Source organism: Haemorhous mexicanus, chromosome 2, assembly GCF_027477595.1.
Source record: "Haemorhous mexicanus isolate bHaeMex1 chromosome 2, bHaeMex1.pri, whole genome shotgun sequence".
In the NCBI taxonomy this organism is placed as follows: domain Eukaryota; kingdom Metazoa; phylum Chordata; class Aves; order Passeriformes; family Fringillidae; genus Haemorhous; species Haemorhous mexicanus.
This window is the reverse complement of record NC_082342.1, coordinates 73,315,859-73,387,947: the sequence shown is the minus strand read 5'-3', so window position 1 is coordinate 73,387,947 and position 72,089 is coordinate 73,315,859. Positions and strand designations below refer to the sequence as shown.

At 36.5% G+C, this 72,089-nt stretch overlaps 1 protein-coding gene across 6 annotated transcripts; it reads left to right on the top strand.

Moving 5' to 3' along the window:
- The first annotated feature begins 12,346 nt into the window (after positions 1-12,346).
- Positions 12,347-61,291, top strand: RBM26 (RNA binding motif protein 26). 6 transcript variants are annotated; one of them, XM_059839201.1, is made up of 22 exons: positions 12,347-12,750; positions 23,518-23,636; positions 24,371-24,507; positions 25,398-25,486; positions 26,069-26,307; positions 28,143-28,403; positions 30,527-30,766; positions 32,228-32,320; positions 32,751-32,891; positions 33,907-34,018; positions 34,843-35,002; positions 36,397-36,561; positions 39,961-40,092; positions 41,084-41,155; positions 44,274-44,402; positions 46,548-46,622; positions 47,274-47,444; positions 48,309-48,413; positions 50,901-51,110; positions 52,823-52,909; positions 55,692-55,805; positions 59,147-61,291. In XM_059839201.1, the coding sequence occupies exons 1-22, from the start codon at positions 12,680-12,682 to the stop codon at positions 59,234-59,236; spliced, it is 3,012 nt and encodes a 1,003-aa protein (XP_059695184.1). In that variant the 5' UTR covers positions 12,347-12,679; the 3' UTR covers positions 59,237-61,291. The 6 variants fall into 6 exon arrangements, with proteins under 6 accessions (XP_059695184.1, XP_059695179.1, XP_059695182.1 ...); XM_059839196.1 differs by having other exon boundaries at positions 32,228-32,395; XM_059839199.1 differs by having other exon boundaries at positions 12,348-12,750; positions 32,228-32,368.
- Positions 61,292-72,089: the final 10,798 nt, after the last annotated feature.

Genomic DNA, 72,089 nt, shown 5'->3' with positions numbered 1-72,089 from the left:
GAAAGATATCCCTTTCTGTGTGTCTGTGTCTATGTTTCATTGCAAATAAATTTAAAGGAATTATTTCTATAGAAGTCCTGTTGTAACCTGTGACTGTGTTATAACCAATATTTCTAAAACTTCTGATAGAATTTTATGTGTGAGTTTTGCCAAAGCTCTTTGAACATTAAGGAAACTTCCCTGTCTGACCATCCAGCAGTCACGCTGGCTGTCACACTCCCACCACCTGAGAGCGTCACTGCTGGGACAGAGGCCCCTTTACACTGGGCAGCTTTAGAGAGCTGCTGGAGCTATCTTGACACCCTACACACCCCACTCCCACACAGTCAGACCAGGCTTCCATACTGGCTCAACCCTCGGATTTCCACAGCAGAATCTCAGACATCTGGATCCCTAAAATAATTTAATCATGGTGCAATCACAGAATAGCAGGCCATGCTGCTGCCTCAGACCCTGAGCAAAGGACTCCTGGGCTTCCATACCCTCACAATCAGTGCATGGTAAAGTCTGGGGTCTTCTAGCTGAGTGTCCCTGAGTGCCAGGCTGAGCCCTGTTCTGAAAAGGGTCAGCAGGTCACAGTCTCTTGGTGGGGGCTGCAACACCCAGAGCTCAGCCTGCACCTTGAACTGCTGCACCCTGACCTACCAGCACCGAATGTATTCCTCACCGTGAATATCAAAGTGATTTCTAACCATGATTTCCTGATTACAGATCAACATGGAAACATAAAAAGAATATAGAAAACAAATAAATTATTCTTTTTCAAATGTTCTCATATCTCTAACTCCATGGCCTAAATTTTAAAATGCCATCAGTTGTTTTGAATGGGAATTATAAATATGCCCAGTTTAGATAAAAAGCCACATTTAGAAAACTAAGAAATCACCCTCTGAATATCTGTCCCTTTTCTCAGGTGGAAAATTTAAATACTTGAAACCACAGGCTGATATTTATAGATGTAAGATAAATATAGAAGAAATCCCATTACTGTTCAAATTCTTCCTAAAATTGATTGACTTAGGTAGGGACAGTCATGAACAAGTTCTTAATGTAATAGTTGCACAACCCACAAGAAACATTTTGTTGCTTTTTTGTTTTGAATCAAGGCATAATATTAAGGAGTTTATCTAGCAGTTTCCCTTGAACTTCCTTTTCTTTTCATCCTACTTCATTCAAAGGAAGCTCTCGTTGGTTTGTTTACATACACTTCATTAGATTAAACTAATCCACATGTATCTTAGTATATTTATAGTATATATCATTCCCTCGTGGATACCCTTTGCTGGTGACAGTAATTTCTATTTTTAGTTGAACAACATATTTACAGAGTGCTGGTACAAGTGCTTGGCTTCAGATTTGTAACACAGTCAAGGTTTATCGAGCCAACAATTTTGTGGACATATTAATATGGCTGATAATGAAGATACAAATACTTGTGCACAAATTCTATTTATTCTTACTTTTCCAAGAATTATATATCTAAAATTCTGTCAGCATCACTCCTCAGAATGTGCATAGGATTGTTGTTGTTGTTTTTTTTTTTAATTAAACCTCAGAAAATACATACCTACATAACAGAAAAAAAAAAAAAAAGAAGAAAAAAAAGAAAGAGCAATACCGTTATCCAGTTCTTCCCCCCCCCCCCCCCCAAAACCTGACAGAAATTTCATTTCTTTACATTTCATTACATATAATTTCATTGCAGAGTAGCCCTTACCATTAAATGTAAGCATTCCTAAAAACGTTTATTTAGAGTAGAAGAGTCTCAGTCAGTGGAACGGTGTCCCATGAGTATTTTGGGAGAGTCCTCCCTCTAGCGGGAAAAGAGGAGAGATTTTGGAAGAGGTGTTTGTCACACCACTTCCGCGACATATACACGAGATAGACAGGATGGGTCTATACACGATGCTGCAATATGGGAAAAGGTAAGAAAAAAATCGCATTTAGCTAAGAATCAGAAATTTCATGCAGGAAACAAACCATTGTGGACCAGATCGGAGTGTTTTATGGAACTGTATAAATAGTGATTGTCATCTTCTGCCTTTCCTAAAGGGAAAAAAACCCCAAACAAAATCAACAAAAAACTCCATACAAAACTATTTTCTTCTCTCAGAACTGCTGCATCTTTTATATAAAAATATATCTGAAAATCCTTCAGAACTTTACATAAACAGCAGGTAGAAAATCCTTGTGTACTTATTCATTATTCTAGGAAGTAGTCCAGTTTCAGATTAGCTTCCAAGAAAATTCTGTGTTCTTGTATCAGCATTTAACATAACTGTCTTCCCTTCATCCACTGATTTGTCAATTTTGATAAACTTCATCCATTTTGATAAGCTTTACCTTCCTCAGAGGTTGCAGAAGAAAATGTAAAGATACTCTGGAAAAGTTATTAAGAATGGGAAACCTTTATTTACTTTGTGTTGCTATATCACCTATTCACTACAACGCTTTGAGCCCTGTCATTGAGGCAGCTCTTCACCTAGTGCAATATGTACTGCTCCTCCCACAATTGCACAGCTTGTCCAGAAGGATGCTGTAGGACGGTATCCAAAGCCTTACTAAAATGCAGAACTCTACATCTACTGCATTCTCTTCATCCATGAGGTGGATGACCTTGTCCTAGAACAATTTCAAATTATAGTTAAATAGGAATTTCTCTTTGTGAGCCCATGTAGATTGTGACTGAAGGTTACATTATTCTTTAAATGCCTTTCAGCAGTACCCAGTATCATCTTCTACAGAGTTTTTTAGAGAAACTGAGGGTAGAATAAAATGTCTCTATCTTCCCTTGCTCTTTCTGTGGATGGGAATAACACTGGCCAATTTCCAGTCAGTAGGGACCCCCCCAGACATCCAAGACCTTTGGTAGATGGTCAAGAGAGGTCCTGCCGTCACATCCATCTCTTGAGAACTCTGGGATTAATCCCATCAGGTCCCATGGACTTGTGAACACTCTGCTGATACAGCTGGTCCCTTAAAATTCTGGTGTTCACAAATGGAGAACCACTGTTCCTGCAGCCTTGTGACTCAGTGACTCAGCACCCCAAGGCTTACCAGTAATACTAAAGACTGACTCAAAAAAAAACATTCTATGCCTCTGCCTTTTCTTCATCACCATTTGTCAGGTGACCAGCTTCATCAGGTTTTGGTTCAATATTTTCCTTAAATCTCTTCTTGCTATGAACATACTTTAAAAAGCCATTTTTATTGTCTTGACACAACACTGACCAATTTCAACTCTTACCCTTTAGTGTTTTCTCCCTACCCATGTGAACTACAGCTCTATGATATTCCTGCAAAGCCTGACCTTGCTTCCAGAGAACTTACAATTTTTTCTTCCACCCAAGTGGCAAAAGGAGTTCCCAGTTCAGCTAAAATGGTCCTCTGTCTCACTTGTTTAACTTACAACACCATGGCATTACCTGCTCCTGGGCTTGCAGAAGGCAGTTCCAAACCGACCTGCTCTCACAGAAAGCCCTGCATGCTCAAAAGGCAGGGCACTGTAAACTGGCTCCCTCAGCAATTAAAGGCTTGCTCTCTTCTAGTCCAGGGTAGTGACTTCACTGACCTTTTCTCTCATTACACTGCAAATTTTGAACTCCACCATTTCGTGATCAGTGTGGCCAGATGATTATAATTTGTGTTACCACACCTACCATCACTTCTCCTGCACACAGATAAGAGGTGATAAGGTCTTATCTGTTGAGTATTTAAGCAGCCATGGGGAGACACACAGAGCTACGAAGTGACCTGACACGTTGCCTCATGCAGTCTGAGTGAGAAGCCAGCCTCCTGCTCCCTGAGCACCTGGCACAGAGAGTTTGTGGCCCTGAATGACATCAACAAGGCTGTTGTTGCCTGACTTGTAAGACATTTTCTGACTTGTAAGATGCCATCCTTGTAATGCTGTCAATGCTCTTTGGACACAGATCTCAAACCAAGGATATGAGTGAATATTTTTTCAGTACTATAAAACCATCTTACAGATTACAGATTTTTATTTTATTCAGGGAACTCTTAAAAAAGCTTCACCCAAGTTCTGCCACAGGAAAGCAGTGCAACTCTCCTATATCAATTGATTAAGTAGTAGAAATTATTATCAGAGTGAAACAAGGCACTTTTGGATGGTTTTGTCTCTAAAGTCAGTAATATCTAAGTGGTAAGAGAAATTATAACTGAGAAATCGAGGAAATTATGACAGAAGTGAGATATGGGAAGTTTTAACAATTGCCATTAAATGTTGGAGAGAATTTATGTACCCTTTGTGTCCTTAAAATAATCTTTTTAATGCCTGAAAATTACTGAGTAAACATATGATCTGAAGTTAGACTAAAACTATTAAAACACACTGAAAGACACTTTCTAATGTTAGACTGCAGTGAATCAAGTTTTTCTCCTATATTTGGATTCTGTTAAACTTCACCTTCCTCAGTGTCTGCAGAAGAAAATGCAAAAATACTCCTTAAAAGTTTCTAAAATGTTAAAATACATACCAGCCATTCATAAAAATTTCAGGGTTTCTTTTTTGTTATTGTTGTGGTTTCTATTTTTTTTTCCTTTATAGAATTATAGTATAAAAAATATCCAGTTTTTATTATCCCCTAATTAAATATTATTCAAAAACTTGTGAGGAATAAAAAAGTAGAAAAAGAGGATTCCACAATGCCTCCTCTTAAAACAAGTTTAGTAATTTTCCTCTGGAAATAATCCAAATTACCTCCAAAAGCATGATCAAGAAGCGGCAATGTCTGTGCTCCCTCTCCTGGCTCTGCAGCAACATTGACCTGGGCAAATGCTAACAAGGGTAATATCATGACTGAAGCCTGTGCACAACAGAGAGAACAAAAATGTGAAACACTGCACTGTTTCAGCTTCCTCAATGAGAAAAACTAGAAGTTGCTTCAAATGGAAACTAAAATTATTTTTAAAATATTTGATTTCCGAGCTTCTTGAATGTTTTTCCCATATTTGACAATTAAAAATATAAAAATGCCTTGCACAAGGGACAACAGCAGTTCTCTCAGTATTTGTAATACTGAAGGTAATTTTTAAGAATAGTTACAGATATCTTGATCTTCATGGTGGGCAATCTGAAATCTTTAAAATAATAGTTTATCTAATAAATTGTTCACAAAGAAGATTTAAATAACCTTTTTAATGCTAAAATTAGATCCTTTTTAATTGTGCAATTGTAAAACCAGTAGCTCCCCAAAACCAAACAGCACCAGAAATAAAAGGAAGACAGCTTCATCCTCTCAGGTGCAATTTATATGTATATTTCTATAGGAAGAACTCATAGGACCAACACTTTATTGCATCACCATATATGATTATGTATAGTCTACTATGAAGAAGAACAGGTTGTGTGAACAATACAACTTCCACCTCAAATATGACAGAAGGTATCCTTTAAAATTCTTTGCAGTGGTTCTACTACATTCAACACAAAGCTCTTTCATCTCTAGGATGAAGCCAGCCTTGCTGGATTAGTCATGTGTCTTCTCAGCAGCCTTTAATAATGGCGGGTTATTTCAGTTTTAACTAAGAAAATATATTCATTTATAATTAAAAATAAATTAGTGGTTTCACAATAAATGGATAAAGTACATTCTGGCACTTGAGATTACTTTTTCATTTATTACAATTTTATTACGCTCTTAGATAGCTGAGCCATCTCAGAGGCAATAAGGTTCATACGGTGACTCAGCCTTCTCTCTAGTGTGGTATACCCTACACAAAAACTAGGGAAAACAATTTTCCTCTCCCCTTCTTCAATTTAATAGGAAGGTGACCTGGGCATGAGGGCTAGCAGAAAGGACAAAATAAAGATCCTGCTTTCTTCCTCCTACATTTTTTGTATTCTTAACATCTGAAATGGAAAGGATACCTTTTTCTTTTTTTTTTTTTTTCTCTCCACGAGATTTGGGAAGCAAAATACACTAGACAGCACTAAACGAAAATCTGCCACTCCAGGAATCAACTGTTTACATACTGTGTAGTGTGACCCAAAACTGGGGCAGAACATTAGATGGTGTCTAAGACACTGCAGACAGGACTTTGAAAATAAAATCTGGGATGGACAAAGTTAATTACTAGGGAGGCAGCCTTTCTTCTCTAGCAGTAAATCCCAACCACAGCATATGTTCTTCATGACATGACAGCTGAGACCACAGCACCATCAGCAGCATCACAGCTGCCTCCAGCCTCAACCCCTCCTTCACAGCATTTTGCCTGAGGGAACTGGGGAATGTGGGCAGCCTCTTACTCCACATGCAGGCATAAATTCAGGTGTGGCTCTGCCCCGTAATCATTTGCTCGTGCAAACCAGAATGACACAGTAGCTTGAGATTCTATTAAGAAGATTTCTGGAAGAAGTTCAGCTGGTTGGTGTCATAGGGGCAGAGTTATGAGCTATGTATTTCCTTTCCTGCTACTCTGCAACTTGGGAAGAAAAGGAAAGAGGTATTAATTACACCCCAGCCCCTTTTTCAGTCATCCTTCCCCAGAGGCACACGCAGGGGCTAAGGTTAATTTTGCTGCCATTGGCAAAGTGGAGCAATCCTGCCTCTGTGCTGGTACAAGTTAAGAAGCAAGTTCACAACAAGCTATCCCTGCATTAATACAAGTTGATGAGGTTTTAAAACACCAGCATTTTGATTTTCAAAACCAACACTTCCTACTTTTCAAAACACAAAGCCATTTAGAGTTACACAATACACACTTAGAATAGTGTGACTTCAGAAGTGTGATGTATTCTGCTAAATATCAACTGAATATCCCACTTCTGGTCACTGTATTTAAACAATAATTAAAACCACAAAATTTGTAGGTTTGACTTCTGATGGTAGCAATTTGTGGCAACCTTGGCTTTCAAGAAAACCTGTCAAACAACTGTTGGGTCATTTCAAAAAAGCAATGCTTATTCAATGACTTGCAATCTCAAGTTAAATGCTACATGCACCAGCTACGAATACTTGAAACACTTGTGGCTTTGGGACACTCTGCACAAAGCCTTTCCTAGAATTGTAGGGTGGTTTAGGTTGGAAGGCACCTCTGGAGTCCTCCCCTGCTCAGCAGGGCCATGTACATCCCTTTTCTCCAGCTGTGTCACCTATCTGCTTCCTACAGCAAGAGAAAGCCGCTGAGATATATAATCCCAAAGTTTAGGGCTGTTGTATAGAAAGACCATGGACAAGGAAGTTGTCTAATGTCCAGAGTTTATTTAATAATTACAATTCTGGTTTCAAGGTTAGAGGAAGACATTTACATCTTCCAGACCATCTGCTCTGAGAGCTTCTACAGACCCTGCTTTTTAAGTAGCAATGGTTCTATTTGGTTAAATTCACTATTCAGGAGTCAATAGTAAAAAAGCAAAGGACTAAACATTCCTATAAACATTGATCTTTTTAGACCACAATCAAGTAAAAGTATTACAAAGTATGACCTGCTTTGTTATACCTGTGGAAGTGTTATACCTGTGGAAGCACTAGTAGGTGTATTCATGGGGAAAGGCAAAAGTGCCTCAGCTTTCAGATGCTCAAGAACTGATAAACATTTTCTGTTTGTGAAGGATGGAAGGGGGAGTCTTCAGGTCTGGATCAATTCTGTGAAATGATTCTCAAAACTCATATTGACACCTCCAGAAATGAAACTCGACATAGACAAGGAGCATCTGGAGAAATATAATTTGATCCTTTTACAGAGAGTAAAGGCAGTGCATGTACAGATATATGTCTTGATAGCAACCAATGGCAAGCCCCAAAACTCAATGACAGTACAAACTAAAAATCTGAACAACATACAAAATGGTTTAGCTCATCAACCCATCTTGATGCCATCCAGTTTCAGCAGCCCTACTTTTTAGCCTGTGTGTTGACGCTAGGGGTTGCGATAAATTTCAGGGACAAATTTAGGTCTGATACACCTGAGGTCTATAATGCTGAAATGCTTTTTCAGGGAGAAAATAGGAGCCCCTGTTTTCTCACAGAAATGCTTTTTCTGGGAGAAAACAGATACTAGGAGCTGCAAGTCTGGTGTGTTATACCTGCTATGCAAAACCAGAATCACATTTAACACTAGAAGAAAACCTCCAGTCAGAGATGAATGTTTAAATACAATTGCATTTTCCTAAATAAAAAGGTGAAGTGTTAGAAGCATAGATTGAAGAATTTTTTGATGACATAGACCAGTCTGGCTTGTCTTCAAAAGAAAATTAAACTCAATAAACAAAAAACCCAAGCCAAACCAAAACAACGAAACCATAGACAAACAAATAAAAAAGAATTAACCTTTTTTTTCTGTATGACAGAAACAGGGACTAATGAAGGCAGTATAGATTTGGCAAAAAGATGGAAGATGTGCCTGAAAGTTATTCTCTTCTACAGTTGCTTTTTGTATTAAAAAAAGGAGGACAAATCTGGGTTAAAAAGACGTCTATGGAAAGTTAAGAAAATTTCACCTTTCAAATAAAAATCTTCAACACGTAAAAATTGCAGTTTTACACATTGACAAAGAATGCTTATGAGCAAAAGTTCAATGGCTTTGGAGAGGAGTCAGTGAAAATAAAATCTCAAGAAATGTCAGAAAGGATGGATCTTTCTAACTTCACTGGCCACATTCAGCTCTCATGTTAGCAGGTGATCCAATAAAAATGTGAATAAATACAACCCATTGTTTTTAGACATCAAAGGTCACTGCATTGAGTTAGATAAGATTACTGCAAACTAAGTGCACACCAAACCTATGAACTTTGGGAGTTATTACACATGAAAACATCTATACTACTCTAAAGAACCTAACAAAGTTTTCATAAGCCAAAAGGGCTGTTAGGAGTCTATGAATTAAGAGAATTAGACTTGTATTACTTTATTTTCATAACAGTTTATTTATATTTTGGGTTTATTGATGTTAAAATGCAACATTTATATTAATGCACAGAATACATATGTCAGTTTTCAAAGTTTTGAAATTATTATGTAGTTAGTTCCTAATAAATGTTTGGCACCCATAGGTCATATACATGACACCACTATCACATATCAGCTTAAATGATTTCTTAAATGAAAGCGTTAAATTGTTGAAACCGAAGGATAGCTGTTCAGCCTGTTCTTTTTTCCTTGTTATCCCCTTCACGGCTTTTTTGTACAGGTAGGGATGAAATTTAGGGTATGTTCTTTTTTCTCTTCAAAAGTTTGTGAATTTTGTATTGAACAGCTGCAGGAGAAATAAAAACTTATTTGTCTTACAGAATTATGATACTTTAGAAGTTAATTATTACTTTGACCCTTTGTACAGATTCTTATGTTGCCTTAAATGAAACATGATCTTTATGATTTTTGTTTTAAAGTACTGATTTCACATGTGAATGAAGTTTGAGTTAAGTAAAAACTATTCCTTTTTGTGTGTTTTAAAAACTATTAAGAACCTAAAGGTATTTTTATCTTAAATAGAAACCACCTTATACATAGAAGACACTTTATATTTCAGAGAAAATTATTTCCTCTGATCTATTAAATAATTTTGTTTGCATTCTTGTAATTCCAGCTGTGAAATGAAATTAACATTCCCCAAAAGATGCTACAAAACATTGCAGCCACTTCTGAAGATGTGGGATGTAAATATTTATAAGGCTTTTGAGATTCCAAGTCTGCAAACTCTAGAACTGGGAATGTCAGCATTTATTTATTTATTTATTTATTTATTTATTTACTACAGTTATTCTGAATATTACCACAGAAGCGTGACTACAGCACACTTCTATAAACGCAGAAATGTTCAGAAACTACCACATGCAGACAAGTCTTATCCAGTACATAAAATATATTTGGGAAAACCTTTTTGTGATCACTAATTTCAATTACTTACAGCATTGTGCTCCCAAATGGCTGAAAAAGCAGTTTAGAAAATGAAGTATCAGAAAAGTTGCTACTGTGATTATATCCATACATTTATGTGGGGAAGCCTTAGAGTCTGTGTTTTTTTGCTGGCTGTTGTATATCCAAGGATCAAAGGTAGTTGCAGTGCTTGTCTGAATGCAGTGCTCATCTTAATTATTTTCACAAGACACTGGCTTTTGCAAAGGATTGAGGGGACAGATCCAAAAACAAATTAAGATTCTTATCACAATGTCCAATCTCTACGTGCCTGTCCCTTCAGAAACCCATCAGAATCCCAAGGTTAGTGACCCTTTTTATATGTTCACGTGGAGCAAACCTACAAGTCAGTGACTGCAAGTCGAGGACTTTTTACATGTTCATAGAAGTCTCCAGAAAATTTCAGGCTCTGGTGATTTTCTGTCTACTGACAGGATGAGCTGTTCATTCTCCACTATGCAGGGAAACCGAAGTGTATCTTGTAATTGGGAAGTCCTCAAACCAAGTTCCTACTAAACTGGCAGCTTATTTGTTTGGCTTGCCACAGTCTCCAGTCTTCAACAAACTTTCAAAGCTGATAATCAAGTCACAAATAATTGTGTGTAGGCAACCTTAGCCTCCTCCACCTCTCATTTAGCTTTCTCGGTGACAGTGAATTACCTGAAGTTCCTTTCCCTCTGAGAACACCAGGCAGGCAGCTCAGGAGTCACCCTAAGAAAGGCAGAGTGAATGATTTCCATGTGCTGCCTGTGCAGAACACCTGGCTCAGGAGCTCATGTGGGACACAGATCTTGGGAAAGCACAGATCAATCTGACTGAGGGACATCAAGTGGCAACATTTTCTTTCAGTGCTCGGTTAACCCCAGGTACCAGAGAAAGCAGCACATACATAACTTTCCATGGGAAGGTGCCCCACTGGTGGGCACAGGTGTGCAGGGAGCTGTCCTACGTGCTCCCACAGCTGCTGTCCATGGGGTGTCTGAGCAGCAGCGTGGGTGCACCCTGAGGAGCTGGGACCCCCCCATGTCAGGAAGACACAGAATTTTGCTGCCAACTCCTGTGTTTTCAAACACTTTTTTTTTTTTTTTTGGTCCTACGTCTTCTTTAAAAAGAAAAATAATTGGATGTTTTTCCTTTTCCTGTCAGTTCCAAACATTTACGGGAATTTGCATGTGGGGAGCTGAGGGAGTACCGGCTGTGCCTCCCTTCCTGCTTGTCCAAGGTGCAGTTCCTTATTGCAGCAATTCCTAGCAGCCCAGTAGATTGGGGGGCTGCTCTCTGCTGGTGGGAGGCCAAGGACGGGAAGATTGCTTCCAGATTGTTCTTGAATAAGTCCTTTGAGGGACACAACCTGTGTCCACCTTGTGGCTTATTACAAGGAATAACCCCAAGCACCAGTACAGATTGAGGGTGACCTGCTGGAAAGCGGCTCTGCTGAGGAAGACCTGGGGTTCCTGATGGACAACAAGTTGTCCACGCATGGGCCAGCAGTGTGCCCTGGTGGCCAGGAAGGCCAATGGTATCCTGGGGTGCATCAGGAAAAGCATTGCCAGTATGCTATGGGAGATGATTCTGCCCCTCTGCTCAGGCCAAATCTGAAGCGCTGTGTCCAGTTCTGGGCTCCCCAGTACAGGACAGACATGGAGCTCCTGGAGCAGTTCCAGATGCTGTGGATTAAGGGGCTAGAGCATTTCTCTTACAAGGAAAGGCTGAGGGAGCTGGGCCTGTTCAACCTCAAGAAGAGACAACTGAGAGGGGATCTCATCAATAATTATCAGAAGGGAGGGTACCAAGACCATGGAGCCACACTCTGTTCAGTGGTGCTGAGCAACAGGACAAGAGGCAACAGGTAGAAACTGTTGCACAGGAAGTTCCACTTGAATCTGAGGAAAAACTTCTTGACTCTGCAGCACCTGAATCGGAGAAAAACTTCTTGATTGTGCAGGTGACCCTGAACAAGAACAGATTGTCCAGAGAGGTTGTGGCCCTCAAAAGACTTATTCAAGAACGATATGGAAGCAATCCTATTCAATGTGCTCTAGGGTGACCCTGCCAGCGCAGGGAGGCTGGACCAGGTGACCCTTCCAACCTCACCCGTCCTGTGATCATATTAGGTTAGACTATCAGTGTTTCCAAGAAACAAAACAGGTACATGCGCATTTCAAACACCAGTCGGGAATACACAATGCTATTTCTTTTGCCCCTAGAGCACTGTTCCGTCCAGCCAAGGCACCCTCACGCCTGTAGACCCTGAAACGACCCCGGCCCCTCATACCCCTCCCCCGCCCCCGCAGCGCGGCCTCCCCGCCCGGCCCCGCCTCCCGGCAGACCCCGCGCGCCGCCCGGCCTCGCGAGACTCTGCGCTCTCGCGACAGCGGGGCGCCGCCATCTTACCCGCTCGCTCGGGTGCTCGGTGTGTCGGGCGCTGCGGCTCAGGGCGGCCGGGGGGGGCCGTCCGTCCCGCACCGCACCGCCCGTCCCGCACCGCCGCCGCACTCGGCCGCGCCGCCCTCCGGCGGGGGGCGTGGGAGCCGCGCTGCGCCCGGGACGCGCTCCCCGGCAGAGGAGCGGCGAGAGCGGGGCCCGCGGAAAGCAGCCGCTGCTTGACTGGTTCCGCCCCCTCCGTGTCGCTGGGCCTCCGGCCCGTGCCGGGCGGCTTCTGCTGAACCGGGAGGCGGCGGAGAGTGCGGGGAGGCGCGGCGGGAGCCGGGGTGCCGGCCGGCGGGCGGCGCGGACCCCGCCGCCGGGGCTGCTGCTGCTGCTGTTGCTGCTGGCGGGGAGGCGGGGGGCCCGGGCCGCTCTGGATGGTGGTTAAAATGATCATAGAAAACTTCGAGGCGCTGAAATCCTGGCTCAGCAAAACCTTGGAGCCCATGTGAGTAACCGCGACCCTTCTTCGCCCTCTCGCCCCCTCGAAATAAACCTTCTCCTTGTAGAAGATGGGGATCCACAGGGGCGGGAAACGCGGTGCCGGCGAGTCCTGGGAGGGCATCCCGGGAGATGCCCTCTCAGCACCCTTCTTCCCCGGCCGCCGTGTGTGAGGGGCTGCGTCGTTCTTGCGCTCTCCCGCTCTCCCGTCGTCGTCCTCGGCCGGGAGGTAGGACCATCTCCCTCCAGAGGATGCAGCTTTCCCCCCCTAGCGACCGCGTTCCTCCTCCCTTTGTAGCCCAGGGAGAGCGGGAGACGCTGTGTGTGCGTGTGAAGCTGGCTGTGCCCCGCGCTCAGCCGCAGCGGCCTCGGTAATGAGCACGGCCCGCCGCCCTGTGCAGGGACCTTCTCCGAGAGAGCTCAGGTGCCACTGGGACGTCCAGCGGGATCTTCCCAATAGCGTTTGCTACAGACTTGTCGCACATCATTCTTGGTTATTTGGAGTATTTGACGCTCTCTGGTTTCCCTTCCCCCAAATAAAAACTGCATCAGTAGAGGACTTGGGAGTAGGAGCCCCAGAGAATAATTTGCTTGTTTGTGAATACGTGCATGCCCTCTAAGGATAACATTTGTGTGAGTAAGTGGGGCCCTTCTGCAAATGCGTCTTCCTTCTCTGAATGGTATTTTAGTGGAACTGAAGTGTGAACTTAGCTTTAAAGGTGTATGTTCTGGAAGTATGGTGTTTACAGATGAAAGCATGCCCTTTTTTTGTCATTCTGAAACACTATTTTAACATGTCTGAATTAAATTTGCTGGAGTTTGATTTGAGTTAAATGAACTAGAACTCCTGAATTCAGTCTGGTGTTAACTTTTGTGCTGAGGTGTTTGCCCACTGTAGCTTTTACTCTTGACGAGTTCAGATGGGGGAGCAAAATTTGCTTTACTGCTTCCATAACCATTAGTTGTTTGTATGTACAGATACAGTTTGTAAGGTTTATGCTGAAATAACTCAAAAAAGTTATAAAATGCTGTGACATTTTTAGGAGAACTTCACTTGGGTTGTTCTTTTGTTTGTTTGTGGCTTTTTTTTGAGGCGGTGGGAAGGAGGTGGTGGTTCTCCTTTATTCCATAGGGTCTAATCCAGACCACACTGAAATAGATGAACTGAGTTTACTTTCAGTGGTTTTTGAATTATGCCTGCAGCAAATTACACTGAGTGTCTTTGTTATAAAAGGTTTGACGTTTAAGATTTTTTATTGGGGGGGGGGGAGGACATCATCTTGTAAAGCTGTAGTTTGGGGAATGTGAATTACTTTTTATCTTGGGCTGGTATAATGCAATATGTTGTGTTCTGGGGTTATAGACTTCCCTAGTCCTCTGCTGCATAATGCTCACTATTAGTTTCTGGGTGCTTTCTTGTATCAGTATTTTGTTAATGGCAATCAGCAGTTTGATGTCAGTATTTTAGAATGTGCTTGTTAAGAGGCTTGGGACAGACTAAAGTTGGTCTGCATTTCTTTGTTTGAATATTAAACAGTGAGCTCTCTTAGCAGTAGTCAGCAGTTAAAGGGTAAAATTGAGATTTTCAGCTTTGATGATCAGTGCAATTTTTTGGGTTTTTTCCACTAAGAGGACCAGCATGTATTTGTTAGGTTAAATGTAGTGTGTGAGCAGATCAAGTGTGGTTGTCGTTTTGGAAAACTGAGGAGAGCTAGGGAGATGCTGGTCTGAAGGATGATGAGTTCCTGGCATTTTTAGCTTTGGGAGGAAACAAACCAGCAGTGATTGTCATTCAGTTTTCTGCAGTGTCCTGTATAACTGCATTGTTGAATAGATGTTAGATTTGGTGGAGTTGTATTGTCCTTTCCTGGCAGACAAATACTCCTGGAGGTGGTTTTGGTGTCAGCTATCTGAAATGTGTGACTACCAGCTGGAGCTTCTGACTGTGTGAAAATTTCAGTGTGGAGCTACTTCTAAAGAAGTAACTGTTGCACTGCTAGTACGGTGAAGTGCTAACTGCTGATCCTCTGAAGGTGTTGCTGTAGCCCAGAAATGATTTTTGACTTGTCTTTTCCTGTTAATGAAACAAAAGTGCCAAGTGTTATGTAGTGGCTCTTTCTGCAAAGAGCCATGTATCTTGCAGCTAAAGTGACCTTTAGCTGCAAGATACATGGCGTATCCTCCTAACTACACCAGGAAAGACACCACGGTATTAGGTCATTATGCAGGTGGTGTCTTGGTGGTTTTAAGGGGAGAAGTGCATTTAAGAAGAACCATCAATAAATTTTATACAAACATGTCTAGATCTGTATTTATGTGCTAGTTACCTAGAGCTGAATAGTTAGAACATGCTGCACTTTCCAAGTTGCCTTTTCCAAGGAGCTAGCCTTTTTTAATCAGGATGTATAACTTGTTCCAAAGGCCATAATGCCTGTACTTCTACAACATAATGTTTCAGAATTAAAGTATCACAATAGCCACAAAAATTCTCTCATTTTATCTTTAAGCAGTTCTAAAAATGCTGACTTCTTAATATAATGAAGCAAGTGCGTTATGTAATTATATAGACTGGACAAGTTATGGTTATTGGACTGCTTTCACATGGAGTCTCTGGGAAACACTGTTCATAGACAAGAATGTTTGAAGGGGAGAAATGGTGGAGGATTTAAGATTTGGAATTTTGTTAGTGGTAGGTTGTTGAGTTTGTTTGTTTGTTTTGGACTATTCTAATGCCTTTGGCAGAGCCTTGGTGATCATCCATACAAAAAGGCCTTATGTGAGTTTTGTCTTGTTGCAGTGAGGCAGAAATTGCAAATGCTGCCATGCTTTAGCCTTTGCACAGTCCAGCTCCGTTTAGGGGTAATAGGTCTGTAAAAGCTTTCTACAGCTCTTCAAGAAGAGGCTGCTTTTGTAGTTTTGGAAGTAACTCTTCGTGCAGAATTGCTAAATATACACACAGTGTCATTGCAGATACAGCCATGTAAATGTAGTACCAGTACAGATAAACTGGCAAGAGGCTTTTTGTGCTGTGGCTACTGTGTGTTTGACTAGAATTATCTTGTATATTCAACTCCAGTCAGCTCTGTAAAGAAGGCATTTGTTAGCAGTCATCCTCGTTGCTTGCAGACAGTAATGAGCTAAGTTTCTCATGTTACACACTTTCTTGTTCGTGGCATGGTTTCTATCAAGTGTTGGAAAATGTTAAACTTGGAATATAACCGTCTGCCTGTCACTTCTGATTTCTGTACTAACAAGGCACTCACTGAGCCTGTCAATCGTGATGAGTTTCTTTCCTGCAAGTCCATTCCAGATACTCTATAAACTGTGTATATAGTCCTTGCTGGAACATCAGGATGTGCCTTGGCAAAGTTCCAAGTAGGGATTTCTTTAATTTTTTTTTTCTTGAATTTGTTTGAATCTTTACTTGTGAAAAAAATATCTTTTGTACTAATGCTACACTCACAGTTTCGCTTTTAAGACATTGTAATGTTCTCCCCTTTGCCCTGATTCTCTACACTGGAAAGTTTCCTTGGTTTTAATTACTTTGTGTAAATAAATTAAATTGAAATATTTGTGGCCTGCTGAATTTTGCTTTTAATTTGATTAAGGCTCCTATATCTAATTTTTTTCCTCTTCATTGTATTTATATTTTTGTGAAGGTTTGTTCCTGTGCTAAATCAAACTTGAAAAAAAAGATGAAATTCCTACAACAACATTTATGCAGTATTTAGGCATACCTCATTGAAATGGAAAGGTATTTTTCATTGGTGAATTCTGTAAATGAGTGTGGTGTTGTAATGACTTGCATCAGATGGAATAAAATGAAAATTGTTTAAAGAATATTTTGAGTATATTTATCATTAGAGTATTTTTTGGCAAGTGATCTGTGTCCTCTCGTGTTATGCTCTCACTGTTCTGTGTTTGTCAAGCTTTTCAGCTCTTTTTTTTTTTTTTTTTTTGGCTTCACAGGTTACTGAGAAAATGTAGCAAATAAAAAAGGTTTAACAGTGGTGTAAGTAATATGCTAATAAGCCAGGACATTGAAAGCATAGAAATAAGTTAAAATGAAAAACCTTGTCATTTATTTAATGTGACACACCATCCTACCATGAGATTTCTCTGATTTTCCATGAAACTTCCTAAGAAGTTCAGAAGCAATAAGCATTTCTCTTCATTTCACTTACTTAGTTAACACCTTGTGTGAAGCTATTTCTAACTAAGATAAATAAAGCACAAATGCACATCAGTGGTATGTAGTTTTTAACACTAGTTAATTTTCTACATCTGCTATGGAACTTGATAGTTTGTTCACCTTACTGACAGAGAGCTACTGTGTTTGAGAAATCAAGGTTCCTGGCTTAGAGTACTGATACTGCTAAGCTTCTGAGTAAAAATATTATGTTAGTATTAAAAGATTGGTATTATTAGGTATAATTGAAAGCAGAAAATAAAAAGGAGAAAAATACAGGAAACCTTTTTAGTTCTTGCAGTGAATATCAGCAGTGAAGTGAAACCCCCATTGCAAGTCACAGAGACACTGTGATGAGTTTTGTTTTCTGCATGGAACGGGTGTTGGAGAGCCAGCAGGCTGACAGCTGTTCTACCTCATGAGAGCTGTCTTGAATCTAGGGGTGGTATTCTAGGCTGCCAATTACTGGTTGCAGCTGTATGAACATGTCAGATCTGGGTATCAGAATAATTTAGAACTGATTTAATGGCATCATTAGTTTGAATAGCAGCTTTGGAGGCTGCAGCATTCCTCAATGTGTTTCTATTGCTTTAAGTACTGTTAGAGAGGTAATTAAAGTGAGTATCATAAGAGTAGTCCTTCTCAGCCACGATAGTGTCTCAGGATAAAAGTTGGATCTAAAATGAATGAGTTTGTCATTCATTTTACTTACTGAAGTAAGTTTGCACCGTATTACTTTGCACCATAGCTTTTTATAGATTTTTTTTTTTTTATTTTAACAACAGAGTGGTTAATTCAGGCAACTGCCTGAATTAAGCTGGCTGCACTGTGCAGTAGGCCATGTACATCTTTCTGCACCCACTCAGCCCTGCAAGTAGAAAGCATTTCTCTCATCCTTCAAACACAGCCGTGTCCACCTTGGTTAATGTCAAGAACTGAGCAGTATTTTAGCAGTCGGTCTTCAGGCAACAAAACTAGACTCTGAAATTTAGGTTATTAACTCTCAGGATCAGAGCACGGCAAATAGCATGCACCTACACGTCATTTCCTCTACAGCAGCACCATTTGTTGCCTGGAGGACTACAGACGTGCTTCTGAGGTTTCACTGTGTTGTGGTAGTTTAAATTTGTCTGGGAACTAGTTTCAGGATTTGCAGCATCTTTTTGGTTTGTACATTAATTTTAAAACTGAAGAAAAAAATCCCCTTGTGTAGTTCCTTTACATCTTAAAAAAGTAGTGTGTGCATACAGCATAAGCTATGTGTTATTAAGGGCTTTTGAACATAGATCTACATGACTAATATGTTTTTGCAAACACCTTTAATATCTATTCCACATATGCTGCATATCTCATTTAATGCTAAAGTCTGTAGTTGCCTGGTGATTAAAAAAGTCAAAGTGGGTTCTCAGAACATATATTTTAAAAAAAGTGAGTATTTGAAACAGGTGAAAATGTGTTTAATGAATTGCAGAGTATTCAAATAAGAAGTAAATACTGTGCTGAGAGGTGACCCAGCCAAATTACTTTTCATTTTTCAAATATTATTTGCAACAAAAAAAAAAATTCAGTTTACCCTGACAGTTCCAGCTTTTCTGGTTTATCTTAATTTGAAATAGTAATTTCAAATAATGACTGGAAAAGAACATGAGGTCAGAAACATAGGTTTTTTAACTTTCCTGTGAGCTTTATTGAACTGTTCCTTCTGTGACTGAACAAAATATTTGATTGGGAGTTGCTTTCCTTTTTGAAGCTTCTATCTGTTGCATGGCAATTGGAGGTATTTGAATAGTCCTCTGAAGAACATGTATAGATCTAGCAAGAAAATTCTTCCATCTATGCCTGTATATTCAGTACTGTTTATTAAAGCAGGATTACATGAGTAGTCTCCCTTGTTTAAGAGAGAGGAGTAGGCACTGTGTGTTTTCTGGCTTAGAGAGTAAAGACTACAAAAAAGTATTACTAGAGGTATAAACATTTAACATTGCTAGGAAAAATGATACGTGTATATTTCTGAATATATGATATATATTGAGAAATTGGGTGTAAGAAAACATGCTATGGTGTTTAGTGGTAGCACACACTGGGATGTACTTGCTGCAGTGGAAATGAATTTGGATTGTGCCAGCTGGTGCTTGTTTGTTTGTTACAGAAAACACAAGTGAAAACAGGAGGAGAGATTTGTGATTACAGATGTGCATTATTGCTTGCAGCACATGCCTGCAGTATGTTGAGGGGATGAAGATAGGGAAATCAGAGTTGAGAAATGTTTTTGTGCATGCTTCAATGAATGTGGTCATTTTTCTAGTAGCCAGGTGTTATCATAAGAATGAAGTTATGTATAAAGTTCTGTCACACTTGTAATGCACAAATTGTGTTTATGGTGAGGACTGATGTACCACACTATATTCAAGTTTAGCTAAGGATTCAAACCTGTATTTAATAACTGAAAATGTATGTCATTCAGTGAGCAGTAGAATCAAATTACAAACTTTTTGTTCATATTTAGAGCAACCTAGAGTATTTGAAATGTGTTGGTGGTATTCTAATTTTTTCTGAGATACCAGTTAAGAATCTTTCTCTATTATCTTTCAATCTGCAAAAATATAGCAGGATACCTATATTGTATGATAAATCCTTGTGCTACACTGTATATTTGCTGCCATCAGCATGGGTGCCTTTACGCTTTTCTTTATTCTCACATTACTTGTTAACAAAACCAAGTCGATTATAAGAGCATAAAATGCAAGACAAAGAGGTTTAGAAAAACTGACAAAGCTAGCTGAAAATCAGTGAAAAATCCATGTATGCGCAACAGAGACAGAGCAGGCATATTGCGTATTATTCACACACAAAGGCTGCTATTCTCTTAGAAAATACTGTTAAACTAGAGAACATAAGATCTTGTTTATCAGAAAAACTCAAGGCCCCATAATCCAAACCAGCGGATTTTGACTAAACCCATGGATGAAGAATTTATACAGAACATTTCAGAATTAAGTTTGAGTGAAAAAATGGAAAGGAATTGCTTTTTAAAAAAGTTCCCCCTAAACAAAATTATTAAAGATTATGTCTAGAACTCTTGATAGCTATAAAGAAATTTTCAGGCAGACTTCCTTTATTCACAGTTTTGTAAACTTTAATTTCTTTTTTTAACTTTGTGAGACCTGTTAGTCCTCTCTTCCACCACTTGAGGTTGCTCACAATTTAATTTTAACATCATCTTAAAAAAGACATTGCAAGAGTTTGAAAAGCCATAAAAGATCATATTATAGACTTGACAGATTTATTTAAGATACTATCTAGAGAAACAGTCTTCACATTAGTGTGGGGAAAACAGCTTAATTGTGGGTTTTTTCCAAGCTTTGAAGAACAGATATAGAAGATACTCGTGTTTCAAGTCAGTAGCTGAAAAAGGATGTCAGCTTCTATCTGTGTAGAGATCATTTGCAGTTTAATTTTAAGAAATTAAAAGAAAGCACATAAAATCCTAGTGTTGATTTGCAAAAGCATTTTCATCTTACTCTGCCACAAAACTCACTGTATTCATTATTGCTTAATTGTCAATTAAGTGTCAATTTGAAATAATTTGCCTATTAGTATTTTTAAAAAAATAGTATTCATTAAGTAGCCAAATTTGAAAGCCTGTAAATTCCTATTGTTGTAGAAATTCTCCTGTACACACTGAATGATAATTATAGTAGAATTCTGTGCAGTTGTTTTGATTAGTTTATATGTGGCCGTACAGGGTGACAGATGTTGAAACATGCGCATGAGTGCGCAGCAGAAAGTGATCCTGTGTTTTGCAAATTAAAAGTACATTTTCATTGAGAAAATTTTCATAAGCATATCTTGGAGTTGAGTGGGAGACTTCAGGTCCTGAGGTGGACAGGATTGCTAAGATTTTCAAAGTCATCATTGCAGGGAGGATGAAAGCATTAACTGTTCATTATTTTTAAACATCATCTGTTTGTTTGGGTTTTGGGGTTTTGTTTGTTGGTTTTGTGTGGTTTTGTGGGTTTTTTGGTTTGTTTTTTGGGGGATAATTTATGGTTTGTTTATTTTGTTACGGTCTAGGTGGCTTTCCAGAGAAGATTTTCTGGTTTTTGTCCTGCTCATGAAAGGGGAATTGCTTTAAACTGAATATGAGGCTGTTGTATAGTCAGTGCTGTAGGAACTGGAGAATTAAAATGCATTGTAGTAGTTCAGAGCAGTAGGTTTTGACCTTCTAGGTGGACTTGGGTTTTTTTCCTCCCCCTTTTTCTCCTTCTCCCCACCGCTTCAGTGCACATGTCATTTAAGTAAGTTGTAGTGGATTTTGAATGACAGCTGACTGTTTGTATTATTGAATGAGAACCAAATTTATAGAAATTGAAATTAAAAAAGAAAAACTGAGGATAATCATGTGAAAATTGTCTGCTCCCCACCTGTCACGATGAAAACAGCACATTATTTTCCATAGCACAATTCAGCTTGAAACTGGGAAAGTATTGAAAATCTGAAGTACCATTGAAGTTGTGTGAAGAAACAGTAATAGCAGTTAATAACTTTTCAAATGCAAGGATTGAGAGTTTAGGAAATGTTGGTGTTAGTGCCTGTTGAAGGCTGAGAGAGAACCCTCATTACAGACTGTGATGAATACTGTTCGACCCTGGGATTTCAGATAATCTGCTTGGCTGATTTGCTCAGGTGCTTGCAGCGTTAGAGTCCTGCTGCTCTCACTGTAGGAGGTTTTGTCAGGTTCTGCACTGACTTGGTGCTAGGACTGTGTTTTCTTCTGGATAAAGAATTGTTAGACCTGAATGAGGCAAATTAGATTTGAAAAGTTTCTGAAAAATTTTTAGTCAGCATGCAGTCTGGTTTTTGATTAGCAGTATATATTTTCATTTTGTTTTTTTTATTATCCATGGGTTCTTTTGCAATGATTGTGAACTCCCATTTCCTGTATCTATAAATAATGCAGACTAACATGGAATACAGTGGTACATCCACTAGCAGCCCAAATTGCTTTTTCGGCATGAAATTCTAGTATTGCCTCCTTTCTAAAGGATGCTGGGTTACATTTGAAGCTCTGACCTTTAACTTCAGGGCTTTCTGTGCTGGGCCCAGGCTGTCCATAAGTAATGCTGACAGATTGGCTTCCTTTGCTTAGCAGATATGTTTGCATGGAGGATGTTGCTTGCTGCGCTGGAGATAAGTTTCTCTGGTGAGAGGAATTAGGTGATCTGATATATTTGCTTAGGGATTTGGGTTCCTTTGCCCAATGTCCAAAATAATGTCATTTCAATGATCAACATTTAGATTAATAATTAAGCTTCAGTATTTGAATCTTACTCATTGTGGAAGGGATTTCAAACTTATTATTCCTTTAGATGACTGTTGGACCTCTATACTAGAGCAGTATTTGTGTAATGTTCATATTCAGTGCAACTCCCTGACCATAGATTGATTTTTCTTATTGGTTATTTTTGCTAGAAAGCATGTACAGTTAGGATGCATCAGTGCAGTTTTTTCTTCTTGTTATTCTTTAAAACATTAGTACAAACTTTGATAACCACGCAAATAAGTTGTCTGTATCACATGACCAGTATGCATCCATTCAATCTTGCATTGTTTTGTGTGGCCTGAAGTCTTCCTTTGGTATGTGCTAAATTAGGAGATAAAGTTGTTTAAGACCAATGTCTCACTATATCATTAGTTACTCTTTCTGAAATATGAATGGTTTTGTGCAGTAGTCTCACTTGCTTTGGCAGGCTTTACAACACCACCACAAAGTTCATTGTAGATTGTTATTTGTGAAACATTGTAAGAAAATCTGCCACTTACATTAAATAATGTTCTACTGGATGTGGATACATGGCTTTCTTTGTTTATGTGCATAAGACCATCAGCTTATACATTGAGGTGCTCTGTATTTAATTGTAGGTTGAATTCGGAATTCAGATGCCAAATGGATAATGATGCCCTAAATTTCCCTCCATTTTCAGTATACCTCTTATGGAAATGTCTGTTACAATATATGAATTTAGGCTTTTGAAACTGAAAAAATCAGTTTCACTTCTCATAGTGTTCATAAGTAAGTAGTAATAAAAATGTTCAAAAGTATATTTAAGAGAATACTCAAGGGTCTGACTTTTTTTTTTTTTTTTTGTAGCATAGATCACTTCTACTATATCACTGTATTAATTTGTAATTAGATTGACTATTCCCAGATAACAGTTACTCAGTGTTGCATTCAGAATTATTGAGTCTGTCTTTGGGGGGTTAGGGAAGTATTCATTGTCTTTGTTTTTAATAGGAAACAGGCAGTTGAGGCTGTTTCTTACGAAACAGTTTGTTCCAGTTAGCTCTGATGTTCTCTGTGCAGTATTCTTCTGAAATATTCAAGGCAATTGTTCTCTTGAAAAGGAAAATGATGCTTAGAACTGTTATCTATCTGGACTCTGTTTTGAAAAATACACCTGAGTATTTTTCAATTGCTTTGGTTGGAAATTATTTTGCCCTCTGTATGTATTGGTCATACTAGTTTCAGCCATTAATTTCTGTAATTAATATGCTTTATTTTTTTCCTAACTAATCTATTTGCAGATGTGATGCAGATCCGTCTGCCCTAGCTAAATATGTTCTGGCTTTGGTAAAGAAGGATAAAAGTGAAAAGGAACTGAAGGCATTGTGTGTTGATCAGCTGGATGTATTTCTTCAGAAAGGTATGGGCTTTGTCATAACAATTAAGATTGAGTGAAAATTCTGTCTTGTTCAATTTATTCAAGCAATCATTTACCATAGAGTTGGGCTTTGATCTCTTTATTAGCTTTGTTACGTTGCAGAATGTAATTCAGTTTTCATAAAGTAATTTTAAAAAGCCCAGGTGTATAGGTTATCACGCATATCTTAGGTATATGTTTTGTTAGTACTCACAGAGGCACAGAATCATAGAATGGTTTGGGTTGAAAGGGACTGTAAAGATCCAGCCCCCTGTCCTGGGCAGGGACATCTTGCACTAGACCAGGTTTATCCGGGCATGGTCTGACCTGGTCTTGAATACTTCCAGGGCTGGGGCAACCACAACTTCCCTGGGCAGGTACTGAACCTCTGTGTATATATATATATATATATATATATATATATATATATATATATATATATATATATAGGCCAGAAATATTTTTCCAGATGCTTTATTAAGAGACATTAAGTAGTTCAAGAATTGAAAATGTTTGTGAAACATTCTTCATTATTAACATGGTTTTTGACTCTGTAAATGTCCTTTTAAAATAGAAATTAGGGGCACAGTATTTAAAGAAAATACTCTTTGGTTTTTTGCTGAATGCAGGTTTTGGTTGCTTGTCTGAGTTCTTTGGGTTTATTTCTTTATTAATTTTAAAGCAAATGTTAACCATGGTTTTATATAATGGATATTTTTTACCCTCCTTACTTTTAGAAACTCAGATATTTGTGGAAAAACTGTTTGATGCTGTGAATACAAAGAGCTACCTACCTCCACCAGAACAGCCATCATCAGGAAGCCTGAAAGTAGAATTTTTTCAGCACCAAGAAAAGGAGACAAAAAAGGAAGAGGTGGGCATTGATTTTAATTTACATGTACATCTTTTTCCTCATTCATGTAATTTGCTTATGTGTTCGACTTAATAGTGTTTATTAGTAATAGTTTTTAGCAATTTATTATTTTAATATCAATAATAATTTATGTTTATTTATAATATTATTCATCATTACATGACTGAGTTAAAATAAGTCAGAAGATTTGTGCTTGGCACATTGAGCACTGCTGAACAATTTTTCTAACACAAGTGGGTGTTTCAAATGTAAACCAAGGTGGTTTTGCTGAGGCAAAGGTAAATGAGATTATTTAGTAGCGTAGGAGCTGCAGTATAACCTGCATTAGTTCTCTGGTCAAAATTGCTGTTGTAGTTGTGCTGCACTTTAATTCTCCGTAAATCCAGGCTGCCTTCTAAATTGCAGTTCTCATTCCTTCAGCTGCTTGATGCAGATACATCCTTTTGTCACAAGTGTTTATGTTGTTCATTGAGCCAGAAGAGCAAGTTTTTTATTTTCAATAGCAGCCCAAGTTTGCCTCTGTGAAAGTGTTTTAAGTGTGAACTGAACTAGATAAGCTGCTGATGAAAGAAGGACTTTGGTGTTGGTTGTTGAATATCCATGCTTTCTCAAATCTTCCCAAAGCCTTAATATGGTTTTTTGTCTACCTACTGTAAAAGCAGCTGTATTTTCAGTGCAGAACTATATCCCTCAAACAGGGATTTGAATATTCCTAGAAATAGAAATAAACATGTTACGAAGATTCTCTAATTATGTTAGAGACTAAAATATTTCATTTCAGTGTTACTCCTGATTGCTCAGTGTTCAGAGTTTTGGTTTTATTTGGTTATGCAGAAGTCTGCATTTTAGTGTACTCATATTTTGATCTAATATATATGCTTTGAATTCAGATTGTTAAAGAGGAAGAGCGAGAGAAAAAGTTCTCTAGAAGATTAAATCACAGCCCTCCTCAGTCAAGTTCTCGCTACAGAGACACCAGGTAAAACATTTTCTTTAACCCCTTGTATTATATCAGTAATCAGATGGATTTGAATTTTTTACCGAATTAAATACTTTGTTTCTGTACTGTCATCTAATAAGCCTGAAAAGAAGGCTTCTATTGCTTTTACACATATGTATTTAAGTGGCGAGTGTGTGTCAGTGTAACCTGTGTCTCAAGTTGTGCACAGCTATTATTCTTGGAGTTATAGGAATAATTCTGGTGTTAGATTTGTGGTTTATATTGCAGTATTTATTCTGCTTGATATTGAGTTTGAATTTTGATTTACAAGAGTTCTCTTTAATAAGTCTTGGTGTTTCCAACTTGGGAAATATGCGGTGCTGGGCAGAAACAGAAATTTATATATGTTCTAAAATCTTAGGTATGGTGAAAATAAAATGAATAAGCAAAATTAATTTTAAAATCTTTCTGAGAAGAAAGGAGTAGCCATAAGTTACGTGCAATTTGTAGCTCTTCTCTAAGCTTAAGGTTTGTTAAAGTTTCTTAAAGTTTTTAAGTAGTTAAGATTTCAAATTATGGCTTCATAAGTCTTGTAATTAAGCTCTAATATTTCATGTTTAGAAGCCGTGATGAAAGGAAAAAAGATGAACGTTCTCGGAAGAGGGATTATGACCGAAATCCTCCCAGAAGAGATTCCTACAGGGATCGATACAACAGACGGAGAGGGAGGAGTCGGAGCTACAGCAGGAGTCGAAGTAGGAGTTGGAGCAAAGAGAGGTTGCGGGACCGTGATCGAGACCGGAGCAGAAGCCGGAGCAGAACGCGAAGCAGAGGTACCAACAGTGGGTCTCTAAAATACGGTGAATGTTTTCTACAAAATTTAGAAACTAAACTTGAAAACTGTGTTCAGAATGTACTAGAATTTCCTCTATTGTTCTTGTTCCTTTATTCAGATTTAGCTTTGTTTTCTGTGGAAATGAGGCTTTTGTGATTGTGTTCTCAGTGCTTGTTTTCCGCCCTTACCCTCTGATCTTCTTTAATATCTTTGTATTGAGGTGGCTGTGCTGGCCACTTTTAAGCATTGTTGCACGAGAGGCAGAAAAATACAAGTTATTTCCATTTCATTAAGTTTTAGGAAACTCAGAATCTGGTTTAGGGAGATACAGAAATTAATATAGATCTGTTGATCTATAAAGGTGGAACTGGCAGAGAAATTGACCGTTTGGCAGTAAATGACTTGTCTAGCAGAATAGTACAGCTCAGTTCTTATGGTCTTGTCCCCTCTTTAGTGTCATAGGTGAAGGGCTGAAACTGTTACAATAAATACTTGCATTTGTGCACATATCGATAGGACTTAAGGCTTCAGTACAATAGTTAGTTGAATTAAACTTCTTTGAAAAGGGCACTGCTTTTTCAGCTGAAAAGAGTGTTTTTTTTTTTTCCCTCAATAGTTTTTAATGGTAAATTGGAAAAGACCTGTGAAACTGATTTTATATCTTTGTCCTGTCTTTGACAATGTACGGGTAAAAAACAGTCTGGTAGAACTCTCCTGTGTTTTTTTTTTTCTCTGTAAAACAGGCCTTGGTAACTCAGCCTTAAAACTAGGAATGCAGATTTCTGGAAAATATGAGAGCAGATATTTTCCAGACAACTTATTAACAAGCAAATTAAATGACATGCAGCAGTTTACCTAAAGGATTACAACATGATTAAATCTTAATTTAAGTATTATTTACACAAACTGAAATGACAGTACCTTATGGACAGTATTTTATAGTGAAAACTTTGTTTCTTGGGACATGAAGAAAAGCCTGTTTTACCCACACTGATGAGCCATCTTTAAGATATTTCATATTGTTCCTTTATTGTGGAGTTATTTAAGTCTATTCACTTCTGTCATGACATAACTAGTTTGTCTTAATTGGGATGCTTACTTTTTATTTGGTGGTAATACTAGAAAATGAAGAGAATAGTTAGTATGTATTCAGAATGAAAGGTCATTTTACTTGCTGTATCTGCCCAGGAGTGTTCCACACCTGTCAAGCATTAATATTTCACCTATTAAGACACAGCTTTGCCTGCAATAAATACATGCATTTGAGTGCAACAGAAAATGAAGATCAACAAAATGAAGACATAACAATAACATTGTCTTGAAACATTACAGATGTGTAACTTCTATAGTATTTTCAAGCCATGGTTACCCTTTTCTTGCCATTGCTTCCTTTTATTCAAAAAAACTTTATATCTAAAGTTCTTACATGGATCATTAAAGAAGATGTACTCTGCCTGAAGTTAAATAGGGTATCTGCTCTACTGTGGATATATCTGTTACTAAAATTGCCCTGGGACTGACTATGTACTTCACAGATTATTATTTTTCTGATTAAACCTTTGGAATGTAGAATCATGGAATAGTTGAGGTTAGTGGAGACCTCTGAAGGTGGTGCAGTCTAACACCCTTTATCAAAACAAATAAACTGGAGCAGATTGCTTAGGACCAGCTGGGTTATAAAAAACTCCTAGGGTGGAGACTCCATAGGCACTTTGGGCGACCTGTAAAACATTCCAATTGTTGTGTATATGTATTGAGTTGATGTGGAATAAAGATACTTAGAGAGTAGTGGCTGTTTCTGGTGAAAAGGTAGATAAGGAATTATCCAGTATAATTTTTATTTTTATTTTTTTGTTACAGAAAGAGATTTAGGAAAGCCAAAATATGACATGGATAGAACTGATCCATTAGAGAACAATTATACTCCAGTTTCTTCTGTGACAAATATTTCATCTGGCCACTACCCTGTCCCTACACTGAGCAGTACTATTACTGTTATTGCTCCTGCTCATCATGGAAATAACACTACTGAAAGTTGGTCAGAGTTCCATGAAGAGCAGCTGGACCACAACTCCTATGGAAGACCTCCGCTGCCAAAGAAACGCTGTAGAGATTATGATGGTAAGTACATTTTAATTTTTTAATTGCCTCCTGCAGCTATGATTGCCCCATTTCTGAAAAGACTGAGGTATTTCACACTTCTTTTTCTGATCTTCTCTACTATAGTCGGGTTTTTCTATTGCACACTTCTTGGTTGAAAACTTTACCATGTTACCACTTCTTACTGACTTGAGACAGATGGCTCTTTTAGTGTTTGTCTCTTTTTTTACTTGCTAGGACTATTTTGTATAAATTAAAAATAGTATATTAAAAAAATCAATTTTTACCCAGGTTTTCTGTCTTAGTCACGTTCCAACCAAATACTGTAGATGGTGGTTTTGACAATGGTTGGCACCTTACTGATCTCATCCTATTTCATTCTGTCTTATCTAACAGACAATTTTTAACTAGAAAGGTCTAGAGCTGAAACTTCCCAGGCTCGTTTCTTTCTGTGTAGGTGTTTTTTAAAACTGGCTAGGTTTTCACTTATCTCTGTCTTAAGCTTTCATTTTAAATGTCTTGTGACAAAATACACACAAGAAGCTGCTGCTGCTGGCAGTGCCTTAACTAAACTCAGCCGGTCAACCTGTGAGCTCTGGAGGATTGAAATCTTCCTGTAAAGTTGCTTCTGAGGAATTTTTTTTGTTGTTTTATTGCGTACCACAATGAGGAGTTTAAGTTCTAGGCCAGTTTACATTCAGAACTCTGATTAGAAAATTGTTTTAATTAAAAAAAATGGGAAACTGAGCTTTCAAGTATTGGCAGAATTGTACTGACGAAGAATAGCTTTGCCAGTGTACATGACAGCAATATGGGGCAAGTGGAATTGTGAATGTGTCATTTTGTTTTGAAGTTTTCTCTCTTCGGTGGCTACATGTTCCATCATACCACTCTTCCTATCTGCACTTTCAAATTTTCAACTTTACCCTCTGCTGAAATTCTCTTTTTGTTCAACATTTCAATTTAATGTGCTCTATAACTCTTCCTGAAGATGAGGTAATACATACTGCTTCCCCACATCATGTTTTGAGGAAGTGGGCACTCCTCTTTCTACCTATTTACCAGAAGGTGTTTCAGCCTTTTCCCTGTATTGCACTGACTGGTATTTTGGTGTTGTTTCTGTGGACACTGTTGCTAAACAGATAATAGAAACAGTCTGGGCTAGAAAGGCCCTATTAAAGTCATCTAGCCTGGCATCCCTACAAGAGGCATGGTCATCTTCAGCGAGATCTTGTTGCTCAGAGCCAGCTCCAATATGACCTTAAATGTTTCCAGGCATGGGGCATCCACAGCTTTTCTGGGCAACCTCTTCCACTGTTTAACCATCCTCATTATAATAATTTCTTTTTCTTATATTTGCTTTGAATCTACCATGTTTTAGTTTAAAACTGTGACCCTTGGTCCTATCACTTCATGTCCCACCAAAAGTGTGAAGTATAAAGGCTGCAGTGAGTACTTAAATTCACTGCTCTGAGCCTTCTTTCCTCCAGTCTGAACAGTTTCAATTCTCAGCCCTTCCTCATAAGAGAGGTGCTTCAGGCTTTTGGTAGGTTTTGTGACCCTCCTCTGACCTCCTTCTATGTTTGACTTGTGCGTAAAAAAAAAAAAAGTGAATGTGTATTCATTTTCATTTATATATATTTAATGTTTAGGAGTGCATATGTTATATGTAAATAAGAAATTTTGCTCTTATGTAACCACATTAAACTATGGCAAATGTTTTTAATGTTTCCTGAAACAATTGCAAAAGAGGAAAAAAGAGTAAATTTGCTCATGTTGGAATTTCATAATACTAACTTTTGACTTTTAATTGGGGTTTCTCAATTCTAACATCTGCACTTTTTGCTTAGAAACAAATTGATTTTGTTAATGTGATGACATCTAGAGTTCATTCTTTGCTTTCACCATTTGTTATAATACAGTGCAGAATTATTTCTTTAAGAATAGTTAAACACTTTTGTCCTAGCAAGTTTCTGCAATTACTGTGTGTGCTGACTGTTAAGAATAAAATAAAACAATTTCATTTTCTAATCTAAGCTTCTGCTCTTAATTTACAAACTGCCACATTACACATTGAATGTCTTGTATCTACCCTGAATTGAGCTACAGCTGAATACTAACATCTGTTCTTTTTGATGTTTCAGAGAAGGGTTTCTGTATGAGAGGAGACATGTGCCCTTTTGATCATGGAAGCGATCCAGTAGTGGTAGAAGATGTGAATCTTCCTGGCATTCTGCCTTTTCCAGCACAACCCCCTGTTGTCGAAGGACCACCTCCTCCTGGACTTCCTCCCCCTCCACCAATTCTCAGTCCTCCTCCTGTTAACCTTAGGCCTCCAGTACCACCACCAGGCCCCTTACCACCTAGCCTTCCACCTGTAACAGGTAATTTAAAAAGATTAAACCCTGGGTTTTTTTTATAGGAAGGCCTGGATCTTACTTGAATTGTATGCAGTGCAAAAAGCCGTTTTGAAGAATCCCAGCTGTATTATGTAAAGTTGAACAGTGCTATACTATGGCATAGCTTACCTCAAAATTATTCTGTCTGATGATAATTATTGCAGAGTTGGTTATTGTAAAATGCTGCATGCTAAATGTGACTACTCTTTAATATGGAATAATATTTTCATTGTTTTTAAGCAAAAGCATGACATGGCAAAATTCAGTTCCTTGAGTATTATAGGAGAAGTTGTCCGAAATTGACTACTGTCAAAGAAGGGAAAATCCTGGAAACAACTGATCCTTACTGTTTCATTCATAGTAATAGAAGTAAAAATAATTCATGACCACATCAAATTTATATCTAAAAATACCATTTCAGGTTTATTTTAAAACTAAACTTGTAAAGTGAGAAAAAGTCTCAGCTTTGTTTACTGTTCCACTGGAAAGTACTTCAGCTGAAGCACTAAGAATTACATGAAAACTTATGTACCTGGCTGTCATTTATAAAGTAGTTAAGGTTTAGTGCTCAGTTGCCTTGTGTGGTTTAAAAGTTGTGTTAGTTTTATGGGATTATTCCTTTGTCTCTTTTTTTCCTAACTTTGGTGTCCCACTTCGTAAAATTATTCAGGAGTAATTGATATCTGATATTGCTTAGGTGTTTCTTAAACTGTTTAAATTTCCTGTTGGTAGCATATTTAAGAAAGATATGAAGGAATGTATTTATTTCAGTTAATATAGAATGTAACTTCCTCTGGTTTGGACAGTTATGCCTTACATGCTATTTTCAGATCTGGTTCACAAGTTCAGGTATATAATTTTATAACTTTTTCCAAAACCTACTTTTGTCAATGATTAAACTGAAGATCAGGCTTGACTGCTTGGCTTTAAAAGAGTCACATTACCTGTTTTAAAAAAAAGTCAAACCAATCAAATTTTAAGAAGAGTTCCATTAGAGTTGAAGGTTTCTTCTTGAGTGTTTAGAAAAATAATTTCAGTCAAGTTAGTTATTGTCATCATAGCATATTTTTGTAATATTAAAAATACTTTTTTACTTCAAAAATAGAATTTGTTTCTTTGATCGGCTTTTATTGAGCTTTCAAGTGCTTCATTTGGTAAAGATGAATACTGGTCTAGCAATTAAATTTTACTTGTAGAAAGAAGGTGTTTGGAGAAATGTTAAATGATTCAAATGCTTTTCTGTCTAATCCAAGTTCTGAGTCATTTGTGTTGGGGGTGGTTTCATGTGAATTTGTGGTACAGCATCAAGTCTGCTGGTGTGCCCTCTCAGCCCCTTTTTTCTTAAATAACCTTAAAAGCACTTCAGATCTGTTTCCTTATGAGGGGAGTGTAATGAAAGTGTAGTGGATAATAAATGAATGAAGCATTGTCCTTTGTTTTTGACAGGACCACCCCCTCCCCTTCCACCATTGCAGCCTGCTGGCATGGATGCCCCCCCAAACTCAGCAACCAGCTCAGTTCCTACTGTTGTTACCACGGGTATTCATCACCAGCCGCCTCCTGCTCCACCCTCTCTTTTTACAGCAGGTGTAGTACTGAGGCTTTGCCCACAAGGTTTGCTAAATAGAATAACATTGATTCATATTATACATTACTTTATAAAGATTATAATGTCATAGTTTGGGAGAATAAGTTTGTGTTGTATAGATTGTGACAGTAAATTAACATTCTTCTTTTCAGACTTAGTTCAAGACTTAAAGTAAAATTTGCATATGAAGTGTGAATTTTGACTGGAGAGTAATATTTTCATTGTGTTAAAGCAGAAAACTTGGCATGATGGTTTTTTATGATAGTGGTTATACAACTCTTCTATTGTAATTCTATCTTGTAATTAAATTAAATATTATATCTGAAACCTTAAGGGTTTTAACTGCAATTTATTTTAATTAGACAATTTCTTTGTTACCAGAAACGTATGACACAGATGGCTATAATCCAGAAGCTCCAAGTATAACAAATACTTCAAGACCTATGTATAGACACAGAGTACATGCCCAAAGACCAAATTTGATAGGACTCACATCTGGTGATATGGACCTACCACCCAGAGGTATGCTCTCAAAGCTATACTTAGTTTAGCTGATTTTCTTACGTTAATGCAGGTTGAGGAACTTTGCAGAGAATACTGGAAAGTACAGCATTTTCCTAAAATCTTCTGGAATTAAGAGATGTTTAGTTGAATAGGGAACTATGTCTACAATTGCTTTGTGTGTGCATTTTTGCAGGTAGAATGAAATCTCTCACTAGAGTATTGCACAGTTTACCTTTAGCTGTACTAACTGGTCACTTTGTATATCTTTTGTACAGAAAAATGTTAATGTTTCTATAGTAGAATCTCAGGATGATTTTGCTTATAGAGGAGGGAGTCATTTTTATCTGGTAGCAGTTTTATGCACGAATAATCTTAACCTCACAGTTCCTGTGGTCCTGAGAAGCAGCAGCAGCACACAAAATAAGAATGGAAAAGGGATAAAACCATTTTTAATGTGGTTTTTATTTGCATTTGTATGTATTTCTATTTAATCTTACTATGTTTCTGTTGGTGTATTTTCAGTGAGGAGTCCCCCAGTGTGATTCCTGTTCTTCAGCAAAAGTGACTCCTTTCCCAGTTCATCCATTAATCTTGCTCCTAGGTGTTACTGCCCTGGAGTACTGTGCATTTCCTATCATGACCATTTTTGTGTGTGCCATCTAATAGTAGAATGGAGGTGTTAGCTGGAGTGGTGTGAGCCTCAGAGTATTGCATGGGACATTGTGAATCATTGTGAATCAGAGCACAGTCATCTCGAGGCAGATGCCTTCTGTCACACCTCTTTTGTTTTCTGTATGTGTGATGTTACTTTGACAAAATGAGTGCTATTAGGTATTTTGATCTGTCAAAACATCTGTTGATAGTTAAGAAGTCTGTGACCAAGGTTTGATTCAGTCAGAACAAGAGTCATAGTAATTTCAAAAAAAACAATTGTGCTTTTCAGTGCAAATTCAGTGTGAGCAGAATATTTTTTTACAAACAAATGCACAGAAAATAAATTATAAAAAAGTAAAATCTTCTCATCTATTTACAGAAAAACCTCCTAATAAAAGTAGTATGAGAATAGTGGTAGATGCTGAATCCAGGAAAAGAACAATTGGTGCAGGGGATGGTGGAGTTCCTACAAAGAAGACTTGGTTTGACAAGTGAGTGACTGTTAACACAGTGTTGGCTTAAGAGCTGGAATTTCATTAACTGCTTTACTGTAATCTGACACACACACACACACACACACACACACACACACACACACACACACACATATATATATTTATATATATATAAAAATTGCAAGCAAGTGAAATTGTGAGTACATTGATGGTCCTAAAGTAAGTCATACTACAGTGAGAGCTGTATTTATTCGACTGCCTTCTATCAAAGGTAGTATACAGATAGATGAAGTTGCTTTGGATGATACTAAAATCTGTTCCTTGAAATTTGGCCTGATACAAGAAACAGGGAAGCTGCAGTGTGATGGTTGTTAAAGATGACTGATTTTAGTTGTGAAATGTGAATTTTATCAATGCTATTTTGATTTGAGTTGCCAGGTATGTTACTGAGAAAAAAACAGAGGGTGCAAGGTTGGAAGGGATTTTAAGAGATTGCTGGGAGTGAGGAAAGTCTTGAAGTAATAGTTATCTGAAACAGTAGTGGGGAAGTTTCATGGAATAGCTAAGAAACAGTTTTTGGAAAGAAGCAATGTAAAAGTCAGGAATTACACTGACATGAGCAAATATGAATTATTTCACAGATTTATGTGCTTGGGTATGCTGAGAATGTCAGTGGGGAAGATAGCAATTGAATGGGTGTGTGTCCTGTACTCTCATTCACTCTTCTAAAATTGCATTATTTTTTAAGTCTGCAGATCTTTGTGTCTCATACACACATGCTTCTGTACAAGCATATACAATTTAACATTGTGTTTGCTAGTTTGCTATGGATTTCTGGCTTGATTTTTTATTTGTTGCAGGCAAAATTTTAACAGAACAAATAGTCCAGGTTTCCAGAAGAAAGTGCAGTTTGGAAATGAAAATACAAAACTTGAATTGAGAAAAGTTCCCCCAGAACTTAACAACATCAGCAAACTTAATGAGCACTTCAGTAAGTTTGGAAACTTAGTCAACTTGCAGGTAAGAGTCAATATAGAGAAAGCAGTATGCTTTGGTGTAAAGGTAGTGGTAGTCGCTAAAAGAATGCTTTTTTTTTTCCTGGTTCCCTGAAACTCTTAATTATTTTCCTAACTTGTTTCTTAAACAAGATCTCATTGTTTTTAATGATATTGCCATTGAAGAAGCAATGTTCTAGTCATCTTTTAGATTTTGAACAAATGTGTTCCTCAGAGATAAGACTTTTAAGAGACATTGTTTAAAACATTGAAAATTGATTGCATGTGGGTTTTTCTCACCCATTTTATCAAGTTTGGGTATACTCTCATAAACGCTCTGTATATTCAGAGATAAATTGTAAATACAGAAAACCTGCATTTCTCATGCAGAAAGCAGTCCCTGTGACAAAATTGCTTTCCATGGTAATGACGGTTTGTCCCTTAAAATTACTTTGTGATTTATTGGAGTCACCCAATAAGCAATTGAAGAGAGAGTAAAGCAATGAAAGAACTAGAGCCTGACTTAGGCTGGTGTTAAATATTGCAGGCTGCACATGTAATGTCAGTATTTCATACCCAGTCTCTAAGCTACATGGTGTGACCTTTCACTGTGCTTCATTATCAACAAGTTTCAGGTGCTACCCTGCATTTTTCTAAACCCTTTCTTGTTTGCACTCAGGGCTGGAATGAAGAAGTGCAGCAATATTTTTGTACGTACTGATACAGTACAGAATAAACACTCTGTGCCTGTCTGAACACTGGAGGGATTTTAAATCTCTCTTAATTGCTATTAAATATTTCTTAAGCGTGTCTGTAGTTTACCTAAGAATATGGGTGTATTAGCAGGCAATATTATTCATTAAGGCAAGTAAATAATACATGGATGTGTATGGAGAGACAGATATGTATATGGGGATCGCAAGCTATGCTCTTCTTGCAAAGAGTATTTATACTCTTGGCTTTTGAAACTAAAATGATGTGTTAATGCTCAAAGGAGGGAAATCAAAATGAACTTTGCTGTCTAGCTCTAATATTAGATAGGACATTTACTATCTGACTCCTGCATTTTTCCTAGTAATTTTCTTTACTTTGCTGAGTCTTCCTTTTGTCTTTCAAACAAAGAAAGCTTACTGCTCATATTTGCAAACAAATACTGGTTGACTAGGGGTTTTGCTTTACTTTGTTAGTTTGAGGTTTTTTAAACTATTCTTCAAGTTTGTTAACATGAGCTCAAGGTTGATTTTGACAGCAGGCCTTTCAAACGGGCTCATGAATGGGAAGTATTTATCTAATGACATATATTGGGATTGGGTGTAAAATGTAAACTTCTAAGCCTAAAAGCTAATGGTTTAATGATAATTTTGACACAAATGAGAATCCTCTGTGTGGTAAGTTTTGTTCTTCTGTTTTAAATCTTAGGTTGCATATCAGGGTGATCCAGAAGGTGCCCTTATTCAGTTTGCCACCCATGAGGAAGCAAAGAAAGCTATATCAAGTACAGAAGCAGTATTAAATAATCGTTTTATTAAAGTTTATTGGCATCGAGAAGGCAGCGCACCGCAAATCCAGACTACCACACAGAAGGTAGAGGATCTAAGTCTGTTTTAGCATATTATGTTAAAAAGAATCTTCAAAACATTTTTAAGAGACTGTTTATATCAAGTAAACTAAGTCCCTTTGAAGTAATGACTACTTCATGTAATTAATTTCCAAAAATCACTATTCAGTTGTAAATTCTTTGACCTGATATACAATGTTCAGCAGTTGATTAGAAAGATGAGACCAAATGTATTTAAGGAAAGCCCTTCTATGACCTTTTGTGTATTCCACTCTGTTATCATGTCAAGCAAGATTTGATGAAGCTCTCTGCTGAATAACATCTATTTTGCTTTAATTAATATAGGCTTTTTTATTTCTTTTGGTGAGCAGCAGAGTTATATTTCTTTTCATGAAAGGTGATCTCCATTTTCTTTCATGAAATTCTGGTCTTTCCCTTTCCCTTTCCCTTCCTGTTGAGCATTCGTACTGTTGTACAAAGTAACAGAAGAATTTCTGTTTCACACATAAGTGCCTCTGTGTATACACATGTAGATCTAAGGACTTGCAAACAATAGTGGAAAAGAACTGCATTACAGTGTCTAATTTTCTAGGAAGGGATCAGGAATGTTTTTAAGTAGGGAGATAGTTGCTGATCTCAATCCAGGGATAGAGTGTCTGGGAATGGATTGGAGGTGTATCACAAGAGGTCCAGAGTGGACATGAAGCATTTCTTTGCTGAGAGAGTGGTCAGACAATGAAACAAGTTTTCTAGAGAAGTGGCTGATGGCCCCAAGCCTGTCACTCTTTTAGAAAGGTATTTGGACAGTATCCTGAGCAATGTGCTTTAACTTTTAGTCAACCCTGAAGTGACCAGACAATTGGACTAGATGATTGTTGCAGGTCCCTTACAACTGAAATACTATGATCTACATTTTTTTATTGAATTGCAGAGGCACATTTGGAAGTTGTCATGTTCGTAGCAGCATTGTCAACATTAAAAAAAATAAAACAGCAATTACTGCTGTGAAGGGTACATTTGTAAACTGTGTCAGGCCAAATCAGACTTGTCAGCAGTATAGCAGTGGCTGTACTCAAGCAGAAGGGGAGCTTTAGGTTTGCCATGGCTCTCTGGGTTATTGAGTCGAATCTTCTCAGTTAGTGGCTGGTGTAGCAAGTCCTTCAAAATATCTGTGTATCCTGCTCTATTGAATTTGCCATCAGTGTGGAAGAGCACATTCTGCACTTTAGAAATATGAGACAGGCTCTGTAGAAGAAATGTGCACTTAATTATATATGCTGATTTAATATGTGAATGACTTTATTTAGGGGATTCTTTCAATTGCTGCTCTGAGTTGAGAATTCCTACTTTCTCTTGATGGTGTGTGTCATCATCATTTAGAATCAGTGACCTGATTTTCCATGGCAATCCTGCTGTACAGGATTTTAACAGGTTTCTTTCTATCCGTCTTTGTAAGAAATGCCCTGATTTTTATCTTCAAAAATCAGTTATAATGGCATCTATCTCACTGTCTTCCCTGTTATTATCCTTTAGATTTTATCAATATCCTTAATACTTTGTCTAAAGTAGTGCTGCTCAAAATGGGTATTTATTTTCTAAGGTTGGTTTTCATCTCAGCCAGAAGAGGGCAGTGGAGTACATAATTTGCATTCCTCTTACTCGATAGCTTGGACTGTGCTATCGGCTTATTTGCTGATTATGCTATTCAGATTATTATTGGAGTATTAGCTCTATATTTCCAAACAAACATTCGATCTATATAGTTCTTATTTGTAGTAGTCCCATAATTTTTAGTGGTGTTAACAGCTTGCAATCACACCACCTTTAGCAAGTCAACTTTGTTGGTTTGAGAATGAATTCCCCTTAGTCCTGGGGACAGTTAGATGTTTCTGCCTCACCAAGAACAGCCATTCAGCACATATCAGCAGACTGCATTTTGAAATCTGTTATGAGCAACAGAAGGCATGCAGTAACAAGAAAACCTTTTAACAGGGAATTAAAATTTCAAGTACAATGCTTCTGTGTTCTTCTACCCCAGGATCTAGAATTTAACAAATTGTTGAGTCAGTAAACAGGTATTTTTTAAGTCTTTCAGAAGCATGAATATTTACTTCTCATTGAAATTAATATTTGGTATCATATCTATGAGTAGTATGGACACTTTATACCTCTTCATATACTATAAATACTGTATTTTGTTAAGATTTCTGTTACATTAATTAATTATGGGTTCATTAATTTCACCTGTGTTTGTAATGGCTTCCAACCAGATTTTGTTTATCAGGCACCAAAATAGGCTTTTGAATTTTCTTCAGTGTAAAGTCTGTTGACTTTTAAATTGTCCCTTCAGTAGTATCTGGTCCAGCACAATTGTTTAACCATTGCTATTTTATCAGCAGTATTGCTTTGGAAATTTTTTGCTTTAGAATTTCTAGAGAGGTGGAAGTACTTAGGTAAAGAACTATAATAAATCACCAAATAAAAGGCTTCTGCCAAGAAGCAGAAAATAATATGCACTCCCCGTCTGAGGCAGATAAAACAGGAACTTCTGGGCCTAAAAGGCAGCACAAAGAGATTTAGGTTAAATATTAAAAAAACATTTTCTAATGCCAACGTATACTGAAGCACTTCTGCCTAGAGAGGTGACAGGACCTGTTTCATCTGAAATTTGTAAGAACAAGATAGATAGATACTGTCAGTAATGGCATAACTGACTTTGCCCTACAGTGGAGAGAAATGGATTAGGTGACCTTCTGAGAGCTATAAATATGACAATAAGCTTGCTTGGAAGCATATTTTTTGATCTTAACTGTTGAATGTTTTTGTCGAAGAAAAAAAAGGAAAGCTGTTAGCTGCCAGGATATATCCATTGTAGATTCAAAGATTATCTGCTCTCTTCTCTTTTTCTTCAGTCCCATGACTGCATGTTTCTATATCCTTTTTTTTTTTCTATTTTGTCCAATTTAAACACATAGGAGATGAAAAGTGTGTTGTGTCACTGTAAAAAGTGAGAGTCTTTGTGATAAAAGTTTGTATTCTGTCTTTTCATAACTAAACACTTGATGGTGAAAGACTTGTGAGAGGAACCAGAAGACCTCTTTATTACATTTTATTTTGTTCTAACAGTTAGAATTTAAGTTAGGCTGAGTAAATGTAACTAATAGAAATAAATCTGGTTTTTGTTCGCTTTTGTAAGTTGTAAACGCAGAATGAATGTTATTGCCACTTGTGCTACACAAATATTCAGTATAACACAATAAATTTCATGAAGTGCTTGTTTATCCCATCAGGTGAATGATAAAAGGGAAGAAGTGTAAACATAAATTCCATTGTAATTTCATTGTGTACTAACTGAATGACACCTGTAGCAGCCTTCTGTTGTTAATCTTGTGCTGTGCCTTTTGGGGGCTGGGGCGGTGTTACAGGTGATCCAGCCCTTGGTGCAGCAGCCCACTTTGCCTGTAGTGAAGCAGTCGGTGAAGGAGCGGCTTGGTCCAGTACCTGCGAGTAATATTGAACCTGCAGAAGCACAGGGTGCCAACACAGAAGTCGCTCAGGTTGGTATTGTAGTGAGGAATTCAGTTGCCTGTTCTTTCTGAAATAGGTTCTGTAGTGTAAGAATGTACCAGTTACTTCTATGGTTCAAGTACTTATTTACTACTTCAAAGTGCTTCTGCTTACATTGTTAGTGGTGTTTTCCTGTTAAAGTTTTCTTCAGTGCAGTGATATTTGGCTTTTTTACCTGAGCCTGGTACTTAATTTTTTTGTATTGTAGCTTTTTACAGAGCTTAAAAAGAAAAACTGAAAGGCTTTCAGTCTGTTTCAGGATTGTTGTGTTGTATTGCTGGTGTCAGATTTCAAAATAAAGTGAGTCTTTATCCAAAGAACTAAAAGCTAATTTTTTTTCTTTGTATATGTATTTTATCTGTTAAACACCTAAAACCATTAGAGAATGAAGCTCTGTATCTAGAAGAATTTTTAGAATTTGTTCCTCTCCCCTAATAAAAGGAAGAATATAACCACAGTACCAGTGTGAATAATGACAGAATCTGGTGTGTTACTCCCATTAGAAATAGTCTTTTATGTTTTATTATATTTGCAACATTTCCTCATTAGCAGTACGCCGCTGCATTTTTTTTACCTCTGGAAAGGGAGACCAGCGCAAATCAGAACCCATTTGTAACTTAACAACTTTCTGCATTTGATGCAGATGTAATCTGCAGATAGCAGATTATAGAACACAAGGGCTGTAGTGTATTTAAAAGGGCCTGTGTAGATAATCCTCTGCCAGCTAGCATGTCTGGAGCTTCTTGCAAAAAATATGTAGGATAATCTTTGATTGCAAATTTGGCTTTGTGTTTGTCTTACCCAATTATCGATGTATATTAACTGAAAAATCAAATAATCTAAAATTAATTTTATCAATGGTTTGAATATTTTTCTTTCATTGTTGCTTAAAAGTCTATGATTTTATTAGTTAAAAATTTTTTCTAAATTGCTAGTGCTTATAGTGTACATTTGAACTATAATTATGCTTTGTTTTCTTAGAATGTGACTAAATTATCTGTGAAGGATAGACTGGGTTTTGTGTCAAAGCCAGTTACTCCAACAACTGAAAAGGTAGGAAAATGTCTCATATTTCCTCATATTTATTTTCAGTAGAATTTTTTTATCAAACCCCTTGTGCCAATATTGTTTCATAACTACGAATAAAACAATTTGTGAAGGATTAGTATTAGGAAGTATAATAAGTCAAAACTCAGCAGATGGCAAAGTGATTATAAGAAGGTCAAAAGCTGCTATTTTGTGGATTTTGTTTAATCTATCATGTTCCTTTTATTCAGTCATACAAAGAACTCGATATGTTCCATAATCCTGACTTGTTTAGAAGTATACAAAAATAAATTTTAAAAATAAATAAATTTTGACATTACATATGACACTGTAGAACACAGTTCTATAAAATGTTTCTGGTCTTCTGTGAGCCTTAAAAGATGATGCTGTAAACAGTTATCGTTTTATTTGGTTTTACAATTTGCAGTACTTGTCGAAAGATAAAGGTGGAAATTAATCAGTATAGAAAGGACAAAGGTAAGGGGGGAAAGGTGCACCAGAATTGTGGTTATGAGCTATGTATTTTGGCCAGTGTTTCCAATTTTCAGAATACAAAGTGGTTGATGTGTTTATTATCATAGCAAAGTTTGTAATGCATGTTTCCAGATCTATTTAGCACTTCAGGGGATAGGCTTCCTCAATGTTTTTTTAACATTGATTTGAAAAACTGGTAGTAGAAACACAGAAAGTTTTACCTCATAACAGGATTCCTCTGTCTAGGTATATATCTTTTCTATTAGGAGTTAGCTTGACCTGAAATAAATGAAGCATCCACTATATTTCCCCACACACGTCCCCTCCCACCCCTTTTCAGTATGGCACTTGATGGATGAAGTGGCATCTAACAGGTAAAATTCACTCCAGAGATACTTAACATAGAAAGGCAACAATACTTGAAGTTGATAGTATTAGTTGCCATATTAGAGAATGTCTTTGATTCATTTCAAGCCAAGCAGTCCTCCTAAATGCATTGATTAAGGCTTCCTGCCTGTATTTTGTTGTTAGTTTGATTAGTTCCACTCCTGGTACTCTAAATTAGTTGCAGATAAATATATTGCTGTATATTCCTGATCTACATTTTACATACATAATACGTACTTACTTTAGAAATAGGAAGTCTGCTTCATCTTGCAGCTTGAATGGAAATAGTTTTCCTCATTGTGTAAGAGTTGAGTTATCTTGAAGCACTTTTCTACAAAGAGTAAATTTTATGCTAGAATGTTTTTCTGTTCTGTTGTCTTATAGTACAGATGTGATTTTGCTGAGAGGCTGTTCACCAGATGTGTTGTAAAACAGTTTCCTTTGACATTTTTAAGCAGTTTCCTTTGACATTTTTATTAGGATTCTAGAACCTGATTTGACTTATTTTTACCTACTACTGCCTTGCTTAGTCAGTCGTTGTATTCAATAACCATTAGAAATAAAATGATTGACATCCATCAAAAAATAGAGGCATCATGTCCTAGATGGTTTTTTTGCGCCTGATGGAGTGCACGGTTTGACAAGAATTTTGCAATGAGAAAAGAGGCAGCTATTCTTCCCAAAGAGCGGGAGAAAAAGATGCTAAAACAGTCATTGTGAGACGTTGTAGGATCTGTATAGAGACTTAAAATTTGTGGACTTGTGAAGAGATGCACACTATTCACACTATTGCTTCTCTTGAGTAGTATTAAGCGATTTAGAAGACATTAGCGTTGCTTTTGACTTGTCTGTGTTGGTGCTGTGGCTTCTCTCCTTACATCTCCTACATAAAAGAGATGAGGAGGTGATTCACTCTGCCCTGAAGACAGTTCAGGCTGAGAGGAATGTATCAATATTTTTGTCTTTGCTTGATCCTCTGTTTGTTTGTCTTGTAGCCTGTCCTAAAGCTACTTTTTAATAGAAACTGTATGATTCAGATATGCATACTTAAATGTTCTTTAATAGATTTATAAAAAAAAAAATCTTTCATCTTTGTAATGGCCTCCTTAGAGCATTTTGTACCACCTTCTATAGTACCTCATAAAGTGTGTTGGTTTCTTTTTGCTGTTGTTTTCTATGCACTGTGTACTCTTGAAAACACTTTACTCTGGGAAGAAGTAGTATAATATCACACTGAAGTGCAAAGGGTTTATATGAATTGTTCCTGTTGTAAATTCTTCTAAGCTCTTGGTCTTCCTTTCTGTTTCTTGTCTGTCTCTTTTTTCCCTCCCTTCCTGTTGGTGGACATTTTGGTGTTTTATGGAGTGCATGGTGATTAATAGAATCTGCATGCATCTTTTAATTTTCCACATAGATAGAAAGTATTTTTAAACTCCTGGAAATCATACCAATTACATAAATTCTTCTATTTGCTAACAAGGTGGACAAGATTATAACTATATTATCTCTAGGACTTAGCTGTATATTTTTCGGTATTAGCATGCCAAAAAAACTCTTTAAGGAACAGGCTCAGAAAACAGTTCAAATCTTCAGATATTGTGGAGAAGTACATAGTATGTTTTAGGGAGATTGTAAAGCAGTCCTTGGTATTCTCAGTAAGTCATAGAGAAATTTCATACCTCATTACAAATGTAGGAAGGAGAACAGAGAGACATGGGAGTCTCTTCCTGGGCTGTATAATGTTGAAGACTTCCTTGTTCTTGAGTTACTTCTTGCTGATTGTGCAAGCTCTACTTTGCACCAACTGCATATGAAAAGAAGCTGTTGTCTCTACATTGGACCTTAGTCTCTAAAATTATGTTGAACTTTTGCTTGGAAAATTCATGCAGCCATGAAATACTGTATTTTAGACTTCAAAACACAAAAACAACTGTTACTCTTGCAAAAATCTCAATCTTCTGTTTTCATAATTATGCTCAAATACATAAATATTTATGTATTTGAAACTTGGAAGTGCATACGAAATCTCAGTGGAGAGGATTTATTAGCTGATGTTGATAGCTTACATATCTGATGTAGTGCTGCCTCTTCAGAAATTGTTTAACTTCAACCACTCCAAATATAATTGATACACCAAATTTTTAGATTCCGTATCAGCAAAGGAGACAAAAGAAAAGACACTTATATATTTTTAAGCACTCATGCGGGTTTTTTAAAAGATTGAAATTCACTGGCAAAAAAATAAAATGATTTCCTCCTATAGGTTTTATCTACTTCTACTGGCTTGACAAAAACTGTGTACAACCCTGCTGCTTTGAAGGCAGCACAGAAATCTTTGCCTGTTGTTTCCACTTCCGTGCTAGACTCTAATGAAGCACAGAAGAAAAAACAGGTAAATTAAATATGCTTCTTTTTAAAATGGACCTAGGTTGGGAACTTGTGACCTAGAGATAGAGCACTATGTATATTCATCTCAAGAACGTAGATGAAACTTGTTGCAAGATTAAATTCACTATAATGTTTTTTTTCCCCCCCACATATTACAAGAAAATTCAGCATTGTTTTGTTATTTTTCAGTGTATGTTCAGGCAGTGTAAGCAGGTTTAAAACTGTAGAAATTCAAAATGTGAAACACTTTTTCCTGGAATCAGAATCTACACTTTGAGGTATGAATTGTCTGTTGTGAGTGAAAGGGAGTATAGTATAGTCACTGTTCTTCTCTCTTGAACTATTCTGGAATTGGCCTCTATTCTCAGTGTTATTTTGTACGTGTGACCAAAATGGTTTCTCCAAGAGAACTGAGAATTTTATGACTCTGCATTTTGTTGTTTCTAAGCTATAGTTCTTCTGCACCCACTTTTATTTTTACATAGTGCTAGGCTTTCTCTTTTTTATATATGTTAGAAAGGAAATGCATTTGGACTTAAAAAATGTATTTGGACTTAATAGGTCACTCAGTTATAGTTTAGCTTGCTTAGAATTTTCAGGAGAGCACATCAAAGCTCCTTCTTCCGGTTTATTCTTATCATTTAGAGAAACTAAATACAGGACATTGTTTGCCTTGCTGTTTTTTGACCACAAATTACAAATACAATACTAAGGTTACATCCAAACATAAGTGTTGAAATCAGTGTTATTGTTAAAGATTTTGGTCAAGTACTGCTAAATTTCTGTAATTTATGTCTAATGTAATTTGAACTAGCAACTTGTAGCTGTGTGTGAATTTTGCCACTGGTCCAGAATTTATAGAAAGCAGTTCTGATTTTGAGATTTCATTTCGTGTTTGTCCCCTAACACATGCTTTTAGAATTAGAGCCTTTACCTTTCAAGTTGAGATGCTAAATGCCTGTAAAATGGCAAAAAACTTGTAATAAAATTGTTGACTCATCATAACAGTTGTAGAGGTTTTTTTGAGAGAAGACTGAAGTTGTGCCTAAGTGATTGGCTCCTTTTCCATGTGATCTTGTGCTCCTTCCTGCCTTCAGAGATTTCTGTTACAATATACTAGTAATTGTGGAAAAACATTATTTTGTGGGACTGACTCCCTTCTTTTCTTCCTGTCTCCCTACCTTTTTTTTCAAATTCATCCCATTATCTTACCTTCCATTTCCCTTCAGAAAAATGATTGCACACTGTATTGAAAAACTAACATTTCATGCAGCAGAATTTGTCAGTATTTGGGAAGACATACAGAAACTTGACTGCTATTTATTTTTCTATGGCTGCTGTGAATTTACAATCTTTGTATAAGATATTCCTCTTGCAATTGATCCCAGTTGATCATCTTCTGCCTCTACTACTCCATTAAATATGTTGATATCAAAGCTCTTAAGGGTTTTCTACTGTCTAAGACTTCTGTATTTGAGAACAAGAAGCAGCTGCTTTCTCACAAGCGCCATTAGTGGGCTCTGAGCACAGCAGGGGTGGCATCTCATCCTGTTTCTCATTGATAGTGCAGTATTGTCACTTACTCATCAGTTTCAGTTCATTTTGATTTGCCCATTGCATGGTCAAGGTTCTGTTGTTGGCAGATGGAGTAGCTGTACTGTTGGTTCCCAGTTAGAGGGCTCATACACAAAAGAGGTGCTTTTCTTTGGGTGACACTTCAAAAAAAAGTTTTCTTTTTACTTGTAAAAATTCTGGAGACTATGTTCTAATTGATGGGCTTGATTTACAGATCCTTTCAAAATAATTGTGCTCACACATTTAAAACTTGCATGCTGTACCTCTTGAGGTAGTGTAATATGTTGCCTTTCAGCTTTCAGTGGAGTTCTGTAAGGTGTTACTTTATATGTGAGCAATAATAAAGTCTTCCCAGCACAGATCTAACTAAAAAAGATAATTCAGTCTTTCTTTAATTTGGTGATGGCGTTATAGTCTAAAACATAGTTGGAAATATCAGTACCTTGCATTTCCTGTTACTAATTTTTTCCCTGTTACTTTAAGTTACTCCTGTGTAGTTGTCAGGTGTAGTATATTATTCTGGCATTAATGCTTCAAAGTCTAGAAACTTTCTGTAATCTTTTTATGCTTCTAGGAAGCACTGCGACTTCAACAAGATGTGAGGAAAAAGAAGCAAGAAATCTTGGAGAAGCACATTGAAACACAGAAGGTAAAATACTGGTATTAAAGACAGTCACCAATTCAGTTACAAAATCTCAGTTCAGTTAAAAATATTTCAGAATTTGTAAGAATGAACCAAAAAAAGTCCATAAAATAAGCATTTTCTTAGAATGGCGTTATCATACTATTTCAAGTTTATAGTTTTAATCCAACTTGTCCTGTTAGTTCACTTAAATAAAACCCTTCAAGCTCATGCAATTTATGTCAAATTTAATTGATATTGCCTGATTTGGGAGCAAAATGCATATGTTTGGGAGAAGGGAAAGCCTAAGTTCTGTTCAACAAGAGCAGGAGAGAATGATGTAGAAAATGATACATGACTGCACTTAGGCTTAGGAAGAGAAAAAAAGCCAAAGTGTCATTTAAGTTGAATAAAATTTTAAATTAATTCAAGTGTTAAGCAAATCTGTCCAAGTGAATTGGAAATACCAGATGTTCATTTGGAGACTAGTCAGAGATTCAGGCAACGATTTTCATTTATACAACCTGTTAAAAGTCCTATGTGTTAATTTGTAGGTCAAAGCAAAAGAAATGCAGTATTTGTTTTTTCCATAAGTTATAATGACCACTGCAAAACAGGTCTGTATTAGTAGTTGCTGAGTAAAAAGTAAAAAGTTGCTTCTTTTTTTGAACTGGACAGATGCTGATTTCTAAGCTGGAGAAGAATAAAGCCATGAAGTCAGAAGACAAAGCAGAAATCATGAAAACACTGGAAATTTTGACTAATAGCATTACCAAGTTAAAGGATGAATTAAAAGGCGTATCACCAGGAGGAGGCACTCCTTTAAAAAGCATGAAAACTAAAACTCAGGTACTCAAGTTTTGGTCAGCTTTTTAATAGATGAATTCACATGTTTGTTTCACAAGAATAAAAATAAGTAGTCCCATTAGCAGTATTTAAACCCAAACTCGGTTTAGTTTTTAAGTCCTTTTTGAAGTGAGATTTATTTTGCCTTCTTATCAAAGGAGCATAGTTAATTTTAAAACCATGCTGTTGTCTAAAAGCTGTATCTGCTGTTACACAGATACTGCATCGTCTAGAAGATCAAAAAGAACCAAATCAAAAATCATGTTATTCTTTCTTTTACTTAGTCGAGTGCTTTGTGTATAATCTATTGCTTTCATAAATTTTGAATAGAAATTATGAAAATAGTATTTCTTATGTGAAAAGATTATAGTTAGGCACCAAAAATATCTTCTGTTCAGGCTTTATTCACAAAACAAGCTGTATTGGTATGCAATTTCCTGTGACTCTTTGTGTCACGGAAATTTGTTAATATAGTAATCTTTTAAGATTGAAGATTATACTGGTCAGTTTTCCTTTGATTTAAGTGCCCATATTTGGATTTTACCTGTGAGAAGTACTTTTCCCTGGGCTTTTTTTAGTTTATCTAATCACCATAACATCTTGAATTTTTATTGTATGTATCTTTAGAAAAAATTCCATTAGCTTTGGCTTTGCTTGGTAGTCTAAAAGGTTTGTCATCACAAAGCTCAGATGGAAGTTTTGCTTTGCCATGAAGGCTCCTAAGCTTGTGCTTTGTTTGTTTTTGGAAGTGGAAACCCAGTGTAATAAGCAGTATACCTGCAGAGTTACAGCTTTTTATTGAACAGTTGTTTCCTTAGTACAAAATGTGAACTGTGGAGCTAATAATTCACCATAACAATTTCTTAGATGCAAAAGGAGTTACTAGATACTGAACTGGATTTATACAAGAAGATGCAAGCTGGGGAAGAAGTTACTGAATTAAGACGAAAATATACAGAACTGCAGCTGGAAGTATGTTTGTGTCTTCTTTTGTGGCAATTAACTTTTAATCAAATATTTTTCTTTATGTTTATTAGCTTGCATATTGTATCATGAACTGTTTTTATCCAGAGTGCACTATTAAGTTGCATGTAGATGGAGACATTTAGCAATAATGTTTTAAAAAAACACTTTCTCTACTGCAGTGGAATTGAGAAATAGTATTGTCTCTAATTGCATTTGCTAATCTGTTTAAATTCTGTAACTATTTACATGACATGATATTTTATAGATTTGTGGGTATTAATGCTTTCTTGAGAATGTGGAGTGGTTTTAAATTGTTGCCTGAAGGTCGTTTTGTGTTTGAGCCAGAAAAGTTAAGAAATACTGCCTAATCTTTTGTTCCTAAGTGTTAGCATCTTTTTAATGAGATGAATCAAAAATCCCAAGATGCCAAAAGTAATATTATTACAGTGTTGGTTTCAAGAGGAGAACTTAACAGAAGCAAATACAGTGTTAGAAGAAGTATTCAATGTGTAGAAACACAATTTTTTCTTCAAGTATTTAATTTGAAAAAAAATTGAGATGGCTGTACAAAATTCTTCATGTGTGTCTAATTTTGAGAAATTATGAATACTGTGAGTGTTATTCTGTGTTGCATTGCACTTTCTTACAATATCTACTTGAATCACTTGATAATCTTATTTCTTTTTACTGTTAAGTAGGGCTGCTGTGTCACTTAAATCACTCTTGTCTTAATGAAGTTTGATCATGTCTTAGGTATTACTGCACACGAATAAAGCGCACGTATGTGTGGCCAAGTTGCATTAAATCCTTACTTTAAAACTAAGTTGTTATGCAGCTTTGGTAATTGTGAAAATAGTTTTGCTAATATATCAAGCCAATTGAATAGAGATGATACAAAAGCTTATGTTAACAGGATGTTTTCTGATGGTAATACTGTGTAAGTGTGCTGAAGGCTTGTTTATAAATTCTGCATCTCATAAAACAAGTGAATTGAATGACATGTAAAACATGAAAAGTAGGTGCACATTTAAGATAAAGTTACATCATAGCTGAGTGCACTAATCCTACTCCGTCTCTAAGTCTGTTTGTATTTTGAGTTAGGTAAAAAAGAGCTTTTTCAGGACAGTAATTTTTAAATGAATTTTCTGAAGCCTTTAGCAAATAACAGCAGAAGTGGATGAAGAAAAACAGGGTCATCAGTAATGCACACTTACATTGCAGGGAACAGCATGAAATATATCTCTTGCACAGATTACAATATGGAAATGTTGGTTTTTTTTTTCCTTGATGTTTGTTTGATTCTTCAGTATTGTTAAAAATTCTTTTAAAACTTTTATTTACACATTGTGCTTGTGACTTTGACTCCCACAATATTTAATGTGTTGTTTCTTTGACTCATAACCTGTTTTTCTGTTCCAGGTGACCCTGACCTTACTGAAAGAAAATCCAAATAGTTTACAGCTTGTTTGCTGAGTCAGCATGCCCTGAATTACTCATTTAAACATTTTAAAATGCTTAAAAAACCCCAAACAAAGAACAAAACTGAAAAAGCCCAAATGCCTCAGGATTATGTTTATAAAAAACTAAAAAGCAAACTAGATACTATTGTAAAATTATCTGAGTAATTTAGTGAATAAAGCCATAAGAAAATGATCTCCTCATGGGTGGCATCACTGACATGGGTTAAAGTAGTGCCATCACTGCTTGAGTTCATAAACACTGTAGGATTTATTAAAAGTGTAGTGATTTCATTTAACATTTGATTCTTATGGCAGATCTATTTGGGTTCAAAAAGATGTATTTTCTTGCTGTAAACATTGAAATTAGATACCTAAAAGTGGTTTTCCAAAGCTTAAAGTAACTTTTTGAAATTATTTTTTAAATGACTGTCCCTGTCATCAGCCTTTTGATTGTTCTTGAAGAGCATATGCTAGTTCTTTAGAAGGGGTACACAGGTACTGTGGAAGTGGAAATTTTTGAGTACCTAGAGCCAAGTGTTCATTGAATACTTTGTCCTTGGAGGTGCCTGTTAAAAGCCTTTGTTTTGCATCTCACAATTCTGTGGCCAAAAGCTCTTAAACTGCAATAATTCTCATCAGAATAAAGGTCTTGCCTAAACTTCAGAGACAAATGGATAAGAGACTAATTAAGTAGGTAGACACCATATCAAGAAATTTTGATAATGAAATTTCAGTTATGCAGCAGTTGTTTTTTCCTATGAGGAGTTAATCTTCACAGATAAGGGCTCTTTTGATACCTGGTTCTTGTTTCCTATTTCCATCCTTTTATTGGTCTGGTAATAATTGACCTTTAGATAACTAGCTTTTGAATGTTACTTAAATGTTCACCTTCTGTTATTTTAAGACCTGCTCTTTCTGGGGCTTTCTTGGGGATGTGTTTTTAGGAAACATCAGAATATGTGTTTGTTAATTCTATCTAAATATATAGACTGTGAATTTTGACCTATCAATATGTTATGTGTAAACATCGTAGGCTGCCAAGCGGGGGATTCTCTCTTCAGTTCGCGGCAGAGGGGTTCACGCGAGAGGCCGGGGCGCGTCGCGCAGCAGAGGCAGAGGAATACGGGGCCGGGGCAGAGGCAGAGGAGTTCCTGTGCACGCAGTGGTGGATCATCGGCCCAGGGCACTGGAGATCTCCGCCTTCACCGAAAGCGACAGAGAAGATCTTCTGCCTCATTTTGCGGTATGTCACATTTGCACTCTTCTTTTTTTCCCCTTTGGATAGCATCTTTCCACTGAATGACTTGTTTTCTCCTGATTCAGTTCATCTGGAAGTATTATCTAGGAATTAATCTTTAGCATGGTATGCAGAGGAAGCATTAGGAAGAGGTAAAACAGGAAAAATACACTATTGCTTCGACTAGTTATAGCTGTAATCACTTAGCATTTAGAAGGCTTTTTATTTTTAATACAAACAGCTTGTAACATTTATTTGCTCAGGACAAATGTAAATGTTTTACATTTTTTAGGTACAAAAAGATACAATAACTGAAGGGATGGTGAGAACTAAGATAGATTTATTGCCAAACTTTCAGTACCTGAAGTCAGTCTGTCTTTATTGAAGTACCTTAACAAGTGCCTAATGGAAATTTCCTTCAAACATTTTCCATGCTTTTGCCCAACTTTCTGAATTTAAGAGTCAGAGTAAAAATTGTGTATTTCTTGAAAAGGCATCCAGACATTTCTGTCTAATCATATACTTAAGCTTAAGAAGTCAGATATTTTTCTACTTTTTTTCCTATTTTCAGTCTAAAAAATTATAAATTGACATATGTAATTTTTTAGCAAATTTTTCTTTGCAAATATAGTAGTGAAAAATCAACATAAATTTATGAAACCACTTATCATCCAATAAAAAAAAAAGAGTACAATAAAAGCAATTTTGTTTATTTTGTGGAATAAATGCTAAGAATATCATGTGAATGTCCATCTGTGCAACCCTCCTCTTTATTTGTTTGGAGATTTTTTTTCCCCAACATTTAATTGCAGTTAAATTGCAGGTCCTCTCTGAAGGGAGTCAGGAGCCAGTTAGTCCACTAAATTCTACTCCAGTCAGTGTACTTAATATTTTCTGTCTGGCAGTCATGCAAGAGGCTTAAAAAAATAATAATTCAAACAAGGACCTGTCTCTCTTTGTATAGGAAACTTACTAACTTTAACAAGCCAAAATATTAATCAAAAAAAAACCTTACTAACATGAACAAATGCAATTCCATTCACAGTGTTAGTAGGATAACTGAGAAAAAAAAATCGTTATTCAATTTTGCAGGTTGCAAGTTTGCTGTTTTAAACTTGCTTAAAATTCCATTGGAAATGCTCTGAGCTGTATAGCTGGTTTTGTGATGTGATACCACAACCCTCTAACATCAGCAGTGCAGTCCACTTGCACAGATGGGGTTTTTTGTTGGTCTTTGCAGCTTACAGTGATGGCAGCATCAAAGGTAGCAGTACCATCATGGCTATTACAGGAATAGCTAAGTCATGTTGTTAAGATGCTGAAATGCAGTTAAGTTTTCAGACTTTTTCTGCAGCTCCTGTAGAAATACTTCAGTGGAAGAGTTTCATAAGAGGCTAATGTAATCATTTCAAGATCCCTTCTTTCTAATCAGAGTAGAAATACTGAAGCAGAGCAGCCTATTTTGATAATAGTTTTACCTTATACCTATAGGAATTGGGAAATGCAGAGACAAGAGCAGTTTGATGGTTTAGAAATGCAAGTACGAGTAACTGTATTCTTGGCTAGGACTAGTACTCTGGCATTAAGACTGTGAAGTATACTCCGTTTTAGTTTTCTCCTTTTTTTTTCAATGACATTTTGTTTAGGACTGCATTTTTAGGGGTGGGAGAACTATTTTACTAAACTTTTTGTTTGTTTGTTTGTTTATTTATCAAAAGCAATATGGTGAAATTGAAGATTGCCAGATAGATGACTCTTCTCTCCATGCAGTGATTACTTTTAAAACAAGAGCAGAAGCTGAAGCTGTGAGTATAGTCTTTCTTGAAAATACACTGCAGCATTCAAATACTTCCTGTTTATGTTACACTTCTGTATTTGATTAAATGTAATACTGTTAACTATTTTAAAACTATTGACACAAAAGTGTAAATTAAACAAAAGATGTCAGAACTGTATGGTACTGAAATACTTAAGAAATTAAGTTTATAGCAAAGCGAGGTGCAGAATGTAAGAGGGAAATTAAGAGAAAGGTTAGGAATTGATGTTTAGATGTCTTGGTTTATCTTCATTTAATTGCCAGTTTTATTCACCTGAAGACTTGGTACTCTCATAGTCGACCTGGAATTTTGCTGACATCCTGCATAGTCAATGTATATATTTACTTGAGGATCGGTTTGGTTTACCTTTGTCTGAAAACCTCTGGGAGTGTAAATGGGTTTTGATGTGATTCTTTTTTTCCCCTTTTTTAGTGTATTTTTAGAAATTTATGGAGTTACAGAAGCATAGAGTTGCAGAAGTAACTTTTAGAAACTAAAATCCAGAGTTGACTTATGTTATAATTCAGTATCATTAGAACTTAATACCTTTGGCTCAGCAGGACTCCTGCCTTTCTTGGTCCATGGTATAGCCATATAATATAGGTATATTATGTGATCCTGGACAAATTAATGAACATAGTTGTTCTACAAATAGTTTTTTTTTCTTCAAAATACTTATGTCACTGTTGGGCTGGAGTATTCCTGAAAATAGTAGGGACTGCAGAAAGAGTGGATTCATATTTGCAGTATGGCGGTATAGAAAGATTTCAGTTTATGTTTATATTCTGCACAAATTTTATCTTGTGGAGTTTACTTGAACAGTTTTCATACCTGGCCAGACTATTCTCTTTGTCATCTTGAAACGCCAGTGAGGTGACTGACAGAAAAAACCTGCTATTTACAATGCACAGTAACCACTGGGGACAATAGTTTTGAACACTCAGGGTATCATTTATGGTTAGATATTTTGATATCCATGTGCCAAAGATGTTTTAAAAAACACAGAATTTGTTTTGTTTGTGAAACTCTTAGCTATAGGAATGATGAGCGCTAACTGTATGGAGATAATATTTATTCTGTAAAAAAGGAGGTACAATTAATGGACATGATGTATAGTGACTGATAGGGGAAAACTAGTATTGTACAGCTGTATTGAAGGAACACAGTTCAACAGTGAACAAAAGTTCTGTTCAAAGATAAAAGCTGCTGTAATTAGTATATTCATAAATGAATTGAATTAAAGTTGGGATTTTAGTTCTGGTGCTTCCTGGTATTGGGTATTTCCTTTTGCAGTTTCATATTCTTCGACATTGTAGTTTGCATAAGAAATACTTTTAAGTGTGGAGAGAAAGTTCTGCTTCTGAAAAGAAAAATAGGTCACCTAGAGCAATTATCTGTTTTTGTGGATTATCCAAATAAAGTCTTTACTTCTCCCAGATGGAGTATGATTCAGTGCAAGGATCAGGATTCATGATCAGTGTTTGAGATGTCCATGTTTTAGTAAGCATTAAGACATTTAATTGTCAACTTTGTGTTTGATTAGACTTTGTGTCTAATTTTACCTTCATTTTTAAATGAAGATTTTATCAAAACTGGATTCAATCAAATCTAGGAAAATTTGTATTTTCTTTAAGATATTATTACATATTCAATGTATTTCCATTGGAATGTCTGTGTTTACAACTAAAGCGTTAAGGCTGGTAATTTGTGAAGTTATAGAAGGTAATCATTAAAAACATCTGCTGAGGCAAACGGTGAAGTAAACGCAGCTAATATTTTACCTTCTTAAATGAAAATAGGCCTAGACTTTATGATCATGTATGTTCTAGCCTAGAAGGAAGAGGAAGATTCCCTGTTGTAAAACATTGCATTTTTATGTAGTAGTAATTTCTTCCAAAGATTACAAGTTATTTCTGGACCTAAATGTCACTTATAAGTACTTTTAAAAATTCTAGTTGTGTGACATTGTGATGAGACCATGGACAAAAAGCTCCTGAGCTGCATTTTAATAAGCATAGAATCTTTTAAATTTATCATAAATTTATATGTACAGATTTAAAATTTATACCTGGGGACTTTAATATCACACAATTCATGTTCAGATGTCATTGAACATGTAATTGTTTCTACATTTCACATTATGCTGTACTTTCAGATTGTACTATAAATCTTTTGTGACCATGACGGTTATTTCGGAATGTTGCTAATGCTGATTTATGCTCATTCATGTTACTTTAATTTGAACATACTATTTCTAAAGCAGCCACTTAATGCAGCTGGTACTTAGAAAGACATGAATATCCCATAAGTTAAAAATTTTACATTTCAATTACAACATCTTTACAGGAAGTGGAACGTTTTCTAGTAGATTAAATTGTAATCACAAAGGGGCTTTTTTTCAGTTGTTTGGTTGTTGGGTTTTTAAAAATATGTTAAATCATTTGTAGGGATGTCTTACTTCTTCCAGTGTTATGCATTAGCAGTTTTGTGTCTGTCTTTGAAAGGTGAGGAACCCAGCAAAATAATACTTAAAAACCAGGAAGGTGTTGGTTCAGTATGTTACCCACATTACCAAATGATTTATGGTTTTCCAAGCTTATTTTCTTCTGAATGTATTTTCATCATTTTCCTCAAAGGATATATGAATTGCATGTGCAGTGAATGAAGTTGTTTCATTTAACCTAATAACAGTACTTCAGTATGAACATACTGCAACTTCAACTTTCTTTTGTAAAGTCATGCGTAACTAAGATAGTTAAACTTGTTTTAGGCTGCAATTCATGGATCTCGTTTCAAAGGACAAGAGCTAAAGTTGGCATGGAACAAGCCTGTTGCTAGTATGTCAGCTGTTGAAACAGAAGAAGCTGAACCTGATGAAGAAGAAGTAAGCTTGCTTTTTCTTTATTTTTTATTTTAATTTTTCTTTTTTAAGATGAAATAATATAGCTTTTTCAAAAAGAAAATTTATCTGTGGATTCATACTTGTATTTTTTAATCTAACTCACATTTTCATATCAGAAAGTAGATTTCGGTATATTTCTTGGGGTTTAGGGTGTTGGAATTCTAGATACTTTGCTTTTGCTTGCAGAAATATTTCATTTCTTACATAACAAAAAACTTTAGAGGATATAGCTAGAAAATGAAAGGCACAGGTTTGAACTTGCATGAGAGAGATTGATGATTTTGTCTAAAACATGGGTTTGTGCCATCTGCTTTTGGCACTAATTTTTTAGAGGATCATATTTTAGACTCTAATTTTCCTTTATGGATATGGCTCAGAGAATACAGGGGAAAGAGTAATTCAAAGCATTTTCTGACTTTACTCAAATATCTAAAGTACCTTTGCTGAGTGTTAGTCTTCATCATGGTCCATAAGAGATACTAAAGCCTTGTCCAAATAATCCTAATTGGTTAATGTAGGAATAGTGGGGCAATATATATTGATGCAGTCTAACTCATTACACTTAAAATACCTATGTTTGTGAATTCAGAAAAATAAATGTCACCTGGGGATAAAGTCAAGCAATCTTTTTCCAAATTTATTTACTGTCAGTTAGCTGTATACACATAATTGGCATAGAAAAGTTCAAGTGGAAGTGCACCTTGACTTACTTGATGACAATATTTTCTCCACATCTTTTTCCTGTGGTTTATTGGTGGATCTGCCATAGAAGCAGCTTCATAGGTTTGCTTTGATACCACCAAATCTGGTTAGTTTTTTTACATTGGTGGTGTTCACTTTCTGGTTTTTTTTTCTGAAGAAAGCCACTTGGTCTACTGGCTTCCTGTCTCCAGAAATGCCAATTTGTTTTTTGTGTGCCTGTTGAAGATAGGTTCCTCTCATATTAGACATTTTTGCATTCCAGTTTACTGAGTGCTACTTTCTTCATGTACACAAACCTCAGGCATTGTCGGATGGTGATGAGCATGAGTGAACAAGAGACTATATTATGGAATCTTCAGAGCATCTTAGGTATATTATCACATCTCCTTCAGGGAAGTGTTGCCTTGGAACATCAACAGCGGTGCGTCGATGCAAGGAGTCTGCATTTCTGAGCGGTCTCTTTTAGTAACCACTTCACTGAGGCTTCTTGTGTAGCCAAGGAAGGGCATGCAGGGATAGGCAAACATTTCAGCAGAGTAAAGGAAAGAATGTACAGATTCATTGGTAGGTGAACTACAGAGAGATCTGTCTTTTAACTGCCTTAGCTAATTATTCTTGTGGAAAATACCTAAGAGTTGAACTTGACCCTTAGCTGTTCATGGGTTTTGTCTGCTTGCTACTTACTTAATTTGTTTTATAGCAGCAGTTGTAAGCACATGAAAAAGTTTTTCTTCAGTATTCCATATCTGTAATGCCATGTTAGTTCAGCTGAGTACTATGCTAGAGAAGGCAGCAGGCTTAAGACTTGAATAAATGTGAGTACTTTGTCTCACAAAAAGGAAAAAAGCTAGATAATTCAGCTGAGTGAGATTCTTAATAACGAAACAGGGTTTCTAGTTCACTATGTAAATAAGAGGAAAGTCTTTTGGACTTGAGCACTTTAGGAAATCCCTGGTGAGTAGGCAGCTAATTATAAAAGCATCTGGTATTCCTAGATGCCTTATGTTCTACACCTGGGTGCCTAACTAAAGAGTTGACTCTGCTGAGTCAACAGTTGATCCCTAAGAGTATAAAATGTATAAGTAGAGATAAGCTTTTAATCGTCAGGGGTTTTGCAGTTGAGGGACCTCTTGAGTCAGAGATGTGATGTCTTTGTAGTTAAAAGGCCTTGACATGTGTTTATTTTATTAATTTAGCTGGTTTCTTTAGAATCTGAGTAACATCTGTAATGTCCTGTAACAAGGAATGCTAGCGTTCAACTATGTCTACCCTGAATAAGTATTGTTGTATTGGATCTGCCACCTACATGTTCTCTCTTCACTTTGTTTAAGATACTTCATGTGCAGGGACACTGTCCTAGTTCCCCTCAGTTATTTTATCTCCCTGTAGTTGTTCCCCTCTATGGAAGCCTGGCTTTTTTGATCATCTGTACTACCACTCAGTCTTGTGCTCTGTGCTATACACTACCCAGGACTACTCCTCTTTGACTGTTGCAGTGTTGTGTTTTAGCTCACTGAACATTAGGGAATACCAGGAAAGAATCTAAGTCCTTGGAAAGCTTCTGTGTTTTAGTCAGGGTCAGACTATGCAGGCATACGTTGATAGATAGGTAAGGTGTCAACAGAGCTCCTTTTGAGACTGTGCTTTCCATATGCAAGAGTAAAGATCGTAGTTTCTCTCTCTTGTAAAAGAGCCTGCTGGAAAGTCAAAAGGCTTAGTTCTAGATTTCTTCAGCCTACAGCCTCTTCTCTCTCAGAAGACTTCATAATTTTGCAAATCAACCTTAACACCTCTGGCTGAATTTGGAAATACTGTAGCAAAAAAACTACAATTCCTTAGACACAAAGAATAAGCAAGAAAGAACGCAGCAGCTATCTAAATGTTGGGCAGTTTTGCTAGGGAAAGACATCCTTGTGTTTTATTCCTTTCTTTAGCTATGGCAGAGTTTGCTGTGTTAGGTGTGATCGTCAAAAATTTTCAAAGATAGGGTAGTATATATAGACCTCTGTGTCTATATGTAGGTAGAAATTAAAGCACCTTACAGTCAAAGGCTTTGAACTCTGTCAAGTTTCTGTGTTATGGAACAGAATTGAGAATATACTAATACAGTTTGTCTGAATTTCTCTAAATACCTGTCTCCCTGCCTAGTTTAAATTTTTATATTGATTTCAATCTTGATTAAGCTGTCAAAATCAAAAAAAACCCAGATTCAGCCTTTTTGATACTGTGGAACATGTGGATTTAAGCTCTTGGGTGAAAACAGACATAGATACTTTGAACATGCAAAAAAACATTAGTTTTCAGTATAGCATATTAAGTTTCATGGGAAGTTAGCAGCTTGGACATGAATGATATGCTGAAGAATCAGAAGAGCTGTTTAAGGATGAGGTGCATGTGTCATGGTCAACTTGAAGTCTATTTAAAAAAAATTCATTTGCCATTTAGTAATATATCAATATAAGGCATAAATATCCAGTGTACTTTATTGGTAAAGCATTAATGTTTACCTAGTCACAACCAAATTTTCTTCTGTATTAAAGTGCAAGTGCCAGAGATTTGTATTTTGCCTTTTGATTTTTAACATTTTTTGATATAACGGTTATCACATTTTTCTCTTCAAGTTTCAGGAAGAATCTTTGGTGGATGACTCACTGCTTCAAGATGATGATGAAGAGGAAGAGGAAAATGAATCTCGTTCATGGAGAAGATGATTCAGCTGATCAACGACAATGCTAGAGCTGCACCTGTGTTGCATTAGTATTACCTAATGTACTTCTGCATCTTTGTATTAAAAGGGGTTTTGTGATGAAGTTGGATTCAGATATAGATTAAAAAGCAGCTGGTCGGTTATACATTTTGAGAGATTGATGTTTGAGTTACATTTCAGTAAATGATTGCTAAAGACATCATACTAGGAACATATGCAATGTTTTTATTACATAGTTCTACAGAAAGTTACAGAATTCTTTGGGTTCTTTGTAATTTACTGAATTGGTCAAACACAAATGACCAAAAGTTGTTATAACATAGATAATTTTTGTTCTATTCCAGATACGGAATGAAAATTTGCATTTAAAATCTTTGTGAATGTTTTCAGAAATGAATAGATAACAGTACTAAACTGAAGTCTCTAAAGTTATGTATTCATAATATTGCATAGTAGTATGCTTAGGCTTTACTATGTACTAGCCTTTTGTTGGATTTGTGTACGTATTTTACCTATGGGTTTTAATGATAAAGTGTATGACTGCTTTGCATATAAGTCCTTATGACTTTAAGATGTTAAAAAAATAAAGAAATGGAATGGTCTTAAAAAAAAAAAAAAAGAAAAAGAAAAAAAAAGCAATAACCAAAAAAGCTAAGGCAATGGTCCTTCATGATGAAAAAAAAAAAAAAAAAAAAAAGAAAAAAAAGAGAAAAGACCATTCCAGATGGCAACCCCCACCCCCATGTTCACAAAAGGAGCTTGAATCACTATCACTTACACTAAAATAATACTGAATATATAAAACCAATCTCAATCGTGTTTTAATCTACATTAACACATGGTGTACTCTTCATAAAAACTTTCGGATGTTCTGAATTTGAAGTGATGCAAGTCAAATCTTAAAAAGAATAATTCTCTCAACAATAAGGAATCTTTTTATATATCTTGCACTGGGCAACTCTAGAAGAAAGTTTGATGCCACAAAAATAACATGCAATACTGAAATATAATTTAGAAAAATATGTGAGGAGAATCTGAATACTTAATAGGTAATAGTCTAAACATTTGAGTACACAACTAATGCATTTTTTTATATTCTTATGTTTTTATTATTACATTTTTTCATTTCAAATGTAACACTTGGAAAATCCTGTGTTCACATTCATTCAAAAATACGTGAAATGTTAGTGTACTCTACAGAAAGTCTTCACTGGCTCTTTCTAGCTGGTCTTTCTGGTGTATGAGGTCTGAAGTTGCTTCTTAGAAAGGGGAACTGCCTATCCTTTTGCAGTAAAGGACTTCTCAGAAAGACTTGGTTTTATTTTTTCTTAGTGGCATTTTCCTCGACTGGTTTCAAAAGGAAACCCATGTTAAGTATTAAATTCTTGGGTTTTATTTTTTTTTTATGGGAGTGGGTGGGGTGTTGTTTTGATTTAATATTTTCCCCCCATTAATTCATTAATGAGTGCATCATAAAACCACTGTCTTACTTATCAAATAGATGGGTATGAGCCTGTACCGCCATTCACTTAAGTGTTGGACTCAATGACCCTTGTGGGTCCCTTCCAACTTGGAATATTCTGTGATTTTGTGGTAGTACTTCAGTTAATAGGGTGTTTTCTTTAGTTCATGTTTTTGTCTTTTGCTGGAAAGAAGGGGAGAACGGGTGTAAGTCATGTCCCTGTTTTGTGTTTTTTTCAATTCCAAAGTAGGAAGGGAGGAAAGTAGAAGTAGTAGCATTCTAGGGAGAAGAGCTCCAGATGTAGAATTTTTTTAAAGCTTTTCAGTTATTTGAAGGTATTTCAAGAACTGGATCTTGGTTTTTTTGTTGAGCTTTTTGTTTGGTTTTCCCCTCTGTCCTGATGTGTATGCATATCTTCTTGCAAAAAACATGCACTTAAATTTTTGTACAGTCCTAGTTTCACATTGAAATGTCACAATTGACTGCCATGCTTGTTACACTAAGTTCTAAATTTTGCCGTAAGGAATTGTATTTCGGAAATTTATTTCCTTTTACACTGAATTTCAGGCAAAATAAAATATTTTAAGAACCTGTTTATCCAGTGCTCTGAATGAGCTGTTCTGATTCACTGAATTAAGTGCAAACTTGCCTTTTCCTTTTCCAAACATTTAAATAATTTAATACATTTGAAGGGGGCCAAATTGACAATCCACGATGTGGAGATTTTTTGTGTGTTGTCTTACAGAACAGGTACAGCACAGTAAAACACTGTCCATGCTCCATAAAGTGTTTGTGTTCCATGCTTTGTTGCTCAAACCTGCCTTTTCACTGCAGTCACTCAACACAAGCTAACAGCAACTATAAGTGTGTTTATTACATGGATGCTTCTTACAAATCATCTGAAATTGCTGTATCATATGATTTGAAGACTTGGGTTCCAAGTTTGCCTGCTTGTTTTGAATTCAGCCTGGTAATGCATCCATCCAAGATTCATTTCTTGAATCTTTACATCCTGCAAAGGAGGAAACCTTTAAAATTCTTTTTATCACCTTCCTTCTGCAAACTTTTTACTGGTGTGTATTTTGTTCCCTGCTGTTACCTTGTGATATTCTGAAAGGTTGAAAAACACCAGGATCAGAATGGCTTGGTTTATTCTTACTTTAAAACCAACCCTAATCAAAACTAATCTGTGGCTGTATGTCATTCAGTATAAGAAAACAGTGTCCCAGTTACAGTCTGAATGGATTCTCTACAGATTTATGTCATTGTCTAATTATTTTCTTCATTTGATTTCTTGCTGGCTTGCTCTGTCTTCCTTGTCTGGCTCTGCTCTTCCCTCCATCTTTTTGCTGCTACCTTAGCCAGTGCTTGTCATTTCAGTTCAGTCACATCCTTATTAACATAGCTTACAGTGAAATCTTTTGTCACCTGGAGCAACATCCTTGTTTCAGTCAACAAACCAAACATCCCGCTGGCTTGGTTTTCCTCAATACAGCTTTTCAAAATTTCCATGGAATAAAAGGTAACATTTAAGAAGGTATGTTATTTTCCACTTGGATGCTGAAGGACTTGAGTAAGATGGGAGCTGACATGCAATGGCAATACTGTTTAAAACTAAATTTGGTTGAACTACAAAACATTTGAAGTAAAGAGAATCAGTAATTCAGATTATATTAAATCTCTACAAAACAGTAGATTAACAAGAATAAACATTTGAGACAATGCTTATCTCCAGTACTGTTCAAATTTTTTCTTCTCTTAAGACCAGTCATACACTACAGTTGTACAAACACACAGAGTGATATAAAGGGGTAGAGACCTTCAATGAAACACCTCATTTTATGATTCAAATTTGGGTTTTTTTTCATGTTGCAGCTAATGAAGATATAGTCAGATTTAATTCTATATTGCTTATCTTTTATTACAACTAAGACAGTAAGTTACAATGAAAAAATGTAAATTTAGAACAACTGGACAAATAACAGAAATTTTAGGGGTTTCTGGGAAAAAAAAAGTGAAATTTGAAAAAAATTTATTATTCATCACAGTGTTCTGAGTGGAGTTGTATCTTACTGTATTGGTGTTACAGCACTTGATTACTTTCAAATGAACCTGTTTGACAAAGTAAAAGTTCTTGGTCAAGATAAAAGAAGAAAGCTTCATCTTTCTCTGATGAGCCAATATAGCTGTAAACTTATCCTTGGGGAAGATGAACCTTTAGTTTTTGTGTACTCTGTAAAGAGGTCAATGTAGACCTATTTAAATGCACTAGTGTGCTTGTTACACAGGTACCTAAATACTGCAGTCTTATAAAATAAGTTTTTTTTTATTTAAATATGCCTCTGCTTGTTTTATTCTGAACCATGTTTTTACTCTGAGGACATCAAAAATGCAACAAAAATAGACTTCAGTGATTTCAATCTTTTTGAATTCTCTTGAGATCTAATGAGAACTCTAATGAGAAGGATTTCAAGAACATACCACCTATACCAGCAATACCATCTATTTTTCCTAATAGATAATTATTTTTAAAATCCTTCTATATTTGTTAATGCTAAAACTTATCTGAATAATTGTACTTTGTTCTTGGTTCGAGTGAAGATTAACATTTTTTTCTTCTTCTTGCAGTAAGCTTGTAATCCTGAGACCAGTTGATGTCTTTGAAAATCATCTCATCTGACTCTGTGGTATAGTGTAGTAATTTTGATATTATAGTTTTAATTCTTGAATTCCAATATTCTTCTTGCTTTGTTAGCAGAACAGATTAATTCAGTTTCTCACCTCTCTCTGCCAAAGATTGGAATACCATATTTAGCAAATCTGTCTGGTCTAGTTGATGAACTGGATTTTAGTATTTCCTTATCACCAAATAGAAGAAAAAAGTTTGAGACATATACTCTTCAAAATTAATTTTTCTGAAAAACATCCATAGTAGACGTGTTTGTTTCATTTTGACCTCTTGGATACAGAGAGGTTTCATTTTGACCTCTTGGATACAGAGAGGGTAGAATAGCCTTTTTACTATTCTACACTATTTTATTTTTCTGTGTTGCAGATGTATATAAATTTTTTGGTAGTAATTTGATGGGTAAAAATTTTCTTTAAAAAGTCAGATCTTATGATATCATCTAATGTACACTCTTTATCTGCAAAGAAAAGAGAGAAAACTAATTGTGTTAGAGTTCCTCCTGACAAGCTCAGAAGATTATTGGAAATCAGAAATGTTGTTTACAGGCCCCAAAACTTCAGCAGTGCAGATGCTCTTTTCCTAGTTGCTGAAGAATGGTTTCTATTTCTTAAACCTAGTGTTCTTTTAAATGCAAAAGGAAAAGAAACGCTTCTCAAAAATGTTTTTGTGATAGTCTGCAGCCAAACAGAGTATGTCCCAGCTCTAAAGCATATGAACTCTTCTCTAACCAATAATTTGCTCTTTAGGGAAACGGCAAAAGTTTCTTAGCTTTTAAAGGTCATAATTTATTCTATGTCTTGCACAAAATTTTGTGCAATAAAGATATTTGAGCCAAAGAGAAAAAAAGACTTAGCAAAAATGTGTGTTGATCTATGCATGTAAGAATCTATATCCTTTTGCTAAAATCATGTGCATGTTGCTAGTGCATGTATAGTGTAGCTGAGATCTACTGAAGCGCAGAAATGCCTTTAGGGTAAAACCCCTCATTTTTATAGAGCTTCCCAGTTCTGCAGAACTCTGCTGCATAGAAGCCAAGTGTCCTTTCCATTAAAGTACTGTGTTTTAAAATGAGGAAATGTTCTTCCTCTCATTTGCAAACTGTCATTTTTCTGCTTAAAAAAAAGATAAAAATCCAAAAAAAACCACTTTTGATTTCGTGGGTGCGTTTTTTGGTTTGGTTTTTTTTTTCCTCGAGATAAAGCCTTGTATTTTCTCTTTCGGCTGCTAGAGGGCAATATGGCTACACAAGTGAAACAAAAGCTGGGAAGTGCTCCCATTTTAACACTTCAGTGATATTTTTCCTGTTTCAGTTCTCATGCTAATATTTGCATTTCTTGCAAAAACCTGTATACATCTCTACTATGTCAGCAGAAATCCTATGTGTGTGAACTGAAACAAAGTATCTCTCTGGATTTAGGTACCTATGATAAAACATGACTCCGGGTGTTTAAATCTGAATAAAACAGAAGAACGTTTCTGTGTTGCAAGAGGCATGTATCTGTTGCCTTTTCTGCTCTGGGAGTTGAGTTAGGTTTGATAGAATACACTTGAACTTAAAGAAAACTTTGGGTAGCTTCATCCTGTTTGTCAAAGCTTTTTGTCAAAGCTTTTTGTAAGAATTAATCTTTTAAACGCGTGTTTGTGCTCTGGCATAGGGAAAGCTAAAACCTATTGCTGGAAAGTGGAGGTGGACAGAAATGGCACATAACATTGGATTTTCATACAAACCAGAAAAGAAATCACCAGCGTAACGTAGTTTGAATAAATTCCACCTTGTAGCCAGTTATATTTGCTTTATGGTAGACTCATCTTAAATGCATCAAATAATTTCTACTGTAGCTCCTCCAACTGGTGCACTGTAATTGCACAAAACAATTTTTCAGCTATGATGTGGCATTCTTGCTGATCCTTCTACACCCATTCACTGTCTCTTACTGTCTTGCTTGGGTGCACCAGGAAGCTGCTGGTAGCCCATGCATTGGAACACTGAGTTTGCCATGGAGCACTTGGAACTCAGAGTGCAATGCCCATGCACACAAATCATATATAGGCCAACACCATGCAGGACATGTATGTAACTCATTCTGTGTTGTTTTCTATTCCCTTTCAGTCATTAGTGCAACGTCAAAAAGTGCTGAGGCACCACAGATTTTTTTACTCTCCTCCTAACTCACAAAATCAGCTCTGCGGAGATTATTATACACTCGCCTTTTTTCTTGAAGGGGGCCGCTGTATCAGCACCTGTGGATAAACATCACAAAATGCTGCAAGACTTCCAAGGAGTCAGTGTCTTTGAATTCACCTAAAGAAGGAAATCTTACTTACCAGAAGTGATTGTGAGAGGAGGAATTTGGGTTGTAAAAATTACTTGGTTTTATTTATCATGATTATTTCTTTGCTTTCTGATCTGATATATTATTAATATTTATCCACTGCTCTTCTCAGAGAGATATTAGGTAATGTTTAAAATCATACATCCCCTGTGTGGTCTTTCTATCCATTAAATAGGAAATCAAAGAGTATTTTTAATACTGTTTTTAATTATATTTTTCTATCTTTCTCTGTGGTAATAATTTAACTTAGAAAACAGAGAAGAATGTTTGGATACTATTTATTTATTTGCATAGTTCTACAATTTCCAACTTTTTAATTGGTGCTGTTTCCAAACTTGCCTATTAGTTGTACCATCCTTCACATTAGGCAAAAAAAAAAAAAGAAGTTGTGTAAGGTTAAGTAGAATTAGAATTTTTATCAAGAACACAAAAATAGAAATATCCAGTAAGCAGCAAGTGAACAGGTTTAGAAAACTTTCTTGCAGCATAGAATTTTGTACAGATGTCCAGAAAGGTGGACTTTCTATACCTGAGTAATTGAAATCCTGACTGTCTTTCAAACAAGTTCTTACAATGAAGACAAATGTTACCTGCTCGTACTTGATAACTTGGCTTCCATCATTGGTCTAGTAATGAAATAGACCTGGATATGGAATCATAACTGCTTATGTACTTGAACACGTTTTAAATGGGTCAATCTTTCTTATAGCGAGAATAAAAATCTGATTTTGCCACTACATCTAAAAGTACATATTCAGTATCTGTGGGGTAATCTGCCTCTTTTTAAAATACTAAGTAAATAATCGGTGAATATTTGTTTCCAATATTCAGAAATTTGGACTCTATTGGTCCTACAAGCTACTTCTGTTGGATTTTTTCTTTGTTCTGTTTTTTATTTGTTGTTGGTTTTGTTGGGGTTTTTGTTTGTTTGTTCATTTTCTGTTGTTGTTTGGTTTGGTTTTGGGGTGGGGGGGGGTTTTTTGGGGAGGGAGTGTTTGTGGTTTTGGGTTCCCCCCCCACCCCATGGTAAAATTTCATGAGTTACTTTGCAAAACTACCTTTTCTTGTTTCGTATTTGGAATTTTTTGTTCCCAGAAGCAACATCCTGTGTATTGTGTATTTAGATGTATTAATGTGATGTAGCCAAATTTATCTGTGAGAATATTCTGTTACTGAAAATGAGATGAAAGAGCAAAAAGCAATAGCTGTAGCCTTTATAGTGGAATAAGCAAAGTGCTGGTCAGCAGACTTACTGCCTGACCTGAATTACAAAATAAGTTTTCTATTAGAAGTAATGTAAGGATGTTGGCAGTACAACAGAATGATATAGAGCACTTTTTCCTGTCAATATATAATGAAAAATTAAGGAACGTAAGTCATATTAGACCTTGTTAATTTTCAATAGTTAGTTGTCTCTATACATGCAGTTTTGTACTGGTGAACTCTCACAATATTATTTGCATGTCTTCACTAAATTTATGTTCTAATAACAAGAATATTAAAATAATTTAAAATATATTTATTTCTTCAGTTTCTGTGTTGAGCTGTCTCCAAACATCCTTTCAAGTGAATTTAAAGTAAGTACTATTTCTTTTCCGTCCTTGTTTTCTGTAATCCTTTCTCTACTAAAAATACTGAGGTCTCTGCCAATCTACCATATATTGAATTTTTTGAAGACTGATTACCAGGCAAACACAGAATAAATAGAGAGTAAGTTGCAGAAATTTGAATCTGAAACAGCTAGAAGATTAACCAGGAGAATTCAGTACACTACCATTTTTAAGATGGCAGTATATCATGCTACAATACTATCTGTAGATAAGCTTTTCTTAAACTTTTAAAGTAATTTGAGTAAGTAATTGCTAGTGTGTTAGTAGTCTAAGGTAAGATTGATGGCACCTTGATTGGCTGTAGCAGTTACTAAAGTTCACATTTTATGACCTCCTTAAAAATATTAATTTAGAAGCTTATGAATTACTCTCTGGAGTCACCCTGAATTAACAAATACTGAGCTAGTTTTTAGCATTTGAATCTTTCTGTGAAATAATTTCTGCCCACTGTTGAAGTTTATAGTGTTTTTCAAGAATTCATTTTCTATATAAAACAGTATTAACTCCTTGATGGCCAGGACTAAGTTGTGAAAAATGTTCTCGTAAATAGTCTTGTTCTGTGCCAGGGTCAGAGAGGACCATGGCTGGTAACTCCTGCCCATGTTCTGTGCTTGACACAGCAGGTATTTGAGTGATAATGTTGTAATTTAAAATGGGGTAGTACAAATGAATTACCTTCCTAATCTACTTGATGACTGAAAAGATGTTACTGGTGGGGGATGCTGGGACAGGAGTGAGGAGGTGATATCAGTAGACCTCTTCATCCCACGATTCTGTTTCAAGCCATGCTACATTCACTGAAAAAACCCACGCCACTGTGGGTTTCTTGGTTATGTGTGTTTGGCTTCAGTTCTTGGTTTGTCTCTTCCCCTGATATACAGGAGCCAGAACAACATATATAATAAGACCTTTAGTGAGAAGAATGTGGAAGCTGAAGTGCTTCCACAGAAGATCAGAAAAGCAGTTGAGAACAGAAGCCTTGCACTTTGCACAGGGCTCAGGACAAGCACAGAACATGCTGTGCTTCAGCCGTGACCCACTAAATTGAAAGCTGCATAGCCCTGCATTTGAGCTGACTCTCTGGACCCATTTGTGTTCTTAATAGCCTTACAAACAGGGACTTTGCTGTCAGAGCTCTGACTCCTTTTGGCATATCCTTCAGTGGTTCTGATGGGGGGAAGGCAGTCTCTGATCAGTCAACAATCACCTCCAAAAGAGATGCGAGAAACCTTTTTTTTTGTCTGAATTTTAGGACCTTCATTTAGCTTATTGTGAGTATGGTAGCTTTGTGTCAAAGGTGATGTGACTCTCTGTTAGTGCAGTGCTAATCCATCAGCAGCAGGGTTTCCTCTTTTACTCACCATTGTGCAGCAGAACCATTGTGCTTGCACTTGCATTTCCTAGAACTCAGCTTTGCCAGCTGGGTGAAGCAGCCTTGAGGCTGGTTGGAGCAGGAAGAGATCATTTTCTCAAATGGATCTGTGTAGAAAAGCTAAACCATTGGCAGGGAACAAAGGCCATTCTGACAGCATTTAGGGACCTTAATCAGGGAACCCAGCAGGTGAGAAGAAAACAGAGTAAATGTAGGCCTGTACCATGCGCTGTAGGACTTGAAATTAGGTTAGATGGTAGAAAGGCTGGCTTTATTTAAATTTGTTGGGTGTTGGTGAAATAAACTACCAATATTAAAATTCTAGAAGGAGGTGCTGAAGCAGATGGAAGCTGAGGTTTCAAGTTCTTGGCCAAAGAATTGTTTTTCTGCATGTTTCCTTTCCTGCAGTCTACCCTCTCTCTGCCACACCTGCAGGTAGCATAGTTTGTTGCAGACAAGCCATGCTGTAAAAGATTTGGGAAATACTGCTAAATCCAGAGAATAGAGCCAGGAAATACTGATTCCAACTAGTACTTTCATAGAAGCTTTCATTTGGTACTTCAGAGTATCATCCAAGACACCTAGAAGCAAAGAGAATCCTCACTTTAATGATTACTTCTGCATGGCATAGTGATTGCAGAATTTAGTGTTCCTTGTTATGAGTCCCTGTGGAGTATGTTGTGTCAACAGCCAGTTACTCTTTTGAAAGACTACTTATCCAGTCAATGGGTGTTTGTGTGTTCAAACCTATTCATTCAAGTTAGGTAGGATAGCATCAACAAGTCAGTTAATGGAACTTTCCTGTTTGTTAAGCTTTTTAACTTGTTGGCTGAGTGAACAAATTGTATGCTGTTGAGTTATTGTCATGGAACAAGGGAATCCTTTTTCATTATCCTGGCTGGAGAGTAAGATGAAAGGTACTGGTCTAAGCTCTTGTGGTTACATTAACAGGAGTGTGTCAATTCAGCCTTCCAAGCGGACACTTTTGCAGTGCAAAGAATTTCAGTACCTAACTCCTTTCAGATATCTCTCCAGTTGCATAAAGAACAAATGGCCTTGTCATGACCATCTTTCTCTGAACTGCTTTGTAACTGTTCTGAACCTTAAAACTGTTAGGAGCCATCGCTAGTACTGTCTTATCTGAGAGAGGTTGTGTGTGCTTTGATGTCTGCTTTCTAAAATCAGGTAATCAAAACCATTCAAAATTAAAATATTTATGTGAAGGGAAAGGTAGACAGTAATCTTCAGTCATAATTGGAGTCCAAAAATCACAATGAAAAGTAATTATCTACTTTTATCTCCATGGATCCACATTCAAATCTCTCAAATATCCCCAAATACTGTATATAGAGTTACTTGCAAAAGTACACATTGGCTTTTGAAGAACTCAGCATTTTGTTTGTTTTCCTCCAAAAGTCTGAACAAAGAATGAATAGTCTTCTCTAACCACTCTGTTTAGTATTGGTTAGTGGTTATAGAAACAATGTGTTAGGAATCCTCTGCATGAATTTTAAATGGTATTTTAGATTGATGTGGGTATCCCAGGACCTTCTGAATTTTTCTTCCACCCCAACAACCACATGAATGGTGAGAAAAGCCCATGAACGTACTTGCAACACCAACTTCTGCCTATAGTAACTTGCTTAAAGATATTGCAAGGTGGTAGACTGGTGGCTTCCAAATAATTGAACGTCATGGAATAATGCTGTGGTTTCGTTGCCGCGTATCCAGCACTATCACATTTCAGTATGTCTTCATAGCTTTTGCTTTTAGTAGAACTCAATAGAGACATAGGTTATTTCAGTGTCTTGTTCCCTGTTGGAATGCTGGTACTCAGCCTCCTGGTCTACGTAAATACTAGTAAATTAAACATGGCTGGGACCATTCTCTGGCACTGAGGCCAACTGGCATGGAACAAGTCTCACATACACTATTAGGTTTCAAAACAGGACAACCATATCCCCCTTCTCTGCTATAAAAGGTCTGACTTGGGATAGCTGATCTGGGTCTCTGAGGTAATATGGCCTAACAACATAATAGTTGTGGCACCCACTACAGGGTTCTGGAGCCTGTAATGTATGCTGGACCTATTTGTTTCACTAATTCAGATGTGTCAAGATTCAGATATGTGACTGAGTTGCCAACCTTAGTCAAAAGTAGGTAATATGATTTGTTTCCACTGGTAGATGAAGGGACCTTAAGGAAAATCTGTTTTTCTCAAAAGCAGTGACAATTGTCAACAATGTTCTGCAAGGAAGCCATCCTCTCCAGAGATGGAGAGGAAAGTGGGAATGGGTACTAAAAAGATAAAAATCTTAGTACTTTAGCTAATGGACAAATGCAATTAACAATTAAAATTTTGTAGACTATAACTACTGGATTTAATGAAAGGTATAAAATACATGGCAGTCTTGTGAGATAGAAAAAACCTTATTAAAGAAAATTAATAGTAATCTTCAAGCTGAAATTCATGTAGGCGATTTTATTCAAACTTTCCTGTCATTAGTAAGGTTTGAAGGTCCCTTGAACAATCTCTGAGTATTACCAACAGTTTTGAAAATTAACCTAACAATAATGCAGTGGTGTAGTCGAAGGGGCAAGCTGCAATACTTTTCTGGCACGCCTTCCTCTAGAATTTCAGTTTCCTGTATACTGGCAGAGGGGAGCTCTGCAAAGATAATTCATCCTTTAGCCCTTCATGTGTAAGTATGCTTTTGGCACAATACATCGCCTTAAGTATTATACCTACTGCAGTAGGATGGAATTCTCTGACCTTATAATTTCTGCTGCCAATTTACTTGCAAGTACATAGTAAAAATATTTTCTGTGTCTATGCATGTATTTCATCAGCCATGCTCTCATCTGTCAAAGTAGATTGAATTATTTAATTGTCTAATCAGCTTTGCAAGTCTCCCATGGAAGCACAAAAATATCACAGTGAGTTGTGGAGTTACAAGGTTGGTGTATAAGCAATTATTAGAGATACCTATTAGAGTTTTCCCAAGTTCCTTATTGTAGTAGGCAACAAGCATGTTGGATTTAGCTAGATTATAAGTATGGTTATTTACTAGCAGAAGCTGATGTTTTTATCTCCTCTATTTTTACATTTGAGAATAAAGTGCAATTTATATTCTGGGCATCATCTTGTGGAAGTTCTAAATCACTTCATGAGGCTTTCAGCCTAGGTTATGTCATTTATCCATCAGCGCTCAGTCCATTTAATCCAGACCTCTCAGCTGTACAGACCTAGCTCCTGTTGTGAGTGATCGGCCTGCTTGAGTGCTCCCAGCTTCTCCTGTCACATCACATTTGCATAAAAGAGGACGGATAACCAAATTTGAGCACACAAATGAAAATGCTAAGCGCTGAACCTGTCACAGTTGTTGTTCAA

Coding starts and splice junctions, on each gene's coding strand:
- RBM26 (XM_059839196.1), top strand. CDS start 12,680: ATGGTGGTTAAAATGATCATAGAAAACTTCGAGGCGCTGAAATCCTGG. Junction 23,637..24,370: donor GGATGTATTTCTTCAGAAAG/GTATGGGCTTTG, acceptor CCTTACTTTTAG/AAACTCAGATATTTGTGGAA. Junction 52,910..55,691: donor CAAGAGCAGAAGCTGAAGCT/GTGAGTATAGTC, acceptor AACTTGTTTTAG/GCTGCAATTCATGGATCTCG.